At 36.0% G+C, this 72,089-nt stretch overlaps 2 protein-coding genes across 7 annotated transcripts; one reads left to right on the plus strand and one right to left on the minus strand.

Annotated features, from left to right (window-relative positions):
- Positions 1-4,561: 4,561 nt before the first annotated feature.
- LOC113724395 (THO complex subunit 1) lies at positions 4,562-25,910 on the plus strand. Its single transcript, XM_072075966.1, has 21 exons — positions 4,562-4,696; positions 4,919-5,002; positions 5,145-5,219; positions 6,124-6,217; positions 6,438-6,583; positions 8,288-8,359; positions 8,877-8,949; positions 9,035-9,100; positions 9,212-9,258; positions 11,164-11,235; positions 11,357-11,482; positions 11,596-11,661; positions 13,005-13,046; positions 14,663-14,779; positions 14,926-15,008; positions 18,972-19,038; positions 22,311-22,382; positions 22,477-22,527; positions 23,448-23,507; positions 23,600-23,746; positions 25,343-25,910. The coding sequence occupies exons 1-21, from the start codon at positions 4,694-4,696 to the stop codon at positions 25,601-25,603; spliced, it is 1,824 nt and encodes a 607-aa protein (XP_071932067.1). The 5' UTR covers positions 4,562-4,693; the 3' UTR covers positions 25,604-25,910.
- Positions 25,911-27,507: 1,597 nt separating this feature from the next.
- LOC113724394 (uncharacterized) lies at positions 27,508-49,960 on the minus strand. Of its 6 annotated transcripts, XM_072075968.1 has the most exons (13): positions 49,738-49,958; positions 49,484-49,582; positions 47,160-47,303; positions 44,071-44,928; positions 43,813-43,894; positions 43,652-43,725; positions 41,891-42,797; positions 41,508-41,806; positions 33,480-33,586; positions 32,725-32,875; positions 29,041-29,193; positions 28,718-28,895; positions 27,508-27,830 (listed from the first exon to the last, which is right to left on the minus strand). In XM_072075968.1, the coding sequence occupies exons 1-12, from the start codon at positions 49,783-49,785 to the stop codon at positions 28,761-28,763; spliced, it is 3,057 nt and encodes a 1,018-aa protein (XP_071932069.1). In that variant the 5' UTR covers positions 49,786-49,958; the 3' UTR covers positions 27,508-27,830; positions 28,718-28,760. The 6 variants fall into 6 exon arrangements, with proteins under 6 accessions (XP_071932069.1, XP_071932068.1, XP_071932071.1 ...); XM_072075967.1 differs by lacking the exon at positions 27,508-27,830 and having other exon boundaries at positions 28,518-28,895; positions 49,738-49,957; XM_072075970.1 differs by lacking the exons at positions 27,508-27,830; positions 28,718-28,895 and having other exon boundaries at positions 29,056-29,193; positions 33,502-33,586; positions 49,738-49,959.
- Positions 49,961-72,089: the final 22,129 nt, after the last annotated feature.

Genomic DNA, 72,089 nt, shown 5'->3' on the forward strand with positions numbered 1-72,089 from the left:
TCCACTATGGCCCAAAATGTTTCAGCAATGCCAACAAAATTTCATTTTCAAGAAGTTAACTCCGCTACTTGTTGAATTTTGGAATGTGCTTTTGAATGATTCATTTCCTATGACACTTGGAATTAGTTATTATGCGGTTAGAATTTTTGCATTTTAAAAAGTATATTTGGTAAAGTAAGGAAAATTATGCTTATATTTTCTTGTTTAATGAGATTTCTCCTCCTGTTACTTAAATCTACAACTAAGTGATTGATACAGTCAATTTAGTGATACTCTTCCTACTCTATATATTGTTTTAAGTGGGATTTCTTCTTCAAAAACAAAAGAATAGAGAGAGAGAGAGAGAGAAGTATGGAAAATAAGAGTTTTACTCCAATAATTCTTGCTCTAAATAACTGGGAGTCTTCATTAACAAATGTCGACTTTAACGTAAAAAGGTGCTAGAATTAGGAGTAATTGAGTGACTTTAGTATGCAAGTAATGAGTAATCTGGAATCTTCACCTAAAAACGTTGATTTTCGCATAAAAAGACACTCTAGTAAGCTAAGTGGTTGTTCAAAGTGTGTGTGAATAGTTCCCTCTTGAAGCTAAGTTTTGAGGAAAAGAAGAGTGTAGGGGGTTAACCATCTTTGACTGTATGAGTTATTTATTTGTGGAGTTAGGGTTAGGATGGGAGATTGAATTAAGTATGGTTAAATTTGAGTATAATTGTCTCTCTTTTACTAGATATTATGAGAATCTAGTGGAATTTGAATAATGGCATAATGGCAGATTACTGAGTTTGGGATTTGAATTTGAAAAAGCATATTATTTGATTATGCACTTGGATCATTCGCTATGTAGTTGTTGATATTACTTGAGGACAAGCAACGATTCAAGTGTGGGGGAGTTGACAATGGTTAAATTTGCCATCTTTTTGAACGTGTTTCATATTGTTTTAGGGAGAAACCCTAAAACAAAGGAGAAGCCCAACTGAGCTCAACTTACTCTGTGCTGTTATAAGGGAGAAGCCCAACTGAGTCTACAGGAGAACCGACAGAGACTGAACTACTATCGGATCAGACGGGTGCATTACGCACCTATATGAATTTAAACTACTTAAAATGGCAAACCACATATAGTGGTAATTGGTGGGAGACAAGGTTTGAACCCTTGATGTGACAGCCCTACCTTCCCCTAAGGCGTATCAAAGGGGTTAGCGGACTGCCTGCCCAACTCTCGCCAGGACTATTGAGCAGTTAAATGAAATCGAAAACATTCAGGAAGGTAATAGCGCGCTCAAACGATTCAAAGTCGCCAAATGGCAAAATGAAAATCGAAACCACAATGAATAGTGGTTGCCACGTCACCATCCAACTAGGAGCCAAACAAATACAGATATGGCAATATAACTCGAGAAAAACATTCCCAATCCAAATAGGATACATGAACAGGGTAAATAGTTTTATACACATACGTTTGTAGGATACATGAACAGGGTAAATAGTTTTATACACATACGTTTGTAGTTCATGAAACAAAAAGAAGATAATTAGATCAAAATACATTTAGGGTTTTCCAACTATCGAGGAGCTTTACAAAAATATATTAAAACTAGCTCGACTCGTGCTTCAAAACATCTTAGCCTCAAAAGTGGTTCCCTGTAAGGAAAACAAAGATAACGGAAAGGGGTGAGCTTACGCTCAATGAGGTACCAAAATAATAGCAAGTAAGAAAAGTGGAACTTCATATTCAATTAGTCACATATGCGAATCAAATAAAGAAGTGAACAAACACCATAGACAGAAAGGATACAGGTGGATCTCAGGAGCCAAATTCCCATTTGCTTCACCGAAACTTGATCAAAATAATAGTTGACACTTCGTCAACGTTAAAGAAGTAACCAATACCATAGACTCCACTTTCTCCGATTCCTTCCACCTCACATACCCCTACCGGACCCGAACTCCAATCAGTTCAGAAATGGTAATACTCGAGTATACCGGAATCAAGGGTCTCAATACCCAAAGATCCAAAAACAGACTACCGTGATTCGTTATCTAATCGACCAGGCCCTTGCCGGCCCGACTCGAGTAACTAGCCATAGGTGTTGAGCTCAGAGGTCACAGAAAGGTCGTTGGATACCAGTTTTCAAACGACATCAGAACAAATACAGATACAGATAACAGATACAGATACAGATAATAGATTCAGATTCGTACCAAAATTGGCATATGAACAGACAAGAGAACGAGTGTGATAAAATACACCCTCGTCTCCAACAAAATAAACAGATAGTTCAGACGTTCATATCACAGATAGCATGTACAGAAACCGAGTTAGACAACAAGTGAGGGGAGTGGTACACTCACCGGTTCAAATACAGGCACTTCAAAAGTTTTCACTTCGGATTGGCTTTAATCGCCAAGAAACCCTAAAATCATCAAAGTAAACCAATTGAAGGTTTCACATCCAAAATCGAGTAAACGGAATGGATAAGTAAGGCTCGACTAGATGTCGTATGCTTTCCTAGGTTAAGTACTAATACAGAGTAAAAAGATAACAGTTGGTCCTAGGGTTATAAACAACCACTAAAACCCTTCATTTGTACTAAAATCAACTCTATTGAAGGAAATCACATAGCCCCAAAATTTTTTGGCAGCATGCCCTTTGTGTTTACCTATTTTCCCAGCCACTAATGGCTTCATTATTTTCCTCAAATCAGTCCCAACATCTCATACAGAATAATCTCATTTCCAAAAGCCATTCACTAGGCTTAAAGTCATATAAATACAACAATTAAGTTAGAAACATTTCCAGAAATGGAATTAAGCTCTAAACCATAAAACAGTTTTTTTGACGTCATTTTGCGGTTTTGGCACCATTGGCACTACGATTATCGGATGGAGGTACAAGACCCACCGTTTCGAAGCTAAGAGATAGGGATACAAAGTTACAGAAGGACACTTAGTCCAGTTTCTAGTGAATACAGGTCAAAAATTCAATATACTATACCAGAACCGTAAAAACAAGTTAACAAACCGCATTCTGGTTAGCGAACCGTAATTCAGGCTACCTAAGTCCAAATCAAGTGATTCCAAAGCCATCCGAAAGCTAAGACATCAGGCTACATTTCTTCAAAAGACCTTAACAACCAATTCAGAAGTATTCCCAACCAAAATAACCAATTACAGAAGCAATTCTCAAGTTCGGGTAAAAACAGGGTAGCAAGGGTATTTCGGTCTTTTTACAAGCTACGCTACTCCGATTGCCCTGAAATTTTGCAGGCATCTCTAAAATATCATTCCCTACAACTTTCATGTTTTAACCCAAGGCCAATTCGGCCTCTAACCATGATGAAAAGTACCAAGCAGAAAGGGGGAAAATGAAACCCTAATTTTCAAAATTTCTTTCCAAAACAGAAATTTCCTGCAATTAACCACCATTTACACCCACTAGCTTCATTTTAGGTCATTTCCAATCATCATACATGGCCACAACATATGAATCATATTAAAATAGAAAAATCCCAAATAAATATAAAACTTCAACAATTTCAACCAAAATCAAGATATAATCCACAAAGTCACATCTTAGGCTACCACATGTTATTAATTAAACATCATTAGATAGAGAAGAGGGGTTTCTTTACTACTCACCTTGGTAACCAAAGAAAAGAGACCACTTAGCACCTTAAACTTCCAAACAACTCCACTTATCAACTCACAACCACGCACTTAAAGGTTTTTATGGAACAAAAGCAAGATTAAATGGTTGGTTTATTGGATTTGAGCAAGATTGAATCAAGAACTTGGAGAGCTTTTCTTTCTTTCTTCCTTGTAGTGAGGTTCGGCCACAAGCTTGGAAAAAATGGAAGATTTTTGGTCAATTTTTAGGTTTATTTAGTAAATGGTAAAAGGATGAATAGTAAGTCAAATGTAGGAATGAATCTCTAAGTGACACATGTCACTTTCATTAATTACTTGCCTAACTTTTTTTCTCTCTCACACCAACCACTTAGTAACCTCTAAATATCTCATAACAACCAATAAATTAAACCCAATATCCAAATCTTAATCTAGTTGGCCGAATTTTTCCTAATTTTTCACATTAGCGGGTCCCACGTCCGATGTACGCTCTTAATTTCTCAAAAACTAACAAATACTACAAAAATCATCTAAAACTATATTTACTCATAAACATTGTGTTTAAAAAACATTTCGAAAAGAAAATGTGGAAAAACGTGCAATTAAAAAAAAATAAAAACCTAGACATTAAGAAAATTACGGGTCCTCACACTTGACCTCCCATCCCACCGAATCTTAAAAGTTATGATGGCGGCATCAATAGAAATATTTGATGGGTTCCTTTTTATTTGTTGAATTTTTACATTTTAGCAACTTTATTAATTTTACAAATTGAATTAAGTGACTAGTACTTGACATATTTCATATTATTTTCTATCCATTGCCTTGTTATTGTTAGGAAAAAAAAAAAAGAACTATTGAACCAGCCGGTTGGACCGGTAAATCTGGAACCGGTCCACTGGCCTGTCCGAATTTAAAAACTCCGGCCTTTTTGTGATTTTGATTAGACTTTGTGGCCTTATTGCCAGTTTCACTTCCCTTTTTGGATGATTTGAGGATTCCGTGAACCAAACAGGGCCTAATTCAAACAATCGTCAGTTCCTTCACTCCTGACTACCTCCGCGCCCATGGTGAATTCCACTCTCCCCGTTATAGCTTTTCATTTTTTTTTTTTTGTACTTTGCATATTTATTTGCAGTTCTTTTTCTATTTAAAGTTATAAATGCTTTCCTAATTTCTTCTTTCTCATTTGTAGTATTCGGATAATTTTTTTCTTTGGTAAGAGATAATTTTTGCTATTCTAGGGTTTAGATGAAAGCATGCAATTAAATTGTAATTATGTGGTTTTTCAGGATTTATTCAGGAATGCGATAGTGAATCCTGGCCCGCCTGAAGATTTTGCCCTTCAGACAGTGCAAGAAGCTATAAAACCTCAGGTAAAAGCATGCTCCAGAAATTTCTCTTCTTGACATTGTTCTATCGACTGATTAATAATAGTGCTTTCTTTTGTGTTTGTGCGCGCGTGTGTGTGTGCGTGTGTTTTTTTTTTTTTTTTTTTAAAATTCCGGACTATTGCAGAAGCAAACAAAATTAGCTCAAGATGAGAATCAATTGCTGGAAAACATTTTGCGCACGCTACTGCAGGAATTAGTGGTATACTGATGTTGCTTTTTAGTGTAAAATTGTCTGTTATTTGCATTATGTATCGTAAATTTAACTATCATGTCTATCCATCACTGCAACACTGATAGGAAACTTCTGTTGATTGAAGCACCGGATATGCATTTAAAAGTTTGTAGTTCCGTACGCCTTTGTTTTGTTTTTGAAATTTGGATGTCGAAGCTTTGGCTATGTTTTGCTACATCTAATAGGAAAAACAAGAAGAGGACGAAATAGAAGAAAATCTAGCCCATGCTTCAGTTGTAATAGGTTTATTTGTTCTGTAAGGACTTCACTTTCATTCTTGTGGGCTATGGTGTTGTTTGCACTTGTTCATAAAATGGTATTTTCTGAGTTTATAAAAAAAAAGTTCTTGTATAGAATGTTCGAGAATTTTGAAACTATTTTGAAGTTTGTAAAAACAATTAAGTTTTGTCATTTTTAAGTTCCCAAAAACTTTGTGTAAAAGCAAAAACTGACTAGTAAAAAAGAAAAGAATCTTTTGAAATAAACTTTTTGTTGAATATATTTCAGAATAGATAACTGAATTGTAAAGTACTTTTTGAAGATTTTCCTAAACAAGTTCTGGTATTAGAGTATATCAGAAGAATCATGAAACCGTCTTTGAGATTTCTAAAGCCTTTAAGTTTTGGAGTTTTGTAATTTCTTTTGATTCAAACCTGTTCAGTTTGAAGGCTAGGATGAAGTTTTAGTCCCAATCTCAACTAATCACTTGAAAAAGATTAGACTGATTTGAATGGAAAGCTTTTGTTTTGTGAGGATAGAAGAATGCTATTTTGAATTTTCACTCATTTATTGAAACATTGCACCATCTTGTGCATGTATAGGATATCAACTTGATGTTTGCAGAAAATTTATTGTTCCTTGCCTTTGGTAGTCAGCTGCAGTTCAGTCAGGGGAGAAAGTCATGCAGTATGGGCAATCTGTTGCTGAAGGGGAAAATAGTCCTGGACAAATTCCACGCCTTCTTGGTAAGTGCATACTCTACTTTAGAACTCATTAAGCATTCTGGGCTTTGGCATTGGTAATGAATTTTTTGAACTTGGTTGCATGTTCATTATATTCTCTCTCTCTCTCTCCCCCTCTCTCTATGTCTCTTTCTCTTCCAACCCTAGTCTTTCTCTTTGTACTTGTTTTTCTGTGTCAAATTTACTGAACTTGTGACCATCTCTCTCTCTCTCTCTCTCACAGACATTGTCCTTTATCTTTGTGAGAAAGAACATATTGAAGGCGGCATGATTTTTCAGCTATTGGAAGATTTGACCGAAATGTCCACTATGAGAAATTGTGAAGACATCTTCGGGTACATAGAGAGCAAACAAGAAATATTAGGGAAGGCATGTCAAGAATTTCCAGATTTCTGCACTACTAATATTGGATAGCTTTGTTTGTTGATACAGATGTCCAATACTGCATTATTGTGCATGTAGGATACTCAAATCATGCACCTCTGCTTTGGTTTTGTTGTTTAGGATTAACACTTGCTTTTTCATGCACTGTGTGATGCTTTCTCATGTATTTGGACTTTGGCTTTATTTCATTGTTAGTTGCATGTGCATGTCGTAAATTTGTATGCATGGGTGTAATTTGGATCAATTATCTTTTCTTGGTTAGTACAGGAACCATGGTCATAGGTCTTTTTTTATGTTTCAGAGAGTCTGAGCTTGTATACCTTCCATATTTAATAAAGAGTTACTAAACAGTTATTAGCCCTGTTTAATAAACAGTTATTATTTGATAGTTATAATTTTGATTTATTTATACTTTAAGAAGCCCTGTTTCTAGATAAATTCTATGAATGTTGAAACTACGTATGTGATTGATTATCAGACTTACCAACTTGGATTGCTTTAGATGGCTAATTGGGTCTAATTGGGTGTCGTGGGACTTATGGTAGATTTAGATTCACGCTCTGATGGCCATGTGGTGATCATCATTATTTGCTGTTTCATAGGCACATCATTGGTGCATTGCATTTGATTGATAATTTTCGTATTGACATAGACTCTTCCTATTAATGACTGAATATTTGTTTTAATAACCCATCTCTTCCTATTAATGACTGAATATTTGTTTTAATAACCTATGACTAAGACAGTATATACCTAGATATAACCGAATATATGTTTTAATAACCTATGACTCAGAGAATCCTAGTCATATATAATTTTCATTTTTATGCACGCACTAAAATAAGGATAGTCTGATGTTTAGATCGTATTAATTGAAGATAAGGATCTTTCAAGTTCATCATACAACCTCAGTTATACCCTACTTGGTAGAATAAGTTTAGACATGCTAACACATAAAAGCCACTATAAACTAATTACAAGAAAATTAATAAGTTAAAATGAATTTGAAATAGATAAAAATGGGAGCTTATGTATAGAAACTCAGTTTGAGGTTTTTGAGATCCAGTAAGGGACGAAAACTTGATCTCATGAATATCAAGTTCTTGATGACCGAAGGGTTATTGTGTGCCGACTCCAGGTCACCATAGCTAATGATATTATACAATTTTTACCTGTTGCAGTGATCCAAGGTGGCTGTTTTTTAAATATTTTCTGGCCATTTTAATTTCTGGGCTAGTGCATGATTGTCTTTATATAAAAAGTAGTGTGTTTTATCTAAGTAAGCTATTCAAAAAAAAAAAAAGTTAGATAACCTATTTGCAGCATGTGTGGTACTTGCAATTCAATTTGGTCACATGCGAGCCTGGTTCCTCTAACAAATGAAAACTCAATCCTACGATTTTAGTTAGAATTGCACATCTTCACAATCATTTTGATAACAAGTTTATTTGGACATTTAATCTTGTGCATGCAAGCATATGCCTCATTCAAACTTTACCAGCTATTGAGATAAGCCTTGATGATCAGATACCTATAAGTTTGCTGCGCGCTTCATAAAGAACAATGCAAAACATCCACTAAGTTCCTTAGAAAATTATTGCAAAATGGAATTTCTTTGTTATATCTTCTGACGTCATTATATGTTGTCCATTTGTTAAAGCTGTCTTTGTTTATTCTTGAATCTTGCAGCCAGAATTGTTTGCTCGAGGAAAGCTTGTTATGTTAAGAACATGCAATCAGCTTCTCCGGCGACTGTCAAAGGTAGAGAGTGGTTTGGTGCCTTTTATAACTTTTTATTATCCTGTTTTAATTTCAGTTTTTGCCAATCTCCGATATGTGTTAGTTGTCTCCATGCAGTTTCATTATTCTTTTTCTTCTGAAAACTCTCCTGTTTTAAGTTTTGTTCTATGGAGACAGTTTTACTAATTAATTATGAGTTTCCATTGCTCATTTAAATTATTAAAAAGTGGTCTTGATTTAAACAACCTTCTTCTAGAATTGACTTAGAATAGTTTTTAACTTCTGATTTCTTGTCTTCCAAAGTGCGTTTATGGTTCTTCTGGTTAAATGTCTCTGAAATTGACCTGATAATGGAAATGATTGTCAATATCATAGTTTTGCTTGAACTCTCACTTGCTAGTTGGTTATGTTACTCCTTGAAGCAGCAAAGGGTTAGTGGATATTCTCTTTACTACCTTGTTTTGATTAAGAAAAAGGACATAGTATGCTGTGGACAATTGTATGTGAGTTTCACTTGAGCTTAAATCTGATTTTGCAGGCAAATGATGTGGTGTTCTGTGGACGAATAATTATGTTTCTTGCTCATTTCTTTCCATTGTCTGAACGTTCTGGTAGTTTCTACACAAAGTTTTTTGACATTTACATTTCATGTCGCTTTTGCATATGTCATCTTTGATGTCTTGTAATCTATTGCAGCTGTTAATATCAAAGGAGTATTTAATACATCAAATGAGACAAAGTATGAGACAGAGGCCCCTGATGGTATATTTAATCCTCAATGTCTTGTATATTTACCTATAAGTCTATTTATTAAAACCAGTGTAAAATACATGTTCAAGTATACTTACATTTATCTCTTTCTTTGGTTTTCAGGTATTTCTATTGATCTGAATTTCTATAAAACACTCTGGAGTTTACAGGTAAGTAAATCACATTGCACCTTGATTCTTTAATAGGTGTCTCGCATGTCAATCAATTCGTTGCTGTTAATGCTTGTTCTCAAGTGAGAGGCACTTTTTTATCTGGTTGATTACATTAGACCTGTTGCATGGATGTCAAGATCTTTAAATTGAAGCATCCTAGCAAATAGGATATCATATTAGTTTGCAAAATTGGTCAAGTCTTTAAAGCATCTTTGTCACATCTTTCTTTGAAATATCGTTAGTGCTCTTAGTTTCTATTGAGATTCTCCCTCCTCCAACAGAAACAGCTATTTTCTACTTGTTTCCCTTAATTTACTGTTAATTGTATATCTCTGTACTCGTATGTGTTTAGATATGATTAGGTTCATTCTTTTTGAAGTGGGAAAGAGCTACGCTTTTTCTATTTACAAAATTTATATATTAGAACTGATCTTGATTGTTGATTGGAACCTGAGGTGTATTGGGGACTTAAGTGAAAGAAATGCTTTTGGTACTGGGTGACGTTTCTATGTACCTTGGTCCTGGTTATTGGAATGGGTGGTATAGTCAATCCGTAGCAGTTGATGTTGTAGCAACTTGAGTATGAAGAGTAGACAAGCAGTTTCTGGAAGTCAATAGCAGTAGAAAACCAAAGTCTCTGAATGTGCTATTATAATGGATTTGATTTGGAATGGTGCATTCCTTCTCTTATATGGACTGCAGCATCCTGCATGGTTGTCTACTTGGTCCATGCTTTAGGATCCCCCTAGGCTGTGCAGAATTTAAGGGTGCTAATAAGTTGCGTGTCTTGGTGAGACTTGAATGTTGAACACCATGATCTGAAGTTGAAATTTTTAAGTTGCAGAATTTTTATGTGATGGAGATTCTAAAAGCACGTATGTTCTTTAATCAAGTGAAAAGTGGGTCTTGACTCCAGATATCTTTCTTGGAACATGTGGATCTAAATTTTTGTTTTATTTGTCATCTTGACAGGGCATTCTGCTTATTCCTGTTTCAATTTGTATGGTCCTATTACATATTTTTATCCATTTTTTTTGTATTGATGCCATGTCAATCTGATCAAGCATGTAAATGAGAAAATGATGAGAAAACTTTTAAAAAAATAAACATCTATTGTGTGACTCTAAAGTAATTCATATTGTGAGTACCCAAATGATATAGGTCATCTGTAGATCATTTGTTTTCACAAGAAGGTACATGGATACTCAAACTTTTTTTGGTTGACTTTTGTTTCTGTGAGTTAATACTGATTTTGAGGAGAACAAGAGAGAAGAAATGAAAACCAACAGGGAAAATTGTTAAAACTTTTTGGTTTTGGAAGGTGGAAAAAGTATTATACACAAGTCTAAATCATCAAATGTTGTGCTTTTAAAATTTGAACAAAGATTAACAAGACACAATCAGATTTTATTGGTTTTATTTTCTTTTTTTGTCATTACTTCAAAGAAAAATTTTTTAAGGTACAAAACATTTTTTATTCCTTCTAAAAGGAAATAAATGAACCCAATCTTAATTATAGCTGCACTGCCTCTTCCCATCTTGTAGATAGTTTTAGTAGCTGATATATTGAGAGTGTTGAGATGCATTGTACTCTTTATTTTGGAGGCAATTGAAACTCTAAAAATTAGAAAATGTCCCACTAAAGCTGAAGCTAGTACTCTTGATTTATAAGTCATCTCCAGATGGAATGGACACATGATTCAGACCTTACCTGAGTCCACAGTTTTATCATTTAACGGCTGAATGTCTTTTTTATCTGTCTTCTTATTTTCTTGTGTTCTTATAGGCAATGGCATTTAAACTATTATTTATAATGTATCTCATTTTAATTTGATTTTCTTCTATCTGCCTTCATGTTCCTTTTGTGGTCATTATAGCAACTTTGTTGATTGTGGTTTTCAGGAATACTTTTCCAATCCAGCTTCCCTGTCTGTAACACCATCCAAATGGCACAAGTTTAACTCTAGTTTAATGGTATACCATCCTCATTGTCAGTCAGCAATTATTTGATTTGATTTTACTTATAATGTTGGATACTATCTGTACAGCAAATTGTGTGTAAGTTTAGTTGTATCGCTTTGCAAATTTCTTGCAGACTGTGTTGAGCACCTTTGAGGCTCAGCCTTTGAGTGACGATGAGGGCAATGCCATTAACCTTGAGGATGAGGCAGCAAATTTCAGCATAAAATATCTGACAAGCCCTAAACTTATGGGTCTAGAAGTAAGGATTTTTCAATTTCCTTGTAATTTGGATTTTTAGGTCTTAAAGTTCACTGGCTAATTAAATCTCTCTCTCTCTCTCTCTATATATATATATATATATTTGTCACACAGCTAAAGGATCCAAATTTTCGACGTCACATTTTGGTTCAATGCCTCATTTTGTTTGATTATTTGAAGGTAAGAGTATTTGTATGTCAAAATATAAAAAGAAAGACTCAATCTTATCTTGCTATTTTTAGATTTTTTTATGAGGCTTTCTCATTATGATATCAGCACCCACTAACTCCTTATTTGCAACATGTTGTACCCAATAAAAAAAATGTCTCCTTGTTTTGTGGGTGCTTTGGTTTTGCTGCTGATAAGCTTTACCATCTTACAACTTACAGGCATTTGTCTATGGCCAATGCTTAGGCATTAACTTTACAACGTGAAACATTAATTTGGTTTTATTGAAGGCTTTAGGTAGATGCTTATGTTCGGCAATTTGGGCTTTTACTTCTCGTAACCTTATGATTTTTCTCTTTTTGGTTCACTCAAAAATTGAGATTGAAATTGAAATTGTGGTGATGGACATAATAGTATCTAGATTGGCTGGGGGATCTGGAATTGCAATAACACAAAGATTAACTGTTAGCAGTATCCAAAGTTTTGTGAATGTCTTAGACCTGTGATTCTTCTTTGTTCAGCATATTTATCCTAGGCTATATCTACCAGACGTAGTTCAAGCTGAGGAGGTTCAAAAGTTCTTTTGTGTGAAGGATGGATCGTAGGGGTTAGAGTTGTTCATTACAATGATGAGGACACGTAGGTGGCTATCCTAGGTTGGTGTTGGGATCACATTCTAGGTACAATGATGAAGACCTTATTACATGGAAGCCTGCAACTCCATCTGGTTGAGCTCAACCACAGCCAAGCATATTTGAGGGCCAACCTTATTGTTGATGCCCTGGATTTAGGGGTGGCAGAACGTGGAAGCAAAGTGACTAAACCCAAGTTCTAAGACTTCTACACTGGATTTTGAACATATTCTTTTACAGCAAATGCTGGATAAAATGGTAGACTGCTTTTCAATATGAAAAAACCATAGTTTGAAGCATGACTGGCAGGGGGATTAAGGATATAAGAGCCCAGCTTATTTTATACAAGTTTAACGAACTCAGTTCTTTTTTATTCTTTCTCAAAATTGATGTTCATTGACTTTGCACTCTTAAATCTTTTTTTTTTGGCACTTAAAATTAAAAATAAAAATATTATCATACTCGTGAAATTTGTAGCAAATTTTAGTTCCAGATAATATTTGGGATTTCTTCATTAAAGTTTTCCTTCTGTATTCTTGATGCTCATACATCCCTGTGGGACTTTCCAGAAGGTTATATCGTTGATTATAGCATTATAAGGCATGCAGAATGTTTTATTTTTTAGAAATCTCACCATGCATTCATAAATAATATTTTTTTTCTCCTTTTATTTCATGTTACCACAATAATTAAGAGAGTGATTATTTCCCACTTTTCTTGCAGGCACCAGGAAAAAATGATAAAGATTTGCCCTCTGAAACAATGGTTTGTGATCTGTGATATTCTTCTCTTGCCAATATAACCATAGTTATCTCTCTTTTTGCATGAATGCATTTTCCCTATACCCAGGGTCTATTAGCAGCTTCGATCTTTTATTGAAACAGAAAAATAATCTCTTTTGATTATTATTATTTTTGGAAAAATCTAGAGACGAGTATGAAGTCCTTGGAAAGAACAAGAAATGAAACTGAAAAAGCTATAAAAGGTAAATGCACTCTTGGAAATGGACTCACTTTTAACAGTGAGCAGACATTATGGGGAAGTAACTAGTTTGGATAAGAGATCATTTGCAAAAAATTTTTTCATTGCATCATAAACATGTTTTTTTAATGCTCTTTTTATCTTCCCAACAACCTTTTTATCTCACATACATCACATCACAAAAAGTGCTACAGTAATTATTCCAAATAATATCTCAAATAATACTCTATCTGAACATACTCAATTTTTGCTGTTGGGAATCCCTTAGCTGTGCCACTACCATTGGTTAGAAACCTGCCTATAGGCGCTCATGCCCCTATATTACCATCTAAAACTACCTTTCGAAGCTGCCATCATTATGATAGATAAAGACCTGTATCTAGTATGTGGACTTGCATGTGAACACAAATATTTGTTTCTCAAGGTAGGGGGGAGGCGAAGGATAATGGCTGTATCCATTTTCATGAGATGGATGGATGTGCAAAAAATGGAGATAGGAATAGTCTAAAATTGTCTCAGTTGTATATGATCTATTAAAATTGTGTCCTTCAATGACAATCTTGAATGCAAGGTGGTTTTATATTCCCATTCCACTACAGACAACTAGGTTTTGGGATTCTACTTTATCTGAACTTACACGCCAAAATCAAATCCTTGACTTTCTGTGAAGGTTGATCTGTCGAAACACAGGAAATGACAAGAGTAGAGTTGTTGGTTTTCAAGACATAAATGAAATGCAAAGCTGGAGCATAAGGAAAAGAAAATTAATGTGCTCGCATTTGTATCACACATGGTTGTGCTCTTTTTGCTTCTTGTCTTTACTATTTATTTTGTTTGAAGTAAGAAACAACATACCGGCACCACTTAACTGCTGACCACATAAAGACACTAACTTACAGGTGCAATAAAACAAGAATGAATAGATTGATAAGCAATCAGGCCTGCAATTTAATAAAGCTTCTAGAAGGTATCTCCTAAAAGAAGTAGAACTAGTTGCCCTTAGTAATCCCTCCCAATTGAATTCACATTCGAGCTAGTATAAGCTCATGATTTGAGGAGGTTTGATCTTCTTTGTTTTTGTCGTGGAGGAGATTAAGTAATTATTTATGAATTGGCAAGTTCCAGAATAGTAACAATTTTTTTTTTTTTTTTTTTTGAGAATAGTGACAATGTTATTCTGATAAGGTGTGGAATGTACTGGTGCAAGAAATTTAGAATTACTTGCATGGTGAATTAATAAAGTTTTGTTAGCCTTTGCAGGAGTAGGACTAGCTTTAGCAAAGTCCTTGACTGCAAAGGCTTACATATCCTTTTTGTAGTCTCTAATTTAGCGTTTATGTTGTATTCTATTGCATAGCTTTCCTTGGCATCATATTAACTAATTTCAGTTGCTAATCTAGAAAGAAGAAATTAAAAACTGTGAAGAAAGGGTCAAAAAGCTCCTTGACATGACTCCACCTAGAGGCAAAGAATTTCTCAAAAGTATTGAGCATATATTAGAACGTGAAAGGAACTGGGTGAGCAATTTTAATCCCCCTTTCAGGCTTTCTTTGTGAATTACACAAATAGATTTTTTTTTCTTTTTGCCATTTATTATAATTCATTTGCACTCTGATAATTACTCATTAGTGTTTGTTCTACTTTGTTTCTCTTCAACTTCAAGGTATGGTGGAAACGTGATGGCTGCCCGCCATTTGAGAAGCAACCACTAGAAAAGAAACTAACTCAAGATGGTGTGAAAAAACGGTAAGTAGTGCATAATCTATGTGACTAAGGAAAAATGAGCTGGAGATCATAGCTAAACTTTGTATCACTACTCAACTATATTGGATGTCGGATCTGTAGATGGTGATTAAAACTTGAAGACTGAATGTCATTAAAGTGTCTGATATAGCTAAATTGGCAAGGTTTCTGCACTTTGTGCTTTTATAATTAGAAAATTTCATTTCATTTTCCCTTTACTTTATGTCAAACTTTTCTAGGTGCAAATTGATGCTGAATTTGGATTTTTGGTGATTGTTTTTGTGTAAATACATGATCTAATTAGTAAGAAACTATATATCTTGTAGTGAGCAAATGTCCACATATATCTATGAAACCTATGATAGTTCAGTGAAAAGGGTCTTTCCATCCTATACTGTGGTTAATGTTTATAGCATATTTAGCTAAGCTTGAGACAAGTCATTGTTTACTACGCTAGCGAAACAGAAAGAGCAAAAATGAAATACTGAATTAAGAATGGTTATTTCCTGCAGTATGGTAATTTTTAAACATAAAAATAATTTAATTGTCAAAGTATATCTTCTTACATTTCTGATTGGATTGGATATTTGCAGTAAATACCCTCCTGTTCTTGTTGCAACTATGCTTTATTTGTCTTCTGAACCTCATAATTGGACTTTGTGGCGCATGATCTTGTTGCTTAGCTTTCAGTTTGAAATTAGCTGGATAGACATCTAAGTGTATTCAAGTCTTTGGTTTGTAAATATGGCAGAACGACATTTTCACTGATTAAAACGCATGCATGTGAAATAGTCATTGCCATAACGCTGCCTTAAGGACAAATCAATGAACTTCACTAAAAGAATATCATGTCAGAAACTTTATGTGTAGGAGATAACTGGTTAGCACGATCTAGTGGATTTCTGTTAGATTCTTTAAAAGGAGACTGGGAATTTTAGGTTGAAACTTTGAAACTTAAATTTAGAGACCTTGTCTTTTGATGACAAAGATTTGGCCAGTACGAGATCAGTTACGGCAGGGGAAGTAGAAGGACACTAGGGAATTTACTTCAAAACTTGAAAACTTGTATTCATGGAGCTTGTCTTGGAAGACCTTAAATCAGCAACTACAGTATAGCATTACCAGACATTATACAATGATTTTCTGGCTAAATTGGTGTCAGTTGCTCAAGATTTTGAACATGGAGATTGAAAATAATTCTGTGGATGAATAACAAAACATATACTTAATCTGAATGGAAAAAGAACTCGTTGATACTGTCCTTGAAGCAAATCAATATCTACAAAAGGGTTAGAAAGGAATATGATAGGTGATGCATGGATAATTGTTGTGGAGAGGGTTTACTTCCTAGTTGTGAGGTTGGCTTGGTACCCCAAGTTGGTGGTGTGAATTTGGTGGTGTATTATCTGGATTTTATACCTAGCTAAATACCTTCCTGAGTTTATCTTTGGTTCTCGGGCATTGAAACAGGAACACTTGTAACCTTCTCCCAAATATTAATGATGAGGAGGATTGATGGCAGATATGTCAGATGTTTACTAGCATGACAGAGTTGAGAGATGTCGGTCAAAAGATGCCCTCAAGGGAGGAGGATGGATGGTGGCAGAGGTGAAGCAAAAAGGCTTTGTTGTTTTGAGGTGCATGAGGGTCTGGAGAAGATTCTGTTTCTTATTAATTGAAAATTGTGATGACAGAAACATCTTGAATAGGATTGTTAGTATTGTTATGCTGATTGAAGGAACACAGGCTGTTGTTTATGATTGCACTGAAAAGAAGGGAGATGGTAGTTTGATGCTGGCAACCTTCCATCGGAAGAGTACCTCAAGATTGGGATATGAATTTTGAAATGCTTAATTAAAAGCTTTATGCTGCTGATATAGGTCAATTGTCTGAATAGGCTGAATTGGCTGGTTATAGGGGAATTATACACTTTCAGATTGTCATGTTGTTATTGCGGAGGTGTCACCATTAAAAATGGATGTTGAGGTGTGTTCTTTAGAGGCATTTCAATATTATATTGTCTAAAAGCAAATAGGGATACTTCTACACCAGATACTGACATGTCTTAGCTGTCTAGGACCTATTTATTTGCACACTTGCATCCACAGGATAAAGTTTAAAATGGTTCTCAAGTCCATCTCAGCAGTCAAGCAAGTCCTCTGAAGTGTTTTTCCATAGCTTCCTTTCTTGAAGTCATAACGTAGGCTAGAATGCAATTTATTGATTTTGAGTCCGGGAATTCATGTTATGTTATCGATTTTTAGTGACTTGCATAAAATTGTAGATTTCTTGTAATTGGGTTTCCTTTTAAGGTTGGAATCTTATCCGTTGGGATGGGTGCTTTTAGAAAATTTTTTACTGTAGATAATTATTGGAAAATATTTTATAATGTCTGTTTATGAAAACTCCAAAGAGTTTTTGGGTGATTTACACCCAGCCTTGGATTTGTTTTTTCATAGATCGCGATTCCGGGTTGAGATTTGGCAAGAAGTTCCTGGTAAGTGGTGAAACGAGGATTAGAGCTATCTGTGGTTCTCACCTAGGTAATTGAGACTCTCTCTCTATATCAGATCTATATGTATAAATCCTGGCAAGGGGAAGGTGAATGTGGAAGGGAGGGAAGGGGGGAGGGCTAGGGGAATGGGACTGCAGCAAGGAGGGGGGAGAGTGGAGAAAGAGGGGAAGGTGGGGGGCTGTGGTTGATGGGTGGGATGATGATGTGTGTGTGCTGGTGTGTTTTTCTTTTTATTGTGTTTTTTGGGTGTTGTTGGTCGGATTTTAGGTGTTCTTGGGATATTTTTTACAGTAGATATGTATGATTGAAGCAAGTTTTTGCAAAACAGCTCCATTTGAAACTGAGAGTTTAGTAATTAAACAAGGTTAGTTATATTTATTGGCGGATAGATAAATCTTTTATTAGGGAATGTTGTTCTAGTAGGAGAAGGATTAGCTTTTGTAAGCTTCTTTTTTGTGAAAAAGTAACTGTCTACTCCTTGTGAGCTAGTGACTTGAGAATATCATAAGATGAATTTTGAAATTGTATTCATTGTGCATCAAGAATGACCTTTCCAAGGCTATTCATCAGGAAATTTGAGGAGGATTACTAGATTTTCTTCTTCTCTTCATCTTTGTAATTGTGTTCAAATTTCAGCTCCTTTAAGGCAAACAGTATGACGAAGCAGGGCACAGTTGAAAGTTTTTGGAATTTGTTTTTCATACAAAAGAAAAATAGTCTACTGAAAATGATGAATATTGCAAAACGCCCACCTGGAAAGCATGCCTGTTTACTAAGAATCACAGAGAGTACGGCCTATTCAGAAAAAAACTTATGGAATCCCCTATTATATTCCCCTTGTGCTTCATTGAATTGTGTCTCACATAGTTATAAATTAAATTATGACCACCTGAGCATTAGTGCTATGTTTATCAACTTTTATATTGATGGAACACAGCATAATAAGGAATGTAAATTATAAAACACCTCTTACAATTATTCCTAAGGATGTGGAACCGCGTGTGGGTGTCATGTAAGAAAAAACCCAAACTTTGGCATCACACGGAAACTACTGTTGCGAGTATTGCTTTCATTACCACCTCTGAATATTGAGGGTGAAAGAAAAGTAGATGAAAGTGATTCAAAGTCAGTAGCCTTTACTTTCTGATGAAGGTTAAGAAGCTATCTAGCTTATCCACTGAGGGTAGAATGTGAATTAACCTATTTTCTGTTGGATCATTGTTCTTTGAAGAAGTTTTTTTTTTCCTTACAATCTATTTGTATGAGATGCATTTAAATTAACAATAAAAACACTAGATCATCTGAAATTTGGGTTAAAAGAATATACAGCATTGCATTTGGTGGCTTGCAATGTGTATGTTGTACATTGAAAGAATGTGACGATAATTGCTATGTATCTTAGGAACTTTTAGTTGCTTTTTTTGACCTATCTTTTTGGCTAATAATGACAGTCGTCCACGGTGGAGATTAGGAAACAAAGAACTTTCTCAATTGTGGAAATGGGCAGACCAGAATCCGGTGTGTTCCTTACCCTTATCCTTTTGTGATTTTTTATTGTGAAACAGTATCAGTAAGATCTTTGGCTTTTTTGTATTATTACTCAATAATATTATCATTTGTTGGTTGCAAGGCTTCATTCTTGGCCCTGGTGCTGAGTACATAAATGTTATTGTTGTGCATAAGCTATTTGTGAAGCATGCACCGATGAATTTTAGTGCCGTAACCATACCTAAAGAACTTCGTAACCCTAAGGCTTTCTCCTGAAAAGACAGTCAGTCAGACTGAAGAGAGCATATTTTGTTATTCCCGAGGCACTTATTCTCTCTATATGCAGAATATGTATAGCAGCTGTGTATAACTACGTCTAACAAGCCAACTGAAAAACTCATTTGGCTTGATTCAACCACTTGAAAATTCTTTCCAAACCACTGCCTGCCAACCACAGAGATGTATCAGTTCTTCATGCTGCCAGCATTTCTTTTTATATCCCTGCTTTCTAGACCTGCTGGATTCCAGCCTATATCCATTATTTACCCAACTTCAACTTCTGCCACCACTTGCTAATTCCAAATCTGAGTCACCCACTCCCTTTTACCAACACTCCCTGCATACGTAGTTTCAAAAGTTTGAGATTCCTCCCGAGTTGTGCTGCAGCACAGGCTGTTGGTAGGCTCATGAGTTTATAGCACCATTTTTTGGCCTTAGAATTTCTGGTCAAAATCTCAGGAAAAATTTTAAAGTGAATTTAAAACTAAACAGAATACTTGAAGAAAATTGCAGAAAACACGGAAATCAGGATACTCAAAGAATTGCTCCTAGAAATTTTTAGGCATCCTACTCCAGGCTAGATTGCATCACACAACCTCAAAAAGGTGATAAGTGTCTGCAGAGTTGTTATTAATGTAGATATGTGTCTTCTCTTTGTGGAGAAGTACAATGTTTGTGGACTCCTAGACCAAATCAGATTTCCATTAAGATTCACTTAACTAGAATAGAAACAAACTTTTCATAACGTTTCCAAGTCAGAAGAGATTCCTTATTGGATTCCTTGACGAACTGCCAAATATTAATTACTAAAACAAATATTAAAATTAATTATCAAAAAAAAAATTCCATGCGACAGCTAAATTACTGAAATACCCCTAATGATTCAAATTTGAAAAATCTTAAATAAAATAAAATGGCTACTTAAACGCCAATAAGAGGCGTGGCAAGGATGTTGCAGAGTGCAGGCTTTGAGTTGGCATGCTTTAGGAGCCTACTTTGGAGTTGGTTTAAGTCCTAACGGGCCTTTGTTTCATTTCATTTAGGTAGCCATTTAATTTTATTTGAGACTTTTTGAATTTGAGCCGTTTGGGGCATTTCAGTGTTTTAGGTTGTATCAGAAAATTTCTGTTTTGGCAATTAATTTTCCGTTTTAGTAATTAGTAGTTGGTAATGTTAGGAAAAGGTTCTTGTATCTATTCTAGTTAAAGTGAATCTTAACAGGAGTTTGATTCAGTCTATGAGTCTGAATATTCTACTAATCCAAAGAGAAGACTGATTTCGACATCAATAAAATTCCTGCAGACGTATCATCGTTTGAGGTTTGTGTGATGCAATCTAGCCTTGGGTGTAATGCCTAAAGTTATCTATAGAGTTTCCTGATCTGGTTTCCTTCTTATTTGCCCGTTTTCCTGCAATTTTCTTCAAGTTGTTTGTTGTGTTTTTTTCTTGATCTTTGGTACCTGTGATTCTTGCCCCCAATATTGAGATCTCCTACAAAGTCTTAAGGTCAATAAAGAGTGCTATTCCTGCTAGCCTATTAACAGCTTGTGCTGTGTCAATTTGTTTAATAATATTCTAGAAGTGAATATGAAGTGAAGGAAGATGTGCATCTAAGTTGGTGGGCCGATTTCAATTTTTACATTAAACTTTTGTTGAATGAAAATGTGTGTTAGGGGAGATGATGAACTGCTGATACCATTTTGTTCATCTTTTTAATGTTTAGATTTTTTGTAATGTCATGTTGGCATGCATGCCCTTAAAATTCAAGTTACATGATTGTCTCATTCCTTGTCATGTCTAAATGGCTCAAACTTACAGAAAAATTAAATATTGCAGTCCAAACATTGGAGTGGCTTTTTTGAGGTATTGTGTTAATAGTGATCAGAACTCTAAATATAAGGCTAGTTTAATGGTGATTTTGGATTTTGACATCTAACAGTGATAGATAACCCACTGAACAAATATATATTAGCGCCTTTGTGGATACATCTAAATTCAATCTGGACCATGTTTACTTTGTCAGCGTACTTATTTACATAGTGCACAAGTATTTTGTTCCATTACAAGTTTATTACATATTATTCACAGTAGAGACCACACAAGGATTGTTAGCAGTTGTCTAAAACAAGTTGAATCTAGTTTTTCTTGTTAAATTTTAGGTGTTCTTATTTGCTTAATTTTTGCCCTTTTTTTTTGAAACTTTTTTGAACAAAAAGATATTTATGAAGATTATTGTAGATTATCTTGGTACTTCATTTTGGCTCTTCGGCTGTAATAATGTTTTGGAATTTTTTCAGTTTAAGTGTTGCTTTCCTTGAGTGGTTGTGTTTTCTCTGTTGGTAAGCTTGCTTATTTACTATTCATGGGTGCCTCATTTTTTCATCAGTCAGGCAATTGATTTCATGAACTGAAGCATTTTAGTTCTTTCTCTTAATAAAATATTGAAGACTGTGTGAAGTAAAGCGGAGTCTACAAGTCATTTCTGCTTGTTAATAACTCATGATATGTTGCCCGCAATTTGTTGATGACAATGAGATACGGTTGACAGGCACTGATGAATTGTGGTAAAAAAAGTATTTTTCATGGAAGTTTAATAAGCAAATTCTTGCATCTCATTTATCTGCATTTATCTGTATCCGGGGCAGTTTTTTCAACTTCTACATTAGATGGCTTCTTCTCAGCTCATAAAATACAAGAAATGGGAGGTGAACATTCCAAAAAAAAGCTTTTTTTTAAGCAAGAAGTTGGATTAGCAAATATTAAGCAAACAAGATTTGGCCTCTAATATTGTGATGATGGGTTGAAATTTATCTTATGTCCCCTGAAGATTGCAATATAATGTTGAATTTTGATGCTTAACCAACCTGCTTTGTGATTTCTAAGTTTGGCAGCAGTTTGTAACCATATTTTTTGGCTGAATGCTCTAAAACCTCTGATGAAGGTCAAGATAAACGAGTATTTTGGGCTGTGCTTCAGCAAATGCTGAATTTTTGTGACTCATTAAACTTCTTGTGGTTTTGCAGAATGCTTTAACTGATCCTCAACGTGTGCGGACTCCTGCCATCAGCGAGTACTGGAAACCCCTGGCTGAGGATGTAAGCTTGTTGACATATTGCTTATGTTGTAAAATATGTCAAAAGTTGATATAGACTTCATCTAAATGAGAATTACTTATTTGCGAAATTGCAGATGGATGAATCTGCTGGAATTGAAGCGGAATATCATCACAAGAACAATCGAGTATGTTTGCGCATTTCCCTTTTATTTGCATTGATTGGCTGCAAAAGGATCAGTTTCAGCTCATTCCATTGTGTTGCAAGTAATAGTCATGATTAGCTTATAGTTTACATGACATGTACGGTAGAAACTACATATTGCTGTTTACTTTCTGTTCCTACTGGTACTTGAAGATTTACTATGCATTTTGGTGAAGAAAACTAGAAGGAATTTAGATAAAAATGCTGAAGTATTAGGAATATATGAAGCGAAATCTCAAAGCTTGGAAAGAGAATAGCTTCTCAGCTATATGAAAGCCAAGGAGAGCCGAGACAAACCTTAGCTAATAGCTAAAAATGGAAATTGGGTGCTGTACTTGAGATGTGTAATGTTAGGGTCCAATCACGTTGTTTCCCTAATTGACAAAAGATCCAAATACACTTGATGGGGCACATGCCGACTGCTTGTGCACCAGCAACACAAAACAATATCTTAAATTAACGGCAAAAATTAGCATATAACTAACAATATACTTTAAGAATAAAATCCAATTTTTTTAACATGATCCTGCATTGCATTTGTTCTATTTCATACATGTAATTTGGTTACAGTTGTTTCTGGTGACTATTTCATGTTTTTCTTTTAAAATTTCATGATTAACAACCAGCAGCCTAATGTGCTATCTTTTACATTTTGGAATGAAATAGTGATTGCCTCATATGCATGTTCACTGCCTTAAATCCCCCCTTTTGGAAAAGAATGCTGCACTTGATAAAAAATTGTTGTAGATCCATATTGGTTCATTGAAGGGTAGTACTTTTTGGGCATAAGTGCAATTTTAATTATTAATAGATCCACTAGTAAATTGTTTTAAATGCCTTTTACGTGTTCACCTATTTCATGTTACTCTTTGAAGCAAGCAATTTTATCATTTTGTGGTGCAGGTTTACTGTTGGAAAGGGCTACGGTTCTCTGCTCGTCAAGACCTGGAGGGATTTTCTAGAGTACATTATTATTTAAAGCTCTTATGCTAATAGCTCAGAGCTACAGGCATTCAATATTTGTCACTAAAGTCATCATTGGGGTTTGTATGCAGTTTACTGAACATGGAATTGAGGGTGTGGTACCCTTGGAACTGCTGCCACCTGATGTGAGGTCCAAATATCAAGCTAAACCGAATGACAGGTCCAAGCGTGCAAAAAAGGAAGAAACGAAAAGCACCATTCAACCTGAAGAAAATCAGGTACTCGTAATGTGCTATGATTTTGGTTGTCATTGTTCAGAACATTGTAACTATGGAGGTGCGAATGTGAACTAAAGTTAACCTGAAATGCCTGATGCCTCTAAAAAATTTAGGGGCAAATCTTTTGCCTCTACCTTTCTGAGTTTGTGTTTTCTTTATCCATAGGTTTTTCACTACTTTCAGAAACTTTTGATCTTTCGCCAGACAATCATTCTTTATAGCTTCTTGTAGTGATGGTATCAAGATATACGTATGAAAAGGATGATCTGAAGTAATGACTTGTTTTCTTCCATGTGTTCTTGCAGTTTTCCTCCCAAATTTTATTCTATTGCTTCCTTTTTATTAAGCCTATTATTTCAGTAACGTGGATATTTCTTACTTGTCATTCTTATTAACCCTCTGAATGTTAGTGTTTGTTTGCCAATTATTTTCATCAGTTTTGCTAAGAAAAAAATTTCTACTTCCTAAATGAATAAATATGCAGGTCTCATATTGACATTTTTCATTTATATGATTTGTGCCTCATCTAACTTTATGAGGATCAGAAGTGCCTGATCTCTCTGGTTGGAGGTGTGTGGATGATGAATATGGTGTTAATTTGATCAATTTGCAGTGGAATAAAGAGTTAGGTGTGTGTATTTTTGGATCCAAATACACATATTAGTGATGAGATCATATGTAGTTGATAGTAGTAAGAAGTTGCCACTGGACTTATGTTTATTTCACCGAACCTACTTGTTAAATTTGCCAAAACTAAAGAAGGCAAGAATTTATTGTGTTTTATACAAGTCACTGGCATATTCAAGAGAAGAAAAATAAGAGTTTTTATGTTTTTTCTTGGGAGGTAAAAGGAATATGGGGAAACCTCATCTACTGTCAAAAAACTTGTAAATTGAGCACACATCATTGCAACTTTTGAAACTTGAGATTGCAGTATTGCTGTTTGAGGCCCAAATCTTTTGGATTTAATTTCTGAGTGACCATGCTGAACCGTTCTCAACCATCAAATTTCAGGTTAGTATGCTACTTAGATTGCATGCGCCTCAGAGGATCATCTATCTGCATATCTGGCAGTCACACCAGCCTGATCCTCTTCAGCGCTAACCATGTAGAATTAATCGAAAGCCGTCAAATTAAAGAGTAACAAATGCACAATATGATCAAAAAAATTTTTGTTTTGAGGGCTGATAAGTAGTTTCTTTATAATAACTGATAATCATGCAGCAGGCGTCGTCATGCGCCGTATAAAAGATTGAATTGTCTGACCATAAGCCAAAACTTTGTGCTAGACATTCCTTGTTGTACCAGTCAATCACGACCATATACTGTGTTACCCCATTATAAAGAGCCAGTCTCCATCCTAGAATGCTACTGTCCTTGTAAAATGTCTGTTGTAGCCTTCCATTCATGTAATAAGTGGTGCATTGAGGATTATCTAGCATACTCGGATCATTGGTGATGACAATTTATCTTGTATTTGATATTATAGGCCCGAAATTTATTGTGTAAGAATAATGATATTTGTTTTACCATTTACCTTCTCAGTCTGTTAACTGCTTTGAGTATTCCTCTCTCTTTTGCTACTGCTTTGGCAAGATTGCAGCAACCGATATCAATGTTGAAGGAAGCAAAGCCAATCTTGAAACATCAGCAGCTCCACTAGATACAGATGACACCATTGCAACAGCTAGTACTTCTCAGGGTGGAACGCCTGATGAGATTCAGAAGCAAAGCTCAGAGACTGATGGTGGTCATGATGTACGGGTGGAAGCAGATGCAGATGGTGAAGCGGATGCAGAAACAGGGATGATAGATGGAGAGACAGATGCAGAGGCTGATTTAGAAGCAGTTAGCTAAGGAGCACTTGGATCTTAATTTCATTGATTACCATCATTTAAGCCGAAACCTTAGTGTGGTAGGGGATTGGTTTACAGGTTTGGACTAGATAACAATAGCAGCCTAATACATATTTTAATTGCGGTTTTATGTTCACGTTGCTCTAAATATGGAACCTGTTCTTTAGCTTTGGGCTCTCACTAGGAGATCTTTAGCAGAGGTGTAAATTGTCCATTGATCCTGGGAAACTCGTTCCCTTACGGTTGTACTCTGTTGCAAATTACCAACATTAAATCTTCTGTAGTAATATTGTCCTTGTTTGTAGACATCTGATGTTTTCTAATGCCAAATTGTGTTTGAATTAAGGATTAATATAAACAAACCATAGGATTCTTGCCTAAAATCGACTATTATATGATCTTGATAGACTTGATGTCCAATAGTGAATTGTGGTCACGCAGTTTTGGAATTTGATCATTTATCGTCCAAGAGAGATTGATTGCTTTGATAAGGTCTTTTGTTCAATTGTTAGGCCAATTGTAATTAACTCATAACGTCATAAATATGCATAGTTGGAAAAAGAATGAACATGGTCATGGGAAGTTTGGAAATTCACACGTAGGGTTCAAGTTTTATAAAATTCGTGCGGAAGTGCTCGCTGTTCACTAATTACAAATAACTGGGAGGATTGCGTCGAGCTAACATATGACTTAACAGTTTGGCAATTTAGAAGCTAATTGCAACTTAGTCCAAAAAGAATGTCTAATTTTTGAGCAGTCTCCTGGTGGCTTGGTGGGTGGCGCAATTACTAGCCAATTCTTCTTGAGCTTTTTGTGGGCAAAATATATCATTGAATTTTACTTTTTCTTTTTCCGTTTAGTGTGCATTTGAAATGGTAATTATTTGAAAACATGTAGAAGACCATCAATTTACATTAGAAATCATGGTGGCATTGTCACTATGCACGTGCGAAACTATTTGGAAATCCTAAACAATTTACACCAAAACTTGGAGTTCAGAGAGCAGATGACAAATCTACTATTGGTTTTTGCAAATAAATGGTCAGAGAGCCACTTAACGAGCGAAAACCTAAGGTGGTAATACCACAATACTTGCAAATCATATTCAAATCCAACGAAATTTATACCAAAATGCTCGGTTCAAAGAGTATAACACAGATCAACCATTGATGCTCCATAAAGACGATTGAAAAAGCACCAGAGAGGTGGAGATTAAGTTGGCTCCCACCACCATATTTGGACCCACAAAGCATATCAAAACCCAATTAAGCTTTACGTTGAAATGTTTGGCTTAAAGGGTAGATCATAAATCTAGCATTTATTCTGCACAAAGATGGCTAGTGTACTGGGATGGAAACTCAAGTCAATACAACCACTACATTCTATTGATGCTAAAAAATATTCAAGTCCTAATAAGCACGAAGCACCCTAGTTGTCGAAGTTGATTGCTGGTTGAAATTTAATAAATGGGTTTAGTTGGAAAATCTCCTTGAAGTCGCTATTAAGCTTATAGTCATTTCAATACCTTAATGTGTCCAACTATCTATGAATATTTAAAAATGAGTGGGACATTAATCATGTGGGGAGTTTCAATGCTTAAATCAATCCACTAACTTAAAAGGAAAAATATAAAGTTAAAAGAATAAAAATGACATAGGAAAATGTTCGTCCAGCTATCTACGAATATTTAAAAATTATTCTCATGGGAACCTCCGATACTTAAATCAGTACAATGACTTAAAGGAAAAATATAGGGTTAAAAGAATATAAATGTCATAAGAAAATGTGTAATGAATAGACAATAGACTAACTTGGCCATTTAGCTATTTTATAGAGAGGATATAACGAGCTTTTTACCAAATGGACCTCAATAACCTCGCAGGCCTTAAACTAAAAAATGATCAATGTGTTAATGGCCCATAAATATTATTAGACACATGTCAACATTTGATTGGGCACATAATTTTAGTAATCCAACCTTGTCTTTGTGTTGGTGGGTTTGGGGGGAGCGTAAGAGAAAAGTTCCGACTTCAAAACCTCATACTTACATTAAAAAATAAAAAATGAAAAAAACTTTGCCCAAATTTAACAGTATCTACACCAAAAGTTTCGTCTCAGAGAGTAAATGATGAATCTAGAATCATTTTTGTTTGCAGGTGGCAGGAGCGCTACCAGTCGGGCAAAGACTCAATGCAGCTATTCAGCTCTCAATTTAGATGTTAACGGCCCTTGGAAGTTTTTGACATATCTCAATTAGTTCTCAAAAATAGAATAAAGTGGTCGAACACCTAATGCTTAATGCTCAAAAAAAAACAAATATATGCTCAAAAGTAAAAACATTTAAAGCTAAACATGTTCAAAAAGTTAGTCATGGAACACACTAATCTTCCTTTCTGGAAAGGAAGAATATTTTTATATAGATGAGCCGACTTTGCAGGATGCAAAAAATGGCCTTTTAGAATAACATAAAAACGTATGCAAATATACGGCACAACTTATTGACAGCTGTACATCCAAAGTCTTTTATTCTGGAGGAAAAGTTAATTGAAGTTGAGATTTTCTGGAAAAATATGTCTACGACAAGTTTATATTTTGATGTGCTGCATATCAAGAAGGATTACTATACGGTTTTAACTTTTTTTTTCAGGGACAAAATAGAATTTTTCAAACCCCTACTACTAATGGCTTTGTTACTCTCTCTATCTCTCTTCGACTCCTTACCAATACACCTAATGATATTGTTTTAAGACATCCAAAACATATCAATAATTTCTCTCACTACATAGGTTATCCCCCATTGCTGCTAATTTGAGCACCATGTATGTCTATATGTATATATGTGCGTGTATATATGTGTGTGTGTCTACTTTTCCTGGTTGTACTGATGGCAGCTTTCACTATAAAACGAATAGCCATTAGCCTGCCAAATATAAGTCTCATATATCGACAAATTCGGACCAGCTTATTGCATGATAATGATAAACAAAACACCAGCTGCATAAATACTGTTCTGCTAGCTTGTATCATTGGACTCATTGGACTCGTTACCCCAATTAACATGGAATACACTCTAAATAACTTGAATCTCACAAAATACTCAACTACAAAAGCTTACCAGATACTCCCAAGTGCTCCTTTACCACAGAAGAAGCACAGCTTCATATTTCTTCACTTAATTCAATGGAAGCCAAGCAATTTGGAAGCTTTGAAGTGGTCAAACAAGAGGAATTCTTTTTCTCATTGAACGGAAGAAGCTTTCCATTGTGTAAACTCTTAATGATCCAATGACTAGACTGTATCAAAGTGATTATTTAGACACTTCGATATTAGGGAAGAAATCACTACTATGCAGGATAACAAGGAAGAAATTATATCTTTGACTATGCATAAAGTATAAAAAGTTTGGCATGTACTGAACACAGAGCGAGTAGCACTGACCATCATTGGTATCTCATACTCCAAAGCACATTGCTTTAGATGACGTGAAGCCCTGCTCTCATTTTCAACAACAATAGCTCCTTGTGAAATCCTTTCAGTATTGATATTGTCAACTAAAAACTTGAGTGTTTTGAAGACCTTGCCGCCACCATGCTACACGGCCAATGCAGAAGATTGAACATTTTTAAGATCCACAAGATAACTTTTGAGTAGCAACCAAAAACCAAGCAAAGTAGTGCAACTCAATGATGCCAATGATTACAATTAAGTTGGTTCATGGTATTCCAAAACAAATACTATTTTAGTGGCTATTCTGCAAAAGGTGGGGTGGGCAAAAGCCAGACTATATTTCCCCCTATCTCTTCGCATATTCTGGATGGGGACTGTTTCACTAGCCCAAGTCAAAGGCTCTGCAAATTCCCAGTCTATGGAGAGAATTGATATTGATATTCCTTTTTCCTCTTGTTTCACGTCTTATTCTTCGTGCTAGTTTTTTAGTCTTTTTCAGTTATCTTGTTTCACAAAGAGCACTTCACTTTTAAAACATATGTTAACTTGAGTTCCCTGGTTCGACAGTCTCATCCAACTTAGCTTGCCTTTCTTTAGCACTTCTATATCTTTATCCACATGAGCTTGTGGCTTGAAGAATTTCTGTTGTAAAAATACAACTCCTATTTCAATAATTCCATGGAGATCAAATGGATGAGAATAGGGGAGTCTAATGCAAAAGTTTGTCCATGCTTCTAGAGAGGGCTATCTAGTAAGCAAATATACAGCAGGTAAAGAAGATCAGCAGAAAAAAGAATCATTGAAAAAACTGCAGATGAAAGATCAGCAAATTAAGTACAGGGAACCATGGAAAGATCTGGGGATTCGTCAGAATTTGGTCATATGGTTAAATGCAGCAACCTTCATTAGAAATCATGGATTAGAAGAATTCACCAGAGTTCCCAAACAGAAATCAGAATGACCAGAAGCAAATTCCTGAGTATGGGAGGAATCTAATACTAGGGACTAGAATTAAAGACTTAAAAAGTTAAATTGATCAGAAACAATTATTGCAGGAAAAACCATTGGTTACAGCTAACTGGATTACTGTTAAGGCATTATAGCAAACTGCTTTTAGTTATATTGGAACCTACTATTTCCTTTCCCAGTTGGTTTATGATTTTATTTGATTTCACAAAGACCAAGAATTGCATGTAGATTATGATTATGCTTTAGGGCTAGATGTATGTGAATATAATCTTTCAGCTTTGTGTATTCGTTTTACCTATCCTCAGCTATGCTCAGTAGCTGCATCTAGTAAAATTTTGAGAATTGTCCTCAAAGAAGAACATGAGATATCAATTTCAAGATTACAAAAACGTTCACTGAGAAGAAAATAAAACGGCTGTTGTAGTTTCCGAATGCTTCCACAGGAAAGCCCAACATCCTGATACTTTGATATCCTCCTTTCCAAATTATGTGCATTTTACTGAATCTGATTTCATTATGTAAATCTGTGTCAATCTCATTCTGGTAACACAGTGTCTGTTTGATTCATTTAAGCATTATGTCAAGCATAAACTAAGCAGTATGAGAAACGTACTCAGCAAATTTGTTGTTATTTAATATACTAGGACTTCACTTGTTGACATTTGTTATGCACATTTGGTCAGCCTTCATCCAAGGAGATGCATTTTATGTAATGCTGTTGCTCTAGAATCGACTCACTACGATATAAGAAAATATGTAAAATGAGCCGTGGGTAGACTTCAATATGGCCATGTGCTTATGGTTGGTGGTTTATCGTGCAACATTGTTTAAGAAAATGGGTTTTGCAACAAAAGGCCATAATTTGGTAATTGGAGCAAGTCACTGGTATTTCTCATTCTTTTAACATTCATAAAGAACCAAAAGGGATAATTAAGCAAAATAGAGGTATTCAGAAAAGCAGATTGATTGTATTGTTCTCTCTCCAGGATTTGTGCAGCAGCTTTCAGTATTTTATAGATGAAGGTTAGTTAATAAGACGTTAATGGAGTCTGGTCTTAAAATAAGCAAGTTCTGTCTGCCTTTTTTTTTATATCCTGGGAGACTTGGCAAGCTAAGAACTTATGTGTATCTAACAGCAACTAAAGAAGATAAAGGGATATATGGAAATGGCTCAACTGTGTGGCCGAACTCATGAAAGAAAACCATGTAAGCGTGGTAGTTTAAGTGACATGGATCATCCAGATCACCAACTTATAAATTACATTCGGATCCCGTGACCGGCAACGGCAGGACTATGCCAGCAAGAGATCACAGACTGCAGTTCTCTATGCTCTGGCAAATCAGGTGACATATCTACTTTTTCCAATTGGGGCAGAACTGCAAGGGTTAGAATCATTTCTGGCACTGGAAAATGGATGGTCTAAAGGTGAGGTACAATGAGATTCAAAGACAGTTAACAGCCTGTGCAGTTTCCCTAGCCTGAAAGACATTAAAGTGAAAGATACTGAATTACTTCACTGCTGTTTTATGTGTGGCAGGTTTGGGCTTGTCTGGAGAAGTTGTGTAATACATTAAGTCATTCTATAGCCAAATTTAGCTTGAAAGCTTATATACGGAAGGACTGCTATCCATTTTCCTTCTCCAAGAAGCACAATCTCATGTAAACGACACTTATACCATGTTTCAGCTAATAAAAAACCTTATTTGCTTGGAGGGTAAAAAGTTAATATCACCTCATAAAGACTTAAAGTTGTGCTGAGAAGAATGAATTCTTGAGGTAAAAAACTACTGACAATATGGTACAGAAGTGACAATCAAGTCTTATAAAACTTTTTTATAGCCACCTCTGTACTATTTTTTCCTAATCAGACAAACTTGCAGATATGCAGAAAAGGATTTCTTTTATCAGCTACCTGAATTTCTTTTCTAGTTCATGAAAGTCAGATTTTTCAAAAAAGCACACCAATAAGTTGAAGCAGTAGAAAATTGAATTAAAATTCAGAAGTTTCACAATTCTGTTTAAAGATTAGCTCCACAAAATTCTGTTTCACAATTTTTTTCTGCAGTCTTACCCTTTTTTCAAGTTCACAGAAGTTTCTTCATTTCAGTCCTGATTCTGTTTCAGCACTAATTCCTGCCCATTCTGCCATTTAACTTCAATTAACAACCATTTTCTCAGCCATAGAATGCATCCTACTAAGTTGTTGGGCTAGTAACAGCTTTGTGCTGCATCATTAGTACAAAAGCAACAAAACAAGCTTCATGAGATCAAGACATTGATTGAGTTGCTCATAAGCTAGAAAGTCAGACAACTTTTGAGAATAATATTGGAAGTTAAGACTCATTCTGTTAAAAAATTGAATTAAGTGGGATTATAGCAGTAGAAATTAATACTAGTTTTTAATTGCTGTTAATAAGTCAACATAAGTAATAAACAAAATGCTAAAAAGAACAAAGGCACAGAGGAGGTCTAGAGTGGGAAGAAAATGCTGCATAAATAGTTTTGAGGACTGTGTAAGAATTGTTCAAAAATATGACTTATTTTTCCTCACAGTACTAATAGTATTAGGTAGTCGTTCTGTGAAACAATTGGACTGAAGGGGAGTTGATTAGAGACAAAAGGTAATGGAACACAGAACAGAAAGAGTGCAACATAGAAAATGTGGTTGTACGATATCCTTGACCATATCTTGCACAGATTCTTACCTTGATTATTTTTCCCATCTGAATGCAGAAATTGTTCTTCCCATGCAGCATGATGCCAAAATTATCAAAGATAGGCTGCCGAAAGTTGCAACTGAAAGGTAACCTACTTCTGGTGAAACATCCAGCAAAACTTTCGTGTAAAATGCTATATCTGGGGAAAAAATGGTGAAAAAGCTTAGGATTAAAAAGCAATGCTAATGTGTACCAAAGAAGAGATTCAAAAAGGAAAGAAAAAACAAAACAAGGAAACAAAACCATGGGAATAAAAAAGTTTAGGACTAATGAATAAGTCAAAAACAGTCAGGCAGAGAATATGCTATATGAGGGTGAACACTACATTCATCTTACTGCTCATATAGTGCAAAGCCATGCAGGCAACAGCAATATACAGACTTGTAAGACAGTGGGGCTACTTTTGGGACTGCTTAAACGAATGGCTATCATAAATTACTCAACTAATCCCATTACACCCTCTATCAGGACTTGGACAATACTTGGGGACATATACAACAGAAAAAGTCACCCAATGACACAATGACCACAACTCTTCATTTATCTTGATATCATTTTAGTTGTTGAAATCATGAGACAAAAGAAGCTAGACATGCCAATTTTCTAACATTTTATTTAATTCAGTAATAAGGAAAATAAGGATGGTACATAAAAAGCTACGTATCTTGTTTTACATTAGAAAAAGTGCAAGACGATCTAAAAAATGGAAGTAATTGCCAGATTCTGGAATTTTGGGGACATACTGCTGAGGAGGCAAGATTAAACCTGCTACAATTGAATCGGTGAGCCAATCAGCTTTAAGCACAAGGGCATTGACAGCACAACCATATAAAAATTTGATTGTTTCCATCTGGCATTACATCAGAAAATCAATCAGAAACCAACGTAGCTAGAAAACTGTACATATAGTACATTAATAATTCACGGTAGTTATAAGATATGCAAATGCATGATGTGCCTAAGATCAAAATTAGATTTAGTAAGAACTGGATTTTGATCTAAATGCATAGCAATACAATCTTTTTCCAGTTCATGTTCACATTACGAAAAAGTAGAAATAAATTTCTTCTAACTAATGAAAATTCTATCATAGCCTTTAGATAAAATTTATTAAAGTTCTAACAAAATCTACCCTATTTGGCAAGTGAGTTTTTTGGGTGTTTGTCTAAAACTTTACTGTAACTTACTGTAGAAGTTTTTAAAAAAAATTTTGAACTGTTTTTTTTTTAATATTTTGAAGTATATAGTTTAAAAATTTTGAAAATTTTTTTGAGGTTACTGTAGCTAAAGTTTTTAAAAAACTTGTAGCAGACAAATTTGGCAAAAAACTTGTTTGCCTCAGTACCTTCAAAGATTGAATGTTAGTGGATTACCTAAGTAAAATACACATTTCCTCCCACAACTGCGTCTAGCTCTCACATTACCCCGTCAACCACTAATCGCGACCCTTGCCCTCCCCGTCAACTATATTACCCATTAGCAAACTAATGGCAAACTGGCAAAATACTGATTACCCAAAGTTTACTTTTAATTTACCCAAAGTTTACTTTTAAACCATCAACTCCTCACTGTTTTCTACTCCAGCATTTGTTCCACTTCCCTCTATTATTCTCTCCCTCTTCATCCTCTTGCCAGTTGTTACTACACCAGGACACCACCACAACATGACAACCTCTGCATCCCTACCACCTCATTGTCATAGCATCCCTAATCTGACTTACACAGGACTCAGGATATATGATTTGATATGATATTGTAGATATTAGGAAAGATTAGATTTGATTTGCTTTGATTATAGTATCAGATATTAGAAAATTTGATTAGATTATAGATTAATTTAGATTAGCATGATTTGAGGATTAAATTAGGTTATACTTATGTATATATTTGTATATTGTGTAGTCTAAAAAAATACTGAAGAAAAGTATTTTCTCTCCCTTTTTAGTTTTCATGGTATCAGAGCTTTAGGCTTTGTTATCAGTTTGTCCTCAGACATGACTATTGAGTCACTTTTAGTTCCTTCTCGTGTGAATTATAATGGCAGATATGATAAGTAGTAGTAGAGAGATGAAAATAATAATTTCTGATGTTACTCCAACACCAAATATTACTAAACACAAACTGAGTGGAAAATTTTTTTTGGATTGGAGTAAAACTATTTGGAAATATCTGCGCAGCATCGATAAAGATGATCATCTCACTAATGACCCACCTGTTCATGGAGAAGAAAAGAAGGCATGGCTAAAAGAAGATGCAAAACTATTTTTGCAGATCTGAAACTCTATTGATAATGAGATAGTTAGTCTGATCAATCATTGTGAGTTTGTTAAAAATCTTATGGATTATGTGGCTTTCTTGTATTCTGGTAAGGGTAATTTAAATCATATATATAATGTTTGCAAGGAATTTTACCATCCAGAAAAAAAGCAGAGATCCCTTACAAAATATTTTATGAATTTTAAACGAGTATATGAGGAATTGAAATCTCTCATTCCTTTTAGTACTAATGTAAAAACTCAACAGTCTCAATGAGAACAAATGGCTATAATGAGTTTTCTTGTAGGATTACCAACTGAGTTTGATGCTGCTCGAATACAAATTCACTCTAGCCCAGAGATTGTTGAGAACCGAGAGATCTTTGTCTACTTCTAATGTTACTAGTGCTCTTGTGAGTCGAAGTGGAGCTGGTCGAGGAAATAATTGTAGAAACAGTGGCAAAAATAGGACTGGTGGGACTGCTGGTCATGGACAATACAACTCAAATCAACGAGTCTGTTATTACTGTAAGAAATCTGTTAACCCATCTTCTAGTACCAATCCTCCTATTGATCACTCAAGTAAACCTACAACATGCCTTGTGCCATCTTCTAATAAATGGGTCATCGATTCCGGTGCAACAGATCATATGACCGGTAATAAAGGTATTCTCTCCTCTTTTAAACCTAACAAAGATCATCCGACTGTTACTTTGGCTGATGGATCATGTGCTTCAGTTGTGGGTTATAGTTTAGCAATCCCTATGTCATCTATCCCCTTATCTTTAGTCTTATGCTTACTTAATTTTTCTTTTAATTTACTCTCAGTTAGTAATATTACAAAAGCTCTCAAGTGCTCTGTCTCATTCTTTCCTGAATATTGTGTTTTTCAGGATCTTATGATGGGAAAAATTATTGGTAAAGGATGCGAGTCTGGCGGCCTGTATACACTTGAAACCCCTTCAATGAAAGTGCCGAAACCTGTTACATGTTCATCCACCTTGAATCCGCTTGAAGTTCACTGTCGTTTGGATCATCCATCTCTACCCACTTTGAAGAAGTTTCCAAATTTTCAGAATTTATCCCATTTAGATTATGAGTCGTGCCAATTTGCCAAACATTATCGTTTGCCTCACTTGCCTAGAGTCAATAAACGGGTTGCTTCCTCCTTTGAATTAGTGCACTCTAATATATGAGACCCTTGTCCAATAGTATCTAAATTTGGTTTAAAGCATTTTGTCACCTTTATTGATGACTACTCTCGTGTTACTTGATTATATTTAATGAGAAATCGTTCAAATTTATTTAGTATCTTTTGTTCCTTTTGTGCTAAAATAAAAACACAATTCAATGTGTCTGTCCGCCTTTTGCGAAGTGATAATGCAAAAGAATACTTTTCTAAACCCTTTAATTCATATATGCTAAAAAATGGAATCCTTCACCAATCTTCACATCCTGACACACCACCACAAAATGGTGTTGCTAAAAAGACAAGATAGGCACTTATTAGAAGTTGCTAGAGCCCTCCTATTTCACAAGAAAGTTCCTAAACAATTTTGGGCAGATGCTGTTTCAATACCCTGTTTTTTCATTAATCGCATGCCATCTTTTGCGTTTGCTGGTGAGATTCCTTATTCAATTTTTTTCCAACCCAATCTTTATTCCCCATCGAGCCATGTATATTTGGGTGTACTTGTTTTGTTCATGATACCAATCTCCAGGCGTCTAAATTAGATTTCAAGTCTCAAGTTTGTGTTTTCGGGTTATTCATGTCTTCAAAAAGGGTATAGATGTTATTCTCCAATTTTAGATCGTTATTTAGTCTCTGCTGATGTTATATTTTTGAGACACATCTATTTTTTCTTGAGTCTAATGTCTCCAGTAGCAAGGAGGAGGAAGATGATATTCTAGTCTACACTGTTATAACAACTGGTCCTACAAGACCACCAATCACTCAAGTGTACTCTCGTCATCCTAAACACAGACTCACATCCTCCACCACCTTCTCCGTCTACAAATTCGAGTCTTGATCCACTGCTTCCTCAGTCTCCAGATTCTAGTCTTAATTTGCCTATTGCTTTAAGAAAAGGTAAAAGACAGTGCACTTACTTAGTTTCATCATTTGCTTCATATGACCATTTGTCTCCCTCCTTGCATTGTTTTACTGTTTCTTTAGATTCAATATCTCTTCCTCAACACTTATTTGAGGCTTTGGAACATCCTGGTTGGCAGTCCTGGTTGGCAGGCTGCTATGGAGGAAGAAATGATGGCTCTAGACAATAATGGTACCTGGGATTGGTTCATCTACCAACAGGTAAGAAATCTATAGGTTGTAAATGAGTGTTTGCTGTCAAAGCCAATCCTGATGGTTTTGTTGCTCACCTCAAAGCTCGTCTTGTTGCAAAAGAGTATGCTTAGACATATTGAGTGGATTACTCACGTTTTTTCCTGTAGCAAAACTCACCCTGTTCGATTATTTATTTCCCTTGTTGCTACTAATAATCGGGCTTTGTACCAGTTAGATGTTAAGAATGCATTCCTTTATGGAGATTTGCAAGAGGAGGTTTATATGGAGCAACCACCTGGGTTTGTTGCTCAGCGGGAGTTTGGTGAGCTTTGTAGACTCTGAAAGTCATTATATGGCTTAAAATAGAGTCTTCGTGCTTGGTTTGGGAGATTCAGTGAGGTGGTTCAAGAGTTAGCATGAAGAAGTGTAATTCTGATCATTCCGTCTTTTATCAACAATCTAAAGTTGGTCTTATCCTACTTGTTGTGTATGTTGATGTTATTACTGGTAGTAACACTGCAGCTATTGCAGCTCTTAAAAATTTTCTTCAAAAGCACTTCCAAATAAAGGATTTGGGTATGTTGAAATACTTTTTAGGCATTTGAGGTTACAAGGTGTAAACAAGGTTTCTTCTTATGCCAAAGAAAATATGTCCTTGATCTTTTGAAAGCAATAGGAAAGCTAGGTGCCAAGCCATGTACTACACCAATGATCCCCAACATGCAACTTACAGCAGATGATGGGGAGTTATTCTCAGATCCTGAAATGTATCGGAGATTAGTGGAGCAATTGAATTATCTTACTGTGACTCGTCTGGACATTGCATATTCAGTTAGTATTGTGAGTCAATCTATGTCCTCACCAAGAACCACCCATTGAGCAGTTTTAGAGCAAATCTTATGTTACTTTAAAGGAGCTGCAGGACGTGGTATACTATATGGTAATCATAGCCATTCTCATGTTGAATGCTTCTCAGATGCAGATTGAGCAGGTTCTAAAATTGATCAAAGATCTACATCTGGATATTGTGTCTTCGTTGAAGGTAATTTGGCATCATGGAAAAGTAAGAAACAAAATGTAGTATTTCGCTCAAGTACGGAGTCTGAATACCGGTCTATGGCACAGTCCACTTGTAAGCTTATATGGATACATCAATTATTGTGTGAGATGGGAATCAATAATTCACTTCCAGTGAAGTTATGGTGTGACAATCAAGCTGCCCTTCATATAGCATCAAATCTAGTTTTTCATGAGAGAACAAAGCATATCTAAGTTGATTGCCACTTTGTTCGCGATAAAATTCAGCAAAACCTGATCTCAACCAGTCATGTGAGAACTGGAGAGCAGTTAGCTGATATTTTCACTAAGCCTCTAAATGGTCTGAGAGTTGATTATATTTGGAGCAAGATGGGCATGGTTAACATTTATGCTCTATCTTGAGGGGGAGTGTTGAAAATATGTGATCCGATATTGTAAAAATCATAAATATATGATTTGATATTGTAGATATTAGGAAAGATTAGATTTGATTAGATTAGATTTGTTTTGATTATAGTATCAGATATTAGAAGATATGATTAGATTATAGATTGATTTAGATTAGCATGATTTTAGGATCTAAATTAGGTTACACTTGTGTATATATTTGTACATTGTGTAGTCTAAAAGAATACTGAAGAAGAGTGTTTTCTCTCCCTTTTTAGTTTTCACTCTTGCCAGCTGTTACTACACCAGGACACCACCACAACATGATGACCTCTACATCCCTACCACCTCATTGTCATAGCATCCCTAATCTGAGTTACACAGGACTCGAAAGGCAATGCAAACGTAATGCTGAAAAACTGAGGTCTCTCCCAACATGGATTTAGACACAAAGCCCCAAAGCCACTTTTGTCACCTAAACTTCCTAATGCACCATCAATTCTCCTAATTAGCTTGAAAAAATGAAAAAAACACTTAAAAATTCACAGTTTTAAACGTGATATTTGCCCCTCAAGTTCCACCAATCTCACACTCCCACACTCCATGATATTAACTGATGATATTACTATTCCTAAATTAATGTCATACTTAATTCTATCTCCCGCTCCTTTTTGGAAAATATTCCAGTTTTTTTGGTAACCAAAATTTCCCAAAACTATGAAGACATGGCCCCATCAATTCTGGGGTGTTTGTGTTTGTTAATCCCCAGAATGGACCCAAGGGGTGTGATTGCCAAGGAGAATCTTACTCCAGTTTAGAGGGCTCTGTTTTGACTCTAAGAAGTTGTTGACACCTGACTGCAGGTGCAACTTGGTTTCAGAAACCTGGTTTCTCATACAGGGATGATGGTGAAGAATATGCTGAAGGATGAGAGGAAGAATTGGGTATGAATGCTAGTGCACTTTTCAGAAGTGAGGGATGGGCTGACTGGCAGGCTCAAGCAGTTGGTGGTGGCTTGTTTTGTCAGTGAAGAAGTTTGGTTGGAACAGGGTGGAATTAAAGGGCTAAACTCAAAGGACTGGAGAGGTATAGTCAGGGGAGGGCAGTGAGGGAAGAGCACAAGTCGGTGGTAATGGGTTCATTTTGTAAGCCCTGCATGATCATGTTTAGAACAATATCCTACAAAAATGCTGCTCAGTAACTAATGCTGCTCAGTAACTATTTTGCAATATCAGGCATCTAAATGTCTTTGCCTACAACAACAGAGATGCATAATTCACCTGCCGCATACGATTCTTATCGTATTCTGTTTCGAAGTACCTGTGTTGATCTAAATTTTTGAAATCAATATGATGGTGCCAGTCTTGACGTTTATAGCTAAACTTCAATGATTGCCAAGGTAGAACTACTTCTATGGTCACTTTTAACTAATTCTAGGCTTCCCCTAATACAGAACATGAAAACAGGCACAGACTGTAAAGTGTCATCTGCATTATGTAAGTAACAGACAGTTATACTCCCTGAACACCTTCAAAAAATGTCAAAGCCTTTTACCATGTGTATATTAAGTAATTTAGATGCTAATCCAACTAGATGGTAAATTTGATGTAAGCATTTCAAAATAGATTACTATTAATTTAGCAAGAGGAAAGAGGATTTTATGATGCCATGCAGAAACAAAAAACGTGAGCTGAACTCCAAGTTAACAAATTAACAACTGAGCAAGAGAAGCTCTGATCAGTTGATTTCTCTGCTTTAAATCTGGGTCTAGGACAAGTTGATAATTGTTCACCAAGAAATCTGAGAGGTGCTTTCTTGGAAACTCTGCAAGCCCCAACATGACATGAGATTGAAATAGGCCCAACTTGGAAACTCTGCAAGCCCCAATTCTGTTGGACAGTCCAAGAGTGATCTTTTAGCATCCCCGGCCCAAATTTTACTTGTTAATATTGGCTAATTGAGGCCTTGTTTTTGAGTTTATGCATTGTAACACTAGCACTTCCAGAAAAAACACTTAGCAGTAAAGCTCTTTGAACTAAATAACCAAGCTAATGTTACATAGTAGATTACTTCATAGTGAAGTAGAATCAACTAATGGTTGTATACAAGGTCCAACTGCTCTAAAAAAGGGATGCAGCTCACTGTGAAGAAAAGCTTTTGTCAAAAATAACATTTGGTGAGATACAAACCTCTTAAGGAACGATTCCTTTGTTTCCTAGGAAGAGTTTGCTAGTTTCCTTTGATCCCAATGTCTCAAAATCCCTTTTTTTGATTTCATCCATACTATTGAAATAGATTTGTTCCCTTAGCATCTTGCATTCAAAATTTAGTTTAGATTCAAGAAAAAACCACTGCATCAAATCAGTAAATTCCTAAAAAAGTACGAAGTCCCACTGAAACTGACTGAACTGACAAAAGTTCTGTCAAATTATACAGCATACGCTCCTAGATACTCCATGAGCAAGACTAAATAGTAACTGGCATAATAGTACGAGTAGCATATACCTTAAATAATCCAACCTGAAGTCAAATTCCAAACTATGCTCAACTTCCTCAGGTATTTAGAATGTTACATTAGTTCCATCAGTCTGAAAGAAACTCTGCCCCAATCAGATGAGACAGTTCAGTCCCTTTTCATTCTGTCCTGAATTACATGATACCTTACGCACTCATGCCCCCCAACCCAAATTAATAGTTGGAACTTCCCAATGGTCAAATATGCAATAGAAAAAGTTCTAATAGTAAATGAAGAGTGGAAATGTCAAACCTTAATAGTAAGATAGATGTACATCTCCATCACTAACCTTCTTTGAGCTTAGGACAATAGGAAGCTTGTGAGAACTGAATCTTGAGATTCTGTTGCCTCTGGATTTTGGAGAAGGGATGTCAGAAAGAATTATGCCACCATATTCTTTAATTAGACCCTCAAATTGCTTTTCCTTTTGAATAGAAAATCCTGTTAGCAAGAACTCCATATTCCGGAATAGAAGCCTTAGCCATTTATTGCTGAAACAATTTCTTTGACACCTTCTCTGCTCCTGACCTCCAGAGTCGCAATGTCGATTAGTAGTTCTCAATTTTTTACTAGCTCTACTTGTATGAGCTACAAAAAATACAGCAATAATTCTCATGATAATCTCTTAAACGTTTAAACTAAGGCTAAAAGACTGAACAAAATCTTTCTTACAATCCTTTAGTGATGCTCGGTACTTTGAAAGTTTCTTCTTTGGGAAATTATTGGTGCCAGCGTCCACAAAATGTACACGCTTCCTTGCTGGTATTTGGGAAGAATTTTGATTTTCACAAGTAGACTGCACCTTAGGCAGCTTTTTGTTATGCGCAAAAACCTCAGAGCCACCCTGCATTGCAGACTTTTCTTGTCTGTGGTCAAGTATAGGAGTTGACATCTTCTCGTTATTCCATAAATACATGGTAAAAGGACCATTCTCCACAGGCTTGTTGAAGCTTTTAATGCCAGTCAAATTGGAGAAAGGATTCTCCATCATTGACAATTTTGGCATGGTTTCAGTTGGAAAAGTTCCACGGCAAGAATTTTCTTTCGCCAAAGAACCACCAGGATTACCAGCCATTACGCTATAAGGTTTCAGAGAGGTGAACTGGCGATGAACCACAGGCAGCAATTCAGAATAGGTCACTGGGACAATATGCTGTTCAGCATGAACCAACTCAACTGCAGTAGATGTCCTCTGCAAATTGTCTGTTGTATATTCTGGCTTTGCTATGGAACAATTTCCAGAAATGTCATGTTCATGTTTCAAAAGTGCAGTGGAGCAAATGTTTTCCGATGAGAAACTACAGGCAACAACTGAGCAAAGAGGATCACCAACTGATAGGCTTGAACATCTCATGACATCCTGAGAGTTTATTTCCCTGTCTGCTTTGTTGCAATAGATTTCAGAAGGAATGCTTGCTTGAGAACTGGGATTGGTTCTTTTAGATCGTTTCTGAAGAACTGAGTTCTCATCTAGAGCAACATCAGCAGATTCTGATAAATAGCTCATCTCATTCACAAAAGGTTTAGGAATGCCTTGAATCTCTCGATGTTCCATTTGAGCAAATGGCTTCTCGTCCTCCTAGGTATTGTGAAAATTCATTATTCTAAAGAATCCAATTGGAGAAAAAGTTTATACAAAAATAAGTCTCTAACTTCTTGTGGATTATAATTTACTAGCTAAAAGGTTAATGCCAAGTGCATACAAACTATAAGTCAGTGAAGTCCTTAATTTCTAGAAAAGAGCATGCAAAAGAGAAATAAACAAAGCAAGTCTAAAGCACTGAGACAAGTAATTAATTTCTATATAAACTTCTGGAGTTTGTTGCTGGGTATTTGATGCTAAAAAGTACCAGAAATTCACGTCTAGAGCACATAAGTTAATGCTGCTAAATTGATGGGATGAAGTATAAAATGTTCATACCAGAATTAGTGAAAACAACTTTTTATAGCTGGAAAGAAGAAAAATCAGCACAATACAATCAGAATGCAAAAATATCTCGCTGGAAAGAACCAAATTTTAGCAAATGGTAGGCTCTGAATCACATGCTGAGGTATCCACTCATGTTATAGACTAACAATTATAAAATTTTGCAATTTCCTGCACAAAGGCTAACAAATTTTCTGCAGCCCTACCATCGCATACGAAGGCTTTATCCTTGTAAAACATGCTGTGGCCTCTGGAGTTACAAATGGAGCAAGTTTATTATTGCATCAATACTTTCCATTCGCATTTTGATATTTCATATTGCTTCTCAAAAGCACAAGTTTAAAAACCAGAGAAAAATGTATGAGGAAGTATTCTCCCCATGGAAATTTAAGCTTTCACATTTCTTACAGTGTAAACAATTTGTAAATAGCAATTACTAAAGAAGGTATAACAATGTAAATGGAAGAAGGATGGATCTGTAAAATGTAATTTACTCTAATAATCACCTTCCATGCCCAACCACCTAACCAACGACTTTGAAATCTTCTCGGAAGAAAATTCACTGCAGTACTATATTTTTCTGCAAAGAGAAATGAAAGAAAAAGATAAGCAGAAGTACTTTGTCTTGATGGAATGATGAAGAGCCAGAAGGAAGCACAAAGTTCACCAGAAGCTTCAGAAGTCCTAGTGAAAGAAGACTGTGCATGTGCATGACGGCAATCATCCTTACCCACACCATAGTCAGCTAGCTGCATCGAGGAAGCAAAATTTAATTATTTTTTAATAGAAGTTATGAATGTAATAATTCCAATAAAATCATTAATCTTATGTTATTCTTGTAATTTTATTAACAATTTCATTGATCAGCTAAAGCGAACATATGCTTTACATGTTAAACTAAATTTGAACTTTACAAGTGATCTACCTCCACTGAAGCTGAAACTTGAAGATTTTCCTGCTCTGAGCAATCCACTGGAGAACTAGTGGAACAATCTTTACTGGCTGAATCCAAGCATACAGAAGAGTTCTTCAGAAGTTCCTTGCATCTATTACCACAGAAAATTTCTGAAGCTGAAATCTCTTCCACTTTCATTTCATCATGTAAGCCCTTGTCTGCTATTTGTACCTCAAAATCATCAAGAGTTTTCACAAAACCAATAGTCTCTTCATGTTCCGAATTTCCTTCATGTCTATGATTTTCCAAGTCAAAAGTATCTTTAACCTGAGATACATCGTTTTCATGTATTGAGGGATCTATTGACAAACCAACATTCTCATACGCATCTTCCACAGTCAAATCATGCATGACTGAATGGAAATCCATTTCACCTATGTGCATAGATGAACATTGAGAGGTCTCATTCCAAATATCGAGCCGTGCTTGCTTCAGCTGAATTGCAGCTTCCAATACCATTGTAGCCAGAAAAGGTTTTGTAACTATTCCAGTCATAATTTCGTGAATTACCAGAGCTTCAGATGCTGCAATAGACAGTTCCACTGCTTCACTGATATCATCAACTTGACAAAATCCAACATTTCCTTCGTGCCTCGGAATATGGTTTTCATTAAGACATCTAGAATTTGGAGAATGATTGACAAAGAGAGGATTGCATCCCACATCGGAGTGGTTGATTTTCCCTTCCGAAACTACTGACATTCCAACAGGTTGCTTCAAGACTACCCTATTTGAAACAAGCCCTTGTACTTGAGATGAATCTTTTAGGGGATTTGCCAGGCACTCAGAGTTAGAATCAGCTGATAGGTGAAGATGGAAATTAATCACCTACAAATGACAAGAGACTTCAACTTACTGGATAACAGCTAAAAAATCACCAAAGAGGTACAGAAAGAAAGGTGGCAACAATAGCTGGTAAAACAAAGAAACTACTGCTAAGTTCATGCTCTTTTCCAAATTCTCCATTGAACCTTTCTGTTTTCTTTTTGATGGAGATTCAAAGATAAAAAAAACTAAATAAGTTGTAAGAAGAATTCTGGTAAAACCTTTCAGCCCTAAGGCAAAAAGAAAACACATCAACAACTATTAAGCTTTGACATGTCTGCTGTTTCTCACTCTTAGCAACCATCCCCACAACCATCACAACTCTGCCCCCAACACCTTCTTTTTGTCCTTGTAGCTATTGTTTTTCTCCTTTTCACTGGCCCAGTTACAGATAGCTTGAACTACATCCATTTTACAGCCTAAATGGATGTCATTTCATATGAAACGTATTCTCTTTTCATCAGGCTTCTTAAACTTATTTCTGTTGACAAGCACAACTTAGTTTGAAGATTTGCAGACGTGAATGGGAGAAAAAAATTTTAGTAAATCAGTAATTTTCTCCTTCCCAGTCTCTTCAATGAGATGTCGCAGCATTAATATTAGAATGATAAAGATCCCTTCTTAGTAGCTTTAATTCAAGAGGAAATTCAAGTACAGATAGAGATATGTATAACTCATCAATTTAACCTGAAGCTAGGAAAATAATAATAATACAACTATAGTTTCACCAAAAACTGGACAGTCTCAATGAGAAGGTAGGCCCCCCCCCCTTCATTATGATGATAATTTGATACCTACATAACAGCATTGCAATGGTTATTGATACAGGTATAAAAGAGAAAATCATACCAGAGCATTCAAAATGATGGATTATCAAACACACCAATTTCCAGAAGCTTGTACAAATAGCACGCAAAGGGTAGAATTAGCTCTAGACCATCAGGAATTTGAGTGAAGAGTGAATTTAACAGCTAAAAATAGAAGAATATTAGCAGCCTTAATAAAATTGTTTTGGGAAAAGAATTGCATCACTGAAATAAAAGCATCTCCTTGTGGTGAAAAAGAGAGGTGTAACGTGGGAAACTCTAGCAAACATTTTATCTGGTCTGTGAGACAACAATCATTCAAACCCACTATTCGCATAACCATGAGGCCAACTCTCATATTTAAACCAAGTATTGACATAACCATTCGTCCAATCGCATTTTCGTTGAATCCATATCACTGATTACAATGCTTGGTATGTGACTCAGGAAATGACGATTGTCACCGCAATCAGATAATAATGCATAGTAATGCCATGAAAGCAAATTTAGTATTTTTTATATAGCATTTTTTTTTCCTTCTCAAAATTCTAAAACACGCAGAGGCAGTTCACATAAAGCCCAATCATACCTATTTAACCTCATCCTAAAGCTTCTGCATTGGCCTCAAACAAGGTTAAGCAGAATCTTAAATTGACCATAAATAAATCTTGAAATGGTCAAAATCAGACTAAATAAGTGCAGAACAACTCATGAAGCAGTTTATCAAAGCTAAAATCCACTCAAATAAACCTTGAAAAAGAAAAAAAATAAGAAACGAAAAACTGAGGATAAAACTATAAAACTAGACATGCAAAAGCCAGTTAGATTTTTCCGCAAATAAAGTTTAAATGCTCTTTCTTTGTATCCATAGAAAGGTGTTGTTTTACTCGAATGCATATACATAAAGTCAAAGCTATCATCATAATCGTTGTAGCACCAGAATGTCTTAATGTTAAGTAACACAATTCTAGTGATCCATAAGACCAGAACTTGACACCATTATCTAGTACTTTCCAAAGCATTATAAGCTCATAATCAATTATCTAGAAAATCCTATACCAATAAGAGTAAATTTTTAAAAGAAAAAAATGCATAAAAGTATCAATTTTAATAGCTGACCAAGCTCATATTTGTCTCACAGCTTAACACGTTTAGATATCCAAATGTCCCAAGAAAAGTATCAGACAAAGAGAAATCCCCAAATTCTTTGATAAATAGATAAACAACAAAGATACATATACCAAAGATTAAATACTTCTTCAAATGTAAAGCATAAGACTATAGTCTCTGGTTTCACTTAAAACCACATCCAAGAACAAAATGTGTTCACAAAGAACATACAGTATTATCAAGTATGAGATATTTACTGAAAAGATTTCTTTTTTGACAGGAACGCTTCATTCTTTCATGAACGCATAAAGAACTTACATTATCATTAGATGCTGCAAAGCAATGAGGTGAAATTTCATCCTCAGATAACAACAAATGACAACTCTTATAACCACCTTCACCACTTCTTGACAGATTGGCATTTTCCTCCTTGTTGATCTCTTGCTGCAACAATTGCAATTCCTGTAACATTGGAATCATAGTTAATGATTAATATCATCTTTCAACCCTGACTGTAAGCAACAAATATGGCCGCAATCTCTGAATGAAGTCTAGTCATATTTTCTCCTTTTTCATGTGTTGTGGTTTTAGCAATTAATGGTTGAATGTGGGAGTTTGATTTAGGTGATTTAAATTTTCTTTACGAAGTTAAGCTCACTATGAAATGCTAAATCATATTTCCAAAGATGAATGCCTCTTGTAGAATTATTGAGGCTGTTTATGTAACACCAGAAACTGAGTTTTATTTGAGGAAAGACCGATCAAGTGAACTTTCGTGGAATGAAGAATATAATTCGGTAAACTTTTTTGCCTGACTTTTAAAAATAGAAAAAGAAAGGAAAGAAAACTTCATGAGATGGCTTATAAATAGAAATTAAAGTAAACACGAAAGGAGACAAAATATTCAGCTGGGAAACTTTTCGATTGAATGTTTTGGGAAATCATATATTAGGTGTAAGGATGACACTAAGAAGTTTAGAGAAAAAATAAAATAAAGGATGACATTAAGAAATAGACGGAAAAAACAATTCATGAGGTGGTTTATATAAATTAAATTTGAGAAGAATAGGTAATAAATACAGAACTAGGAAATGGTTCAATTGATTATTTTGGGATATTACATGTTAAGTATGTGTGATGTTAGAATTGATATTAAACAAGGAAAACCAAATGACTCACTAATCAGTCCACCAAAACAGAATGAACAAAGGTTGAGAAAATGTTGGGAAACAATATAGATTCAAGAAAAAAATGGTAAATGAAATATTAGAAAGCAAATGTGTACAGTCAGCACCTACATTTGGAAAAAATTAATTCCTTCTCAAAACATTACAACAAAATAAAGCTTAAAAAAAGAAGAAAAATAACCAAGAATATTTATGGAAACAAGGAAACGGCATATTCAAGATCAGATATCAACTTTATGTACCTTTGTTCACATTAACAGAAGTTTTATTTCTCCAAAACCAGCAATGTTTAAGTTAATATAGTCCTGTTCAATATACATCCGGTAATTCACAAAAGAAAAGAACTGCAGTAGAATAATACTATGCCAACAATACTTCTATAGTCATATATACAAATTTGGGTTGTGTATTATGTAGGCTTCAGGATAAAAATATATGGTTATGAACAACCAAGAACAATTGGACAGCTGACTAAGGAATAAAGAAGAACATCTGGCATCATTAGTGTTGCATTTTCACATCTTTCACCTATAGCTTGAATTCTTTACTCTGTCTTTTGATTTGTTTGAGCCTTATAGTCTTCACTGTAGCTAAGATAAGGAGAATTATGTGCAATTTAATTTGTAAATTAGGCTTACAATGTTTTAAGTATGCCTTAATTCAATCTTTCGTTATCTATGCAGCAAAACTGTCAACACAAGCAGCAGAGATATGTATCACTCTTGTAATGTCTAGGTGAGCAATAAACAGAGAAACATCCATATCTCAAACTCCTGCTGGTTAAACCAAATTTTATTTTGTCAGAGTTTTTTTTATTTTTTTTTATTTTTTGGCTTCAACTTTCGAAGATTAGAGTATAATCAAGTAGGCAAAATTGATTTTACTTGTCCAAATATAGAGATTATTCGTCACCTCTTGGGCTTCTGACAGACTTCTTGGTCCAACTAAACAAATTCCAAAGCACCAAATAGTTCATAATCTATCTGATTCCCCGGCAAGCTATTCCACTTTTGCAGTCTTAACAGCCTAATACTATATGCTCCTTGATGCTGAATTATCCCATTACATATTAAAAATTTTCTGATTAAGGAGCTAGATGAACGCATAACATCATTAAGTATGCCCTAGTTTCTATAATGAAATGATCAACCAAAAAATGATAATATTATGCATCCAGGCTCTGGAGTTGGAAAATCTCTCCACTGTCAACTTTAAGAATTTTGACCAGGAGAATAATTCTTTCACAAGGGCAATAATTCTCTGCCTGTTCATATATTTGATGATTCCATTTCTTGAACTGTATAGTGGCATTAACTACCCGCTTTCGAACACCATATTAAACAAAAAGTAAATAGGCAAACATAAGCATCAATTTGATTGGTCCCAGAATAATCAGTCAAAAAATAACTTTACATAATCTGAGAAGACAAAATTATTTTTAAAAAAATGGCAAACCTTAACACGTTGGTCGAAAGGGGTCTCTCCTCCATTGATGCCCTCATTAAATGGTTCCACATTCTGTTGCTGAAGCCAAATGGGGAGCCAAGCCGCATCCTACACAGCAAGATTATACAACATGCTTAACAGGTTATACCAGCCAATAGTATAGAAACCGGAAAGTGACGTGAATAGAATCAATCGACGTCATCAAAATTCGAGAACTTAAAATGGAATATCAGTCATTGAAATGGAGGGTTTCTAGTTGATACCTCCGAGAATTGAGCAGGGCGAAACGCTTCTAAGGCTGGACTCCCCATCGAAAACCTATTGAGTCAAAAAGAATCTGTGTCTCTTTCTTTCTGGTTACCAAACTGCGCCAATAGTTGGCGCCAAAACGGCATTTCTACAACCTACGTTCCCCGGGCAAATGGTTTTTTTTTTTTTTTTTTTCAATAAAGATGGGTTTAAGGTCCAACAGGAAACTGCCGAGACGAGAAATTTTAATTTGGAGCAATTACTTGGCATGGCTACCAGCTGGTCCAATGAAAAAATTTCATGTGGATATAAACATCAAACTTAGTTATTTTACATAATCAATGGGTGGGAGGATAAATAAAAAAGTTTTAAATTCAAATTCTTCCACTTATACTAAAAAAATAAATAAATAGGGTCCATTTGATATATTAAATTGAATTAATTAGGCCTTGTATTTGTACATGGAATTGTATCATTTTTTATTTTTTCCAGAAACATGAGCTTTGTTTATATTCTATATTAAAAGATTTACAAAAGATATACATTTACTGGGCAGGTACTCAAGCATCACCCTTAGATTTCATTTGCAGCCAAGGGGAGAAACATTGTTTCTAGCAAACATCATACTTAAGTTTTGAGGCAAATTTTGCCATTGAAGACATGGTTTCCTTGTTTTCTAACAAAAGGAAATATGGAATCGCTATGGCCATTCTTTAGTCTAGTTATGTCCTATATAAAACATTGAGGTAACTACTCTTCGTGTGTCCAGAGTTAATTTTTGCCACCGTCTACTTGCAATCTGACTGAAATAAATCATTGTTCCATTCTTCCTGTTATGCTCTATGTATTGTTATTCTTAAGGCCCACGCTCCTGCATAATTATTGATACGAACCCCATTGAAGAAACGAAATTCGTGAACAACAAGTCCGAACCTTTGGTGATTGACACAAGTTTTTGCCAGCAAAATTCCTATACGGACCCTTCTAATCCCCGTAATTGCGAAAGTTGATACGATCTTGACCCACAATCAAACAAACTAACGAACCCTAAGAAAGCTAGTAGATGCTACAATCAAGAGTGATGTCTTAATTAATAAGTTAGATGAATACTCAAGAAAATTCTGAAGTGTTCAAGGTTGCTCGTAGAACCAAGATAGCTTTCTCTCAAGTTAATTTTCTGGAAAATATTTCATGTGTATTGATGAAGAAAGAACTAACGGTTTTAGTGTCTTACATAAGAAATCCTAATGAAACTTGGACAATCTAGAAGCAACAATTTGGACCTTTAAATCAGGCCCATAAACCCTACTACTAGTTGTGATGCCCCCACTTCTCCCAAGAGCGAACCCAAGAGTATCGGTGGGACGCCTGCCCAACTCTCGTCAGAACTCGATACCATTCCAATCCAAATTTAAGATAAATAACCAAATAAAAAAATGAACTGAAAACCAAGTCGCTTCGTTATACAAGTGTTCAGATGTACATCACAAGTTTTCAAAATACATCAATTTTTCCAAAATGTTCAACTTCCAAAAGTCGTCTAGTCAGTACAACCAAAAATGCTAATCAAAAGAGCCATCAAGTAGGCTTTCCCATAATTCTTTCCATCTCAACTCCTGTTAAGGAAAACAAATCTAACGGAATGAGCGAATGCTTGTAAGGCCAAGAAAATATGCAAAACATGTAGTTCAAATCATTTAAGCGAGAATTAAAGCTGTAACATTCAAGCAATTCACAATTTTCAATTAAACACATTCACTGAGGATACAGGAGCTCTCAAGAGTTAATTTCTACTTGCTTTGCCAAAATTCAATCCAATACTTTCTCGTGATGACACTCCGTCACCTGAATAGGTAATCAAGTCCATAGAATTTCACTTTTCCAATTATGGTTCTGAGTCGACATGAGAGATACCTCCAACTCGAATCGGTGTGGTACATGCTAGCGCTTAAGGGATCGATTATACGTTTATAATTTTGAGTCGACATGAGAGGTACCTCCCACCCGAATCGGTGTGGTACATACTATCGCTCAGTGGTCGATGAGACATCGCTTCAATTGACTTATACTTTGTTTATAGTTTTGAGTCGATATGAGAGGTACCTCCCACCAGAATCGGTGTGGTACATGCTATCGCTCCGAGAACCAATTATAGCACTGAGACGGTATGAGAGGTACCTCCCACCAAAATCGATGTGGTACATGCTTCCGCTTAGAGTTCACGAGTTAAATGTGTTCATGTACAATTACCAAATCATATGTATTTATGTCTTAAGTACCACGTAGCTCAAAGAGAGAGAGGACAAGGACGTCCCCACGAGTAAAATATGATTGGTCGATAAGATTTACTTCGATCGACGTCGAGTCAACACAAATGTAATTTGCAATGGCAACACTTCACTTAATTCACATAGCAATTCACTTCACACAATTCGAATATCAATTCACATAGCACAATTCAATTGTAGCATCACTTGAGGGAGAACGAGTGCGATAAAGTACACACTCGTCTCAACAATTCCATAATACCCAATTAACAATTAAAGCATTTATCAACAATTCATGCACTTGACACTCACCAAATCACAATAAGGAAGTAAGTGCAAAAGATCTTTAATGATCCACTTCGAGATTCTCTTCAAGACCTTCTTGATCGCCTGAAGAAAACGACCAATAATCACTTGCACATTTTCACAAATTCCTTGTTAAATAAGGAAGAATGCACACAATTTTTAAAATTCAAGTCAACGTCCTTATAAGAGTTTCATTTTATCGAAAATAAAGATTCAAAAGTGAGGATTTTAAAGTTACTAAAGAAACTCGTATTCCCTACGAAATCGAGTTCAAAACAATATACCAATATTAAGGTAAGAAGTCAAGTTTCCAAAAAATTTCATTTTCCAAGAAATCGGCAAATTTCAGCTTTGCGCGTCAAACTTAGAAAAATCAGATCTTGCACTCAGTAGGTCCAAAATTGGAAAACTTAGTACTGTTGAAAACTTGTTCAAAGTACTAAAAGTTCCTAAAAGACACTTTTCAAAGATTCTAAATGGAAGACATTCAAATTTCAGCTCAAAGTGGCTGATATAAGCATACAAGACAGTTTCTATCATGTTTTTCTGCAAACTTTGGAAATTCGGCAAAATTCACAGAAAGTGAACTAGCTTCTAAAATTCGTAATACAATAAGATTTCTGAACAAAGTTTTAAACATAACAAACATAACTGAATTCGGAGTTTTGAGTGCCAAAATATAGCAGCCCAAATTTGGCCCAAAAATGAAGATTGTTGGTCAATTTTCTAGATTTTGAAGAACGACTTTGGCATATCATTTGTATATCGAAACAGTCTTAGAATGACACCAAATTTGGTACATTTCAACTTCCATATGAGGGCTACTCCTCTATCAAATTTCACATAAAAAATCGTACGGGAAGGTAGTTACCAAAACTACCAAAGTTCAAGAAATTTCGAAGACAAATCTGTCTTCTTGTTTTCTCTCCCTTTTTCAAACACTTTACCCAATGAAATCAACTCCAATCTGACTCATTTGTGAAACCAAGACCCAAGAAACATTTAATATACATTTTTTAGGTGATTGACACCAAAATTTTCAGAACAACATGTCTCAAGTCAAGCTAGGCCATTCGGCTAGCAAAATTAGGGTTTTCCAGCTTTGGTACAGTTCATGAATTGGGCTATATCTCACTCAATACAACTTGAAATTGGGTGTGGTTAGTGGCGTTAGAAACAAGAATCACAAAGCTACAATTCATCAGAACAAATCATTTTGAATTTTAGTTTTCAAATGAGAGAAAATAGAGCCATAAATTGTAGCTTCTACCTTTCTCTCGGATGGGCTAACAAAACAGGGCAGCCGACTTTGATCAGTCACTACAGATGACTCAGCTCAAATTAGAAGGTGCATTATACACCTTAGAAAACTATGGATGTCTAGTTTTGAATGCAGGTGACAGCACTCAATTTTGACATCCGTACAGAGAGATATGTTCATTCAAAAAACACTGGCAGAGGACCACTGTTACACGAATTTCCAGATTTGCTCTTGACAAAATTCAATTTTTATCCAACCAATTCAAATAATTTTTGGTAGAAACTTTCCACACATCATATACAACATATCTACATCAGTTTCAAAGTCATTTGAACAATAAAAATTTGAACCAAAGGCCCGGCAAAAACAGGACAGATTTCGGCCGGTCTTCCTATGCAATTTCCTTCGATTTTCCTTTCACTTTTTTAACTAACATCATCTTGTTTAACACATAATTAACACAAACAACACTTATTATCATCATATCAGCCCATAAAACCAAGGTGGGAATTCATAGAGCCCACATCAACCATTTCAATCCAAGTAACAACCTCAATAATGAAGCTACAAGCTTCATAGCCAAGATTAAACTTACTAAAGCCGAGATGAAAATATTGGATGATTACCTCCTAATCCTTGAGACAAATCAGAAATTTTTTGCACCCCTAAAGCCCCAAGAAAACCGTGAGATGATGCCTTTCTTCTAGGTTAAGTGGATCTTCAAGAAATTTTAAGGTTGGATGTAAAGTTTAAGGTGATTGGGAGTAGGATTTGGAGTGAAATGGTGAGGAGTTTTCTTCTTCTTCCTTGCTTGGAGGTTGGCCAGCTATGGTGAGTGAAGAGACAGAGAGAAAGGCTGATGAATGAAGCTTCTTGGAGAAGCTTGAGAGTTTGTGGTTAAAATTCCTTTAAAAGTCAACTCTTAATAGTGCGCGCATGCGCGCGTTTCGTGTCCGTTTTCTTTCGGGTTTGTTTCACTGGTGCACTAACTTCTAATGTACCTCCTTTAATATTATAATTATTCACTCTTAGTAGTTTAGGATAAATTTCTTAAATCTCCATTGGGTCGATTTGACGCGAAAACGTGAACTTCCAATTCGCGCGCGATAAAGCAAAATTTAAAAGAAATTCTTGTAACGATAATATAAGTAACTAATACTAGGGTAAATAATTATAAAAATAACTATTTTAAGAATAAAACATGAGTCCTCAACTCTCCAAGACTATTGCACTCTCGAATCGAATATTATTTTGGAAAACGTATATTCCCTATTTCTCTCTAAACGAGCCATAGAAAAATTAATTTTGTTAACGGGATGTTTTAAAAATGTAAGCGAGATATTGTTTCGTGTAAATGGATTTAAAATGGTTGAAATAAATTATTCAGAGAAAATGGATGATTAAATATTTAAATAATCTAGTGAAATAGAATTAAAGTAAGTAAAAATTTGGATCCTCACACTAGTAGCGGATCCAAGCAACTAAGCTGGTCCATTTATTAGCTAATAATTCAACCCAAAAATAATGACTAAGCTAACGAGATAATAAGCTGGAAGAAATTTGGAAAGTTCGATCTTCATTCTCCTTCTTCCCAAACGACTTGAACTAGATTCATGAAGCTTGAGTTCCCTTCGTCCTTCCCTTTGACTATGTTAGGGACATCAATTGAGTCTTGAACAACTTGAACCATAGTTTCTAACGACTCGTTAAGTCTCTTGGCTCAAGCACGCGTCATTGGACCTATCGGAAAAATCATGGGATCGACTTGAGCACTCCGATCTACTTGGACAGCTTGTGACAGTCCATCAGTTGTGCAAAAGGTTGGGTGAGGGAGAGTTTGAGCCCAGAAGGTTGTCCACAAGAACAACCCAGAAGAAATCAAGGAGTTTCAACGTCAAGTTGATAAGTTTTTAAGCAAAGGTTGGGCGAGGAAGAGCTTGACCTCATGTGCAGTGCTAGTCATACTAGTGCCAAAGAAAGACAGATCATGGAGGATGTACAGCAACTACTGAGTTGTTAATGCCATCACGGTAAAGTATCGTTACCCTGTCCCTAGATTAGACGATATGTTACATGAACTTTATGATGTAGTTGTGTTCACTAAAATCAACTTAAAAGTGAGTATCATCAAATTAGAGTCAAGGAACGTGATGAGTGGAAAATAGTGTTTAAGATTATGAATGGGTTGTACGACTAGTTAATGATGCCATTTGAGTTAACTAATGCACCGAATACCTTTATGCGTCTAATGAATCATGTATTATGACCCTTCTTAGGAAAATTCGTTGTGGTTTACTTTGATGATATACTTGTTTATAGTCATAGTTTAGATGAATATCTTTATCACCTGAGATCCGTGTTTGATGTACTTTGACGAGAAAGGCTATATGCTAATCTCAAGAAGTGCACTTTTTGCACTAACTGATTTGTGTTCCTGAGTTTTGTAGTTAGTGCATGGGGTATACAGGTGGACGAGAGTAAGATCAAGGCCATACAATAGTGGCCAACACCCAAGTCCATGGGTGAGGTTTGAAGTTTCCATGGACTTGTAAGCTTCTATTTGCAATTTGTGAATAACAAGCCCAAACCTTTGGTGATTGACATGAGTTTTTAGCCACAAATTCTAGTGTCGGTAAATTCTTTTGCATTCATTTTTGTGTCATGTTTCTAGTAGTTTCTTGAGACAATTGTTTCAGCTCAATTCCAGTAGTTTTCAGCCACAAATTTGTCCTTAAATGTTCAGAATATTGCATCTCGAATTTCCAATTTTGGTGTAGTTTTTAGTAGTTACTTGTGTTGCTTCTCTAGCAGTTAATCATGTTGCCTATTTAGTATATTTCCAGTAAATTTCCAACTTCAGTTTCGTCCATAGAAGTCTAGTATTTTCCACCTCAAATTTTCTAGAATCGTGTCACCTCGTGTCATTACATATACTTATTGGTTGGCTACAATTAAGAAGCTCGATTGTAGAGTTTGGTTGGAACACTTGCGAGATAATTCAAACTTATTCAAGGAAGGCAACCGAAGCTTGAAAGAGCTCTTGGTAAGACCAATAGAGCGAACACTTGAGTGTAAACATGAGCGTGAGCGGATACACGTGAGAGAGTGAGAAAGGAAAACCTTCTTCTTTTATATTGACATTTGCTTGTAGGGTACCTAAGCAATGGCGGAAAGTGAAACTAAAGTGAGTCTTACACTTAAACTCGAAGCCTTATTTGGTGATTTTGCAAGATGAATCACTAACAAAATTGAGATTTTGCATGAAAGAATGGACAAGTTGGAACTGTCTCAAACACCATCTAAGGGAAGACAAGATAAAATCAACATTGGAAGCCATCATGGCTTGATTTCTCAATGGCTTGAGACCGGACATAGTTGAGAGATTGGAGCTACAACCGTAGTAGAAATTAGCGATATGGTGGACAAGACCATCAAGATTGAGCAAAGTCTCAAGAGGAGGGGTCAATTGCCATCAAATTATGCTTTCTATACCCCAACTCCAATGCCAAACCAGCCAAGGAGTGAACATAAGAAATCGAACAACTCAATTACCTCTAGGCCGAAAGGAGAGTCATCCAAGGGAGACACTAAAATCGCTTCTAAAGTGTCTTCGGAGCAGCAAAAAGGAAGGAGTGGAGACACTCATTGTTTCAAGTGTCAAGGAAGAGAACATATAGCTAGTCAATATCTTAACTATTGGGAAATGATTATGCTCCCCAATGGTGACATTGTGTTCGATGATGAGATCGGGTATGAGGGAATGCTACCACTCATTGATGAGAAGGATGAATTGGGGGAAAAGGGCACCATTAATAAGCAAGTCGAACTCAGACTTGTTGCACGAAGAGCATTGACCGCCCAACTCAAGGAGGATGATACGTAATGTGAGACTATCTTCTATACACAATGTCTAATCAAAGATAAAGTGTATACTTTGATAATTGATAAAGGTAGTTGTGTCAACGTGGTAAGTGCACTTATGATCGAGAAGTTGGAACTAGCAACCACGGATCATTCGCGACCTTAGAAGTTGCAATGACCCAACACCAGTGGTGAAATCTGTGTCTTCAAATAGGTACTTGTTTCATTTAAAATTGGTAGATATGAGGATAAAATTCTATGTGATGTTGTTCCTATGTATGCAAGTCATGTGATACTTGATAGGCCCTGGCAATTTGATAAGAAAATTACTTTTGATGGGATTACTAATAAGCACATCTTTATGCATAGACATAGGAAAATCGCATTGGTACCTCTTGTGACAGCCCCACCTACCCTTAGGGTGAACCAAAGGGTTCTGCGGGCTGCCTGCCTAACTCGCGCCAAGACTCACTCATACAATCGAATAAAATACTTCCAAAGTACTTAAATAACAATTCCACAGCTTATAACATAACTAAGTTCAACTTACAACCCGACTAATAAAATACGATCCAACGTACGTAAGATACAAGCAAAGTTCATCTTACAAGCTTCCAAAATATCAAATTCAAAGTTTAACAACCCAAAACAAGATTTAAAAGAAACATGGTCGTACCCTAACTGATAGTGGCTTCACTCAGGTTCTCAATTCCTATTAAGGAAAACAAAATTGAAGGAATGAGTTGACGCTTAGCGAGTTCCCAAAAAGGCATACAGTCACATAGAGCAATTCAAATTACACTTCAAGTTCACAATTCAAAGTGAGTAAAGAAAGCAATTAACAGCATCAAGAGGTAGGATACGAGTGGCTCTCAAGAGCCAATGTCCACGAATCTGGATCTTATTTACTTAGTTAATACTCCATTGACTTTCAAGTTTTATCACTATGTAGAACTCCACTTACTTCATTTTCCTTCCAACAACTCTTCTACCGGACCCGAAATCCAAAACACTTAAAATGGGTATTGCTCGAGCATACCATAGTTTTCACTTCAAAAGGGACAAGTCTAAACGCCAAATCCAATGAATATAAAACACTCTCCTATGGCTCGTCAAATCTCCTCGACCAAGTCCTATGACTGGCTCGAATTGATAGACTTACCTATAGGGCTCAGGAATTCCCAAGAATTAACATGCACACTCAATCACTTATCGTCGATGGGATAACAACCCAAACGACATCACAATACTTCAACAATTCAAAACACTATTCATCTCAGTCACAACATCAAGTTCACATCTATGTCACATTTGCAAATTCAAGATAGATAACATGCATGGAAACTCACCAATAAATCAAAATTCAGAATCCAAGTTAGGATCGGTATCACAATTTTCAATCACTCCTATAAACACGTAAAGAGAGACAATAAGTTTCGCACCAACAATTCGCGAAACTAAATCAAATTCACTTGAATTCGACACGTAAGCTCGAGTTATGAAAATAATATGTATCTAGAATAGTTTTCCCCAAAATTCAAGGCGTGAAAACTCAAAATCAAGGGCAAAATAGTCTCGAGTTCACCATTGTTGCCCGATTTTTTTAGCCCAAAATAGTGAAATAAAAATGATTTTTAACTTTTACAGTTCCTAACTTTCAACTCCATTTCAACATATAATCATAGATTAACATAATACCCAGTCACTTGAGTGAAAATTTAGTCAAAAGAACACAAAAATGTCGAAAATGAAGGTTGAACATTAACCCTTTTCATTCGGCTAGCTCATCCGAAAATTTCTCAAGAATTTCACCAATAAAACAACTATTTAACCAACAAAAACTCACTCAAATTCCTAAGGGTTTCATCAATCATTAGCCCTTAGTTATCACTAGAAAATTTTCAAGTAAATCCAATGAATAAATTCAGAGCTATGCTAGTATTTTAACCACTAGAACATCTAGTGGTATAATTTCAAGAAATTTACTAAATTTACCATAGATCTTACTTAAATCAAGTGAATCTAATATTTTCATAGCTAGAAATTAAAGATTAAGGGTGATTTTCGGTTCTTACCTCAAGATCTAACTAGATCTAGTATGATTCAATCTCAAAACTTCCTTCCAAGTTTCACCCCTTCAAGTTTCCTCAAGAAAGGTCAAATCTTCTAAGTTGCTTGGTGATTTCTTCCACAAATCCACTTGCTAGAGCTACTATGTTCATCCATCCTACACAAAATGTAGATAAAACTTAAGTACTCTTAAGGGAAAATGATCAAATATAATTCTCAAGTCGAAAATTTCTAACACGCCCAAACCAATTCAAACCTAGGTTCTGATACTACCTGTGACAGTCTCACCTCTCTTTAGGGCAAATCCTAGCGTATCAGCGGATTGCCTTCCCAGCTTTCGCCGGGGCTCAGTCGATCAAAGAATTAGCAACTCAAAAAAAAAATTGATGAAATATCTTCAAAACAAAGAGTGCAAAACCTAATGAAAATATAATTGCCACGCCAACTTTCCAAACTTGGAATGTAGAGCTAAATATCAAACTTACCAATCCACACTTAATTTACATAACATACGTCGAACTTATAAAATTCAAACTTACAAGAGCCAAAAGTAAGGTCTTCTAAACAAAAGGTTACAATCCATAAATACAAGTTCATAAAAAAAAAGTATAACTATGAAAGCTCTTGACCATAAGTCCATCCAAGATCTGTTAAGGAAAACAAAAGGAGTGTGGTGAAATAAAACTCAGTGAGGTTCCAAATAAACATGTAAGTACATAGCCAAATAGAAACGTAATATAAACAAGCAAACACAGCATTGTAAAATGAAAATTTAATCACAGTTCAATTCAAGGATATGAGTGGCTTTCAAAAGCCAAATCCACTTGAGCTTGATCATACAAGAATCCGTTGACTCTTCGTCAACGTTTGCATTTAAAGAATACAATGTCCATAGAACACCACTTTCTCCAATTCCCGTCCACCAGTCAACCCCCTTACTGGGCCAAACTCCTCAAACAGTAAGAAGGTAATACTCAAATATACCAGTTTCCAGTTTTCAGTAAACAATCCTCAGGGTTTATCGGTTTTCTCGACCAAACCCTTGTTGGCTCGATATGTGAGGACTCGCAAATTTCTTATATTTTTCTTAAAACAAAATGCCTTTTTATTTAGAAATTATTTATTTATTATAGCCCTACTATCCAATCATTCCCCAATAAGTGCAAATGAATCTAGAAAGTAGGGTTTCGCTTTTCGTTCTCAGTTGGAGCAAGTTAGGGTTTTCGCGATTTTCCGAAGGATGATTTTCGGTACGGAGTAAGGATCAAATTTGGTGATTAAAAGTGACTTTTAGGTGAGAAATAATATGTGATTAGGATCAATGATAAAAAGTTAGTGATTGGGAAGAAAAAACCCTAGTACGTGTTATTTAAGGAAAAACGGTGCGAACCGACGTGTACCGCGCACTACCGATTGAATGCACCACTGGACCACCACTTTCTTACCACATGAGCTCATTAATATTTGAGCAAAATATCTCCTTATTTCCAGCTGCCTTTGACCGAAATTTGTGGCCAAAAATGCAAGGGAGAGAGAGAAAAATTTGCATGGCTTTGGTGGTGCCAAGTGTCACCACCTCATGGCTCCTTAATTAATTTTTTTTCTTGCCTTTTTATCCTTCATTTCAGCCATCTTTTTTCTTCATTTTTTCTGGTCTTGGCCGAGAGAGAGAGAGAGAGAGAGAGAGAGAAACCCCAAGAGAGAGTTCACCATTTCTTCTTGAAATCTAGTCACCAAGTGAGGAAGAAAGAAAACTAAACCGATTAAAGTCATCTTTGAGTGTTGGTTTAGTGAGGTGTTGGTGAATTTTTGAAGGAGAAAGCAAGAGTTGCTCTTGGTAGACACTAAGCAAGGTAAGGATGATGATTTCCCCATTTCTTACTCTTAATCTTGTTCAAATTAGCTTAGCATCTCAAATTTGTGGTGAATAATGGTTGTTATCATGGCTTGGGTGTTGTTTTCCCTTGTGGATACATGAATTAGGGTTTGATGAATTGCTGCCAAACTTGATGTATGATTAATATATGTTGTATCCAAGATTGTATAGGGGGTTTTGGTAGCAAGTGAAGCAAGAAATGAAGAAAGTTATTATTGGAATAAAAAATTCCAGATTTCTGGAAAAATTTCACCCTGTTCTGTCCGGTTCCAGTTCATGAGGTTAGAGGCTGAATTAGGCTTGGAATAAAACATTAAAGTTGTAGAGAATGATATGTTATAGTTGCCTACAAAATTTCAGCTCAATCGGAGCAACATAGCCTGTAAAAAGACCAAAATACCCTTACTACCCTAGGTTATATTCCAGTGTTCCTTGTAGACAGTTCAGTCTATTTTGCTGTATTTATTTACCATAATCCGTACAAATTTAGCCATTTTCCAAAACATGAAAGTTTTAGTACTCTGTCTTAGCTTTTCAACGCCACCAAGAACACCTTAAACGGACCTTGTATACTGAGATATGGCCATTTGAATGTAGTACGGTTAAATAGTAGATTAGTTGGAATTAGGTTATGTGAATTGGGAATTTGATTAGGTTACACTAGAAATTGGACTAAGTGATCTTCACGAACATTGGACCCCATTCCGATAAGCGTAGCCTCGGATGTGTCTTAGCTTCGAAAGGGTATAAGTTGTACCTCAATCCGATAAGCGTAGCCTCGGATGTGCCCATTCCGCAAGAACCTGTCAAAACTGTCTTTTGTAAACTTCATTTCCGCACTCGATATTAGCTTAATTTTTGTTCTTGTATTGTTTTGAGCCTATGGAATGGCTATTGAAATGAAATTGTGTTATGGATAACCTTGGGTTTGATTGAGTAAAAGGATGAAGCCATAAATGGCTGGAAAATAGGAAAATACAAAGGGCATGCTGCCTAAATTTTCGCTCGAGGACTAAGTTTCTATTTGAACTGGTATACTTACGTTTGGTCCATGAAACCCTAGTTATTTTTGTCCACGGGTCCAAATGTCCTCGTTTCACTTTAACGTCTTTTCGTACGTTCTACTCAATAATTGTCGAGTTTCTTTGATTGCACCTAATTGTTGTGTTAGATGATCTGTAATATTCTTTCTCGTTTAATTTAGGTTTTCTCGGTGACTGAGAATAATATCCGAAAGGATACTTTATCCGTTGTTTTTCGTACATAGGTGAGTGTTTCTTGTTTGTTATATTCTCCATGACTTCATGAGTTGTTGTTATTGTTTGATGATGTGTTAAGTGTTTTCAAGGATCTCTAAAATGAATTTCTAGGCGAGCGTGTACTTTATCGCGTTCGACCTAAATGAAATGTGAAATTTTCAATGATTTAACGATTGAAACATTAGTTGCGCATGATGTAAGCGGACTCGGTCGGGGGATATGGTGACCCTGGGTGAATTTGGTATACTCGAGTATTACCTTGTAGTCTGGCCACGTCCGGATGGGTGGAGTCCGGCCAACGTCCGGATGGGTGGATTTCGGTCAACGTCCGGAAGGGGATGAATGAACGAACGCAGGCACGAGGGTTTTACTTCTCAAAAAGGAAATTTTCAAATAATTGGAGAAATAAGGGGAAATGTCAGGGGAACGAACGAACGAATGAATAGCTCCATGTGAGCCCGTATCCTTTTAATGAATGTGTTACTATCGCTTTCCATTGTAAAAATTTCTTGGATATTGATACTCCTCCATGTTTAACGTATTGAATTGACTATCTGGCTATGTGTTTGGAACCTCACTGGGCTTTTAGCTCACCCCTTTAGTTTTGTTTTCCTTAACAGGGGACGGCGAGCAGGATGAGAGCATAGACTAGCCTAGTCTAGTTCTTTTATTTTTTTTTTGTAATGGTTCTCGCCCTAGTGCTTGGCATGGGTTGGACGTATGAAGGATTGAGAACCTTTGTATATTCGATCTTTATACTCCCTTTTGGGATGACAATGTATATAAGTTTCGCTTTAAGTTTGGATCGCTTCCCTATTTATTCTTGTGATTGATTCCGATTTTAATTGAGGACTGTAGTGAACGACTGAGTCCCGGCGAGAGCTAGGCAGGCGACCCGCCGAACCCTGGGGTACGCCCTAGGGAGAGGTGGGGCCGTCACAGGTGGTATCAGAGCTTAGGCTTCAGATCTCTGTAGTGTATTCTAGGCTTGAAATTTAGGATGTCGGACTGTGGGATTTGATTTGACTGAAAAGTTAAGTGACTGAGGGATAAAGCCTATAGCTGCTTCGCGTGGTCTCGGCGCGGAGTGACCCTGGACTACGTGGTGAATAAGTATGAGGGACTAAGTGAAGCTATGAATTGCGAATGTTATAGGCCTTAGATCTTTCTCATGGTATCTGAGGACCATAGATAGGTATGTCAGGTAGGAATTCTGATTGTAGATAGTTTACTCTTGAGACTGCAGCTCGAAATGTGAATTATCTTATTTCGGATTCTCGTGCCTGAGTACTCTAGACTTATGGCGCTGCTAAGTATTTGAGACTTGTATTTTGGGAACATGAACATGTTTTGTTTGACTAGAATGAGCACAAGAGATCAGGGACATCTAGTTTGGATAGTAAGTGACGTGAGAGACTGGACGGGCTGAGACTGGGACGATTTCACCTTTTTCTTTTGATTTACCTGTATATTGTTACTACATGACGTTAGTATACCTGTGTGTACATGGTTATCTGTCCAACTTGATATGTATTTGTGTATTTGCTTATCCGTTTTCTTGATATGGCGTGTTATATGCGTATATGTTTATTTGTGTATTTGGAATGCTAGAATTTGTTACTGTAGTCAATTTACTGTGTTTATTTACTAAATTACCTTTTGGGGGAAAAGAAAAGAAAAGAGAGAGGGAAAACATATATATGGACGGGAGACGTAGTCATGGACGTGGAGCTAGTCGTGGCCGTGGAGCTAGGCAAGCTCAAGAACTGAGAGAAGAAATAGAAACAGTGGCCGAGCAAGAACAGGGACCGAGGGTTGAGGCTGGAGATCAAATGGCGACGGCGATGCAACAAATGACAAATATCCTGGCACGACTGGTAGATCAACAGGGTCAAATGCCAGTGAATCAACCCCGAAATCCTGAGATCGGAGTGGATAAGACTCTTGAGAGGTTCCAAAAGTTTCTACCTCCGGAATTTCAAGGAGGGCCTGATCCGGATATAGCTGAGCAGTGGATGGAGGCAATGATTAATATCTTCGCGGCTTTGAATTACACGGAGCAAAGACAAGTAAATTTTGTGTAGACACCAAATTTTTGAATTAATTTTGTATGTTTGGTTTTAGTGATAATTGGTTGATTTTTTTAGACGGTTTTGCATTTTAGTTCATTTTCGTTTGTCTAGCTTTTTTAGGTTTTATTTTATTTTTATTCCCTTTTTAGTTTTTAGTTGTTTTTGTAGTTTTTAATTTATAAGTTTTAGCGTAGATTTTTTTTAGAAAAAAAAAAGAGAAAAGTGAAAATAAACAAAAAAAGGGGGGAGTTCTCTCGGTTGTGGGAGAATGGGGTCGGCTGAAAAGAGAGAGCCGAGAAGAGTGACGGGGGGAGGCTTTTGTCTGGGGGGAGAGCTTGGTCTGCGAAAGAGAAGGAAAAAGAAACAAACGAAAAACAGAGAGGGGGGACGAGAGAGCAGCAGCCGAAAGAGAGAAATCGAGAAGAGTGAGCCGACAGAGGGAGGGTGAGAAGAGCGGGGACGGCTAGAAGTTTTAGAGAGGTTTTGGGAGTGAGGCTGGTGACGACTAAGGAACCAGAAATCAGAAGGAGTGAAGGGAGCCGAGAGATAGCTTGATCTGGGAGGAAAATCTGAAACTAAAAAGGGTGAGCTTTCGTGAAATAGAGAAGGAGTGACGGCCGGAAATCAAAAAAAAAAAGAAGAAGAAAGCAGCGACAGAGTAGAGAGTTTTGGGAGAGAAAGGTGACGGCTGGAAATTTTAAGAGAGAAAGAGACAAAGTTGGCGGTAAAAGGAAATAGAAAGCTGAGGGTTTTGACGGCTGAGAGAGTGAAAGGGAGAGTTTTGAGAGCTTGGAAGGGATCGGCCAGAAGCGGAAGCCGCAACCAGGAAGGAGACGCGAGAATCCAGATAGCTGCTTCATCCGAACCTGCAGTTGGTCCTGTCATCGCATCCAGGCGAAAGTTTCAAACCCAGAAGTGGTGAATAGGTAGCCTTCAACCTTTTCCCTGGTCTATTTTCATTTCATAAGAAATCTGGTCTGTGTAACCAGAGATTCTGGGCTCTTACATCGTGGATTTAATTGCAGACATAGGCTATTTCATGCGTTTCTTTTTCTTATACAGCCCAAAGCTGTTGTTTTTTGTTGTTTTTGTATCATGGTTTTCTCACTTACTTAAACGTTGTGAAATCTGATTTAGCAGACTGCATGTTCTTGGTTGTCGAATGAGTATACTTATGTTTCAATCTAGCAAATGCATAGTCCGAAGTTTTTTCTACAAAAAAAGTGAAATCTTGGGCATGACATCCTCATTTTCTTCTATTACATTGAATCTGGCCGCATTTGTTCAAATATTGGAGTTTTAATCTGGGGTTTTGGTTCCTTCTCTGTGTTGTTAATTTCTGGTGCAAGAACAAGAGAACCACGCCTGTGAAATTTCCATGAAAATGTATGTGAAATTTGCATGAAAGTTGGCGACAGTTCATGAATTATGCTCACAGCAGGCTCACTCCGTCTTTGCTACATCTTTTATTGTCCCGCTGCCTTGGTTGAATTTCCTGGGATAGCTTGGGGGGAAGATAGCCAGGCTTGACCAGTGATAGACGGATGTTTGAAGTTATGCATGAGTTTGGTAGATAAATGGTGGGTCTAACATCATGTTTTCAGCATTTAATCCACGCAAGCCTGAAGCTGCAAAAATCTGCAGCAAAGTAAAAAAGGGCTGTCGCGTTTCCTGTTCTGTTTTCTTCCCTTTTCCGTGGCTGTTATTGATCCTTACACTTAAGTGGCATGCTAATCTGGTCTAAAGTGAAAGAAAAGGAAGGTTTTGGTGATGAGTTTGTATGAACTATAATCAAAGACGTTGCTGGAAATTGAACGAGAACAGGATTGCTGAACCTTTTGGCATAAAAATTTCCCAGCATTTGCATGTTTTTCCCTTTGTGTTTTGATTCGTTTGGAGGTTCAAGTTGTGTGTTGTGTTGCTTGACCAAAATTTGGATTTTTGTGTGATAGAATTTGTCCAAAGTTTGCATTAGTTTTTGCCCAAATCTGGTCGAAAATGAAAAATGCAGCAATCCTTGAGTTGGTTTGTAAACAGAAGTGCAGCAGCTTTTGGTTTGTAAACTTGCAAGAAATTCTTTTAAGAATTACTTTGATTAAGTGTTGTTTAAGCATGTTTTAATTAGAGTTAGTTTAAAGCTTTGTTAGCCAAGATTCATGGGGAAGTTGCGGATGACTTAGCTGCCGAAATCTTCTTGTTGTTGCATCAATTGAATTGTTTCGCGTGCATGCATGAAAATCATTTCAAAAATTGCCTTTTGAACCCCTCAAGTCCCCCCTTATTCTGATATGGCCCAAAATCTGGAAAATTGAACTAATTTTACCCTTTTAAGTTTAATCCTTTGTTTGCATATTTTATGTGACTTTTTGGATAGATTAATTCTTGATTTCAGGTCATAATTGTGGCTTAATAATTTTAGTTGATTTGCTAATCTTATTGGGTTTAGTTTGGATTTAGGATGTGGGCAATAATATTTGTTTGGATTTGTAAAAGTTGATTTAAGTTGTTTTGGGGTTTTGGTTTGGGCCAAGGGGTAAAAGCCCACCGGTTTTGTTGGTTAATTTTTGGGCCAAAATAGCAGATTGGCCTACTTCTCTTACCTTGGGTTTTCGGTTGGGCTTGGAAGGTTTTGACCCAAACAAATAGAGGAAATGGCTCAATGATCTGATCCATTAAGAAACCAGAGAACGCATTTGCAGATCAGTCCCTGTACTTTTCTTTAATTTCACTGTGGCCCTGGATATTTTCAACTACTTTCAATTCGGTCCTTACTTTAATTGCAAATAAGTCCTTGAACTTTGTTTTTCTTTAATTTTGGCCCCAAAATTTTGTCAATCTTTGCAATCAAGTCCTTTCTTCTTTTGACTTCTTAAATGTGGGTTGTTGACATGATTTAATTGATTCAAATTCATGTTTATTTTTATCCTTTGTGATTATTTGTCAAATAAATTGGTGCCTTGACCCTTTTTATTGTTTTGAAGCTAATATCTCATTTACTCGATTTCCATTGCAAGGGAGGTAACTTCTATATTCTTGCGTTATTTTTCCTCCGTGCTCCTACGTGTTATGTGAATATACATGTCTCCTTTGCTTTTCTAGCCTTTCTTTAATTTCTTTTATTTATGTCATTTACTTTTGCTTTTTATTTAAGTTATTCTTTATGGGGTATGTGTACACCTCTTGGCTTGTAATAGATAGGGTTTGGAGGAGCATTCGATGAAGAGCTGTTGAAGACTTGTGCCTAGCTAGCAAATGTAATAGTTAGGGCCTTAATCACCTTATGTGTCTTGCATGTCTATGTGCTATATGTTTAATCGTTTTCTTAGGTTTTGACATTTAGATATGCATGCTAAGTGTTATGTGCTATGTGATTGACATGTCTACTCGCTTTCCATATCCCTGAATGAATGTGATGGATGAATGTACGTTTCCACTAGTCCAACGCTAGTCGGAATTCATAGAATGGGCTAGTCCAACGCTAGACCCTTAGGGATTTCCCCTCGTTAGTACATGTTTGCATGTTTCACTTCATTTCATGCATTTTTCTTAGTTTTATCATTTTGCATGCCCCTCGAACCCCTTTTCCCTCCATTTTGGGATTTTTGCATTTCATGCTAGTTAGGGTTCATTTGCCTGAAGAGTCCCCTTAAATATGGGATATAGACGAGTGTGGCTTTTTCTAAGCCTTAGCACGCTTGTATTCCCTCTATAAAAGGGCAAATTGAGTCACGATTTTAGGTCTCCCCATACCCAATATGCATGAATTCCCTAGGCTCATGCATTTTTAAATCCACTCTACCATTTTTTACCCTCATCACACTTTCATTTTTCCTCCCATTTTGCACACGTGCACCTTTATGTTTCTTCACTTGCACACGAACACTTTTATCATCACTTGCACACATGCACTTCATATTATCATTTCACATACCGTACCTTACCCACTCACGTGCACATTTTCATTTACATATTTATTGTTTTTATTACTTTTTCAAACTCATGTCCTCACATTGCATACATGCATTCCATTCATTTGCATCCCACTCGCATTATTCGTGACTTCTTCAAAGGATCGTTATTGGGCTTCACAATTAATGTGATTGGCACCACTCAACCTTTGAAGAGAAATTTCCCCCAATACCCCTAGGTCTAGGGTTTGCATTCATGTAGTGCATCCAAATGTAATAAATTCTTTGGTTAAAACAAGAAAATCTTTGATTAAATCATGCAACTAGCCTTGGCTAGGTCAAAGGGGTGCCTTGGATTTTATCCTTGCCTTCCCCTTTGTCAAATGTGACTCCCGAACCTTTTTCGTTGGTTTACGTGGACTAGGAGTCGTTTAAAAGGGGTTTCTTACTACTTTTTCCTATTTTTCTTTAAAAATTCATTTTTAGGTGACTTGGTACACCTTAACTCGTTACCAAGTGGCGACTCCGATTTTAATTTCAAAAACCCTTTTTAAACTCCATTTTGGGTCAAATCGTCGCATTCTCAAACCCCCATTTAGACCCAATTTTCTTTTAAATCACAATTCATTTTCCAATCGCAAATACATTTTTTTTAAACCATTTTATTTATTTATCAAAAAATGGGGCGCGACAGTTGGCGACTCCACTGGGGACTTTCGAGAGTCCGAGCAAATTTGATTTAATCAACCTTTTTCTTCTTTTAACCTTTTCATTTATCACATTGGATGTTTAGGATTGCATTTTTTCCTTTTTTTAGGATTTTTGCATTTCGCGTATCAACTCACTTCCTCACACATTCGACTACGATTGTTTGGATGGATGGATGATTTATTTTTGTATGATTTCGCGCTTTGCATTGCATTTGGGGGGGGTGTCACCTTTAGAGCCTTGTGTGGTTCTCAACCCCTTCCCTCAAAATAGGGAACACTTCATACGTGCACGTTTACTTATTGTTATCCCACTTTATTTTATTTTTTCGTGGGCGTTTCCCACACCGCCTTGTAGGATTAGGATCGATCGCCTTGGGTAGGCGGCTGGTGTGCGCTGCGCCCATAGCGCTACCTAAGGGATCACTCGAGCCACCGACCAAGGGCCTTGGGGGTGATGACCCTTCGCCTTTAGGTCTGAAGGCTTGGGAGCCGAGACTTATCGAGTCTAGTTGCATTAGTTAGCCCCAGTCTCATGCATCCATGTTAGCATTTTCCTAGGTTAGAGTCAGCCTCACCCTCTTTTAAGCACATTAGGCACGAGGGAAGGGGTTCCACCCCTTTTACTTGCTTTTATTGTATTTCTTTTCTTAATTGCTCCCAATGTGTTATGTGAACTATCAATTGCACTAACCATTCTTTTGTTTTCTTGGATTGCATTCATGGGCCTTAGCAATAAGAGGCCTTTTGGCACTCTTTTAGTGACTTACCCACTAGATGACTCACATGTTTATATTTCAGTTATTACACTTGATTTTCAATAAATACATTTCATTTTTAGACCTTTTCCCCCCGATGCATTATTCATGTCCTTTAGGCCGTATTTGTCACATATTTACATCGTTTTAATAAATGGCATCATGCATTAAACCTTAAAAAGGGAATGCCATTTAGGGGATCCCGTGTTAGGAATAAACCACCTTGTGTCTCGGATACTTAATCCAACGAGACTTGCACGTTTACATTTTGTACCATCCAAAGGGGTAGTGCACAAGGTAAGGTAGGATCCAATCATTTTCATAGAGTGATTTTTGGAATATGAACGTCTAATAATCACTTTTTGGCCATTTTATCAAAAATTGGTAAAAATCCCTTGCGTGAAGGACATTAATTTGAAGAAATTCACAAATGATTCCTCTTGTTGAGACGATGAATAAATTGAGGCCAAATCGTGATTTTAGAAGGCTCATAGACTAATTTTTTGAAACCATTAATGGCCGGCCGATTCAATCGATCCATTTTGTCAATTCATAATCAATTTTGAATAAACCGTCAATTCATTTGACCAATTTACCCTTTTTAGGGTCGTTTGACCAATTTACCCTTTTTAGGGTCATTCGGTTGATTTTGAATAAACCGTCAATTCATTTGACCAATTTACCCTTTTTAGGGTCATTTGACCAATTTACCCTTTTTAGGGTCATTCGGTTGATTTTGAATAAATCGTCAATTCATTTGACCAATTTACCCTTTTTAGGGTAATCCGGTCGATTTTAAAAAAATGGTCAATTTCATTTGACCAATTAAGGTTTCGATGTCGAATTTCAAAATGGAAAACCTAGTCAATTTTGAGAAAAACATCCATTGCGTCCAGCCATTTGATCAATTGGAGTTTTGACCCGTGCTTCACTGAGAAAAGTTGTCAAAACGAATTCCAATCTCTTCGATAGGAAGTTCGTCAAGGACAAACACGTGCGTTTTTGCAAATTCTTGTATCAATCAAAAGTGATCAATCCATTCGGACGTTGACCTCCTTTTGACAAGTGTCTTTCGTCTCTCCAATTGGCCAAGTTTTTCAAAGAATTATTTTTCACTCAATGAGTTGATCAGATCCATCAGGTATGGTATAGTGCCTATCCTAGAGGATTGCATTTTCATGCTAGGCCTACCCTTGGCACAAAAAGGGTTCCCCCATAGGACATGCATACCGATTTTGCAGTCTTGTTTACTAACTCGGGTTATTTTTCTTTTGTTTTTCCCCCTCCCCTGCATTCATAAAAAATGTTTCAATAAGGCAAAAATATTTTTCTATATTTGATAACATTTCTGATCTAATAAAGTGTGAAAATTACAAGTATTATTTGATTCTTGGGCAGATCCTACAATGGAAACGTGAAAGATCCATCTGAAAGTTCTAGACTAAGAGCTTCTAAGAGATTTCATAATTGTTTTTCAAAGAAGACTCTGTATATTGGATTTGTTAATACATTCTTGTTCCCAAAAGAGGCAGAAATGTGTATATGGGGAGTTCTTAGAAGTTTTTCTCTTCTCATTTGTATTATAATTGAATGAGCATTTTGTTCCAAACTCTTTCAGCAATAAAATTTTTGGACAATTATTGTTTTGTATATCCATGTACATTTCATTCTTTTTGCTCATTGGAAATTTCATGATGAATTTTAAGAAAATAAGACTAAATTGAGATTTCCTCAACCTCCAGTCTGAAAATTCACAAGTGTATGCTTTCTAAAATTCTTGCGTACACTAGATTGGTGATCCGAGCTATCCAATAAGAGTGCTCAAAGTTAAAAGAAGTCACTCAAAAGACCCAATGAGATACCTTTTTTTCCCTTTACTATACAATTCATATTTTGCCCACTCCTATTGACCCCAAAATAAAATCAGTCACATTGATTGATAAATTGCAAATTGGGGCAATCTTTGCTTGGAAAAATGTCCATAGCGTCTAATTAGATTCAATTCACATCTCAATGAAAGC

This window comes from Coffea arabica, chromosome 2c (genome assembly GCF_036785885.1).
Source record: "Coffea arabica cultivar ET-39 chromosome 2c, Coffea Arabica ET-39 HiFi, whole genome shotgun sequence".
In the NCBI taxonomy this organism is placed as follows: domain Eukaryota; kingdom Viridiplantae; phylum Streptophyta; class Magnoliopsida; order Gentianales; family Rubiaceae; genus Coffea; species Coffea arabica.

What these genes read in the sequence shown, in the direction of transcription:
- LOC113724394 (XM_072075968.1), bottom strand. Translation starts at nt 49,785, where the DNA reads ATGGGGAGTCCAGCCTTAGAAGCGTTTCGCCCTGCTCAATTCTCGGAG. An exon ending in TTGCAGCATCTAATGATAAT is followed by an intron (nt 44,929 to 47,159) that starts GTAAGTTCTTTA and finishes TGTCATTTGTAG; the next exon opens with GTGATTAATTTCCATCTTCA. An exon ending in AGATGGGAAAAATAATCAAG is followed by an intron (nt 29,194 to 32,724) that starts GTAAGAATCTGT and finishes TTGGCCGTGTAG; the next exon opens with CATGGTGGCGGCAAGGTCTT.
- LOC113724395 (XM_072075966.1), top strand. An exon ending in AATGGGCAGACCAGAATCCG is followed by an intron (nt 19,039 to 22,310) that starts GTGTGTTCCTTA and finishes GTGGTTTTGCAG; the next exon opens with AATGCTTTAACTGATCCTCA. An exon ending in GGAAACCCCTGGCTGAGGAT is followed by an intron (nt 22,383 to 22,476) that starts GTAAGCTTGTTG and finishes GCGAAATTGCAG; the next exon opens with ATGGATGAATCTGCTGGAAT.